Genomic DNA, 72,089 nt, shown 5'->3' with positions numbered 1-72,089 from the left:
AATGTCATTTCGGTGAAATAAAGTGCAATGTAAGCATGACATCAAACATGATGCACTAGCATATAGTAATTTTATTAATACATCACTCTACATATTGAAATATTGGATCAAATTCATTCTGCCTCAGCATGAGGGGATGGACTAGATGACCTCTTGAGGTCCCTTTGAGCCCCACATTTCTGTGATTCTATTATTATTTTTTTATTATTATTGTTTGTTATTTACTCTTTGTATTATCACAGACCTCAGGTCAGAGACCAGGACTCCATTGTGCTTCGCACTTTACATACACACAACAAAAAGACAGTCCTCAGTGAATTCAACATTTACAGTAAGAATGGATTTGTCCCATTAAATTTAAAATTAAATTTGAAAACAAAATATTAAGGAACTTTAATGAGTAAATGTAAAGGAATAAGCCATGTATTAATTGCATGAATTCTTGTGATTAGTTCTATTCTTCACTGTAGTGATTGTGACTTTGACACGTTCATATTTTTATATTATCACACCATTCCTACTCTTGTTTGCATCACACAAAAGGATTAATGGATCAAGTCCCTGAAGAAGGAGTTTTCCAGCATGGCTGGTAAATAAAGTAGACAAGACAATTAGTGTTTTGGTCTTGACTGGCTGATATATGTGTCCAACGTAGCTAGACTATCATCTGTGTACTCTTAACCATTTTCAGCTAGTTCTGTTATCACTTCTTAAGATAACAAAAGTAAAACAAAGTGTGATACTGTCTTCCCTGTTCAAGATCAGATGCTTCTGCTTACATTCAATCTGTTACACACATCTTATATTTTAAGATCTGAACCTGTGAGGTGCTGAGCACTCATAGCAAGAAGCCCTAAAACAGGGATATGCTTTACTTTCTGCAATTTCTTTTGTTTAGAATGGACTCCAAAAGTACTATTTAAACAGTCTGGCTGGAGACCCTGCATGCTTTCTTTTCTGTTGACGGGAGAGCCAGAAGAGGGTGAGACGCTTCTGTAAAGCCCTTTTATCTTCAGGAACATCACTTCTGCATGTTGCTTCATGGCTGCTCACAACACATCACTGATGTCTGTAGAATGTGGTTCTTTTCCACCATCAAAGTCTGACTGTACTCACCCCAGTACGGAATGATAAGCAAAAGAACTTCCTGAACAAATGTAAATATAAAAATTTAATATTGATGAGATGTTTAAGATCATGAAATGAGTCACAAATCTAACACAATTCTTTTCTTCCAGGCACTTTGAAAGAGTCACACGTGCTGAGTGTCATGGGGTTTGCTATGACCATTTTCTAACTGATGTTGATTTAAAATGAATCAATTAATGTTTGCAATAGAACATTGACATACAACAGCTAAGCAGGAAATACAAGGGAAGTACCGGAGCTCAACAGGTGCTCCGTACTTCCTAGGATTTGGCCCAGTGAGCTGAACTTCTGACTATACTCTGTGTTTTAGCTAGACCTTTTATTTTCTTGCCTTGCAGTTTAAATGCTCTATGCTTGAATTCCATAGCAGTTGCATAATCCACCACGATACAATTTTGCAGTAGCTCAGTGTTTCAAACGTCCCAGACATAGATGGATCTGGCTTTGACTCCCCAGAGATCATATAGATTTGGACGTTGCTTTTTTGGCTGCTGCATGTTTAAATTCTGACAAGTTTAATTATACAAATCAGAGGTGGAAGAAAAAATGCTTGTCTTCATACTTTACTTGATTTCTGTTCTCTGAGCTGTAATATTCTCTTTCTTTTGTTCAATTAACTTTTCTTGTTTTTGAAAGAAGTTCAAGGATATTTGTACTTGGCTATGGTGTCCCTCCAGGGGAGTATCAACTTTGATAAATTCTGTGGGGCCAGAGAGAATGATATTCACCTGCCTGGATCTACCCCTGACCTGGACCCTCCCTTATCTACCTGTCTCCAGGGTCATCCTGGACCCTCCCTCATCTCCACTCCCTCCTTCTGGTCAGACCCAATCCAAAAAAGCACCCCCCACTCCAGGAATATTATTATTTCTGCTATTAATATATTTTCATTGTTAATATATTTTTCTTGTTAACAACAAACCAAAATGTTGAATTAATATGTATGATTATAAGTGTGGATACTTGCCAGATTCGAATTGTTATTGAACTCACTGCGAGCACTGTAATTCTTCATGACACTGAAGTATTTCCCATACCACTGGTGAGTTGTACGAGTAAAGTACTTGCCCCATTGAAGTCAATGAAAAAATTCCCATTGACTTCACAGGGCCCAGAATTCACCCACTATGCTGCTGGTACACTTTGGGCCTAAGTACTTCCATTCATAGAGTGGCTACGAAGTTGGGCCATCTTTCTCTGAATCTTCTTTCATAAAGTATTATGGTTTCTTTGTTGATTTTTTTTTAAAATAAGCTGTACTTAAAGGCTAGTTTCTAAACCCCTCATTTCTCATTGGTGAGAAGTTCTAGAGAAGTGAAGGGGACCGCTCCTAGGAGAAAACTGCATGCCAGTGAGAATAAAGGATTTACAATCTGGCACTAAATGAAAAAGTATAAGGCAAAACTCACAGTGACTTCAGTGGGACCAGGATTAGACCAAAAATGCTGTATCTTACCCAATGTGTTCCAGTTCATTATATCCCCTGCACTGCACATTGGTATCTAAGAAGGAAACCTTTTGTTGGAACAAAAATGTCTTTTGAAAAAAACATTCTACTTGTTGTAAATGAAGCAGGTAATACAGTTGTTGTTTGTCTTCAATTTAATTAGGTTATGAAATATTTCTTTTCAAACTGTGAGGAAATGTGCTGCAACCTTTTTTGTCCTTTTACATGAAAAGCTGACGTTCACTTCCTCTGTTGGAAAATATGCAACACCAGCTGGACAGGCGAAAATGTGAAATACAAAGTGAAGTTATCTCAGTTAGCTATTCTCAAACTCCAAAAACACAGCATATCACTAAAAGACACATTTCCAATACATTACATTTTGTCTTCCAGGGAAGCAATTTGGCATATGCTTTTAGAATAATACAAATCAAATGTGTGGTATATGTACAATAACATTGTATGCTGGAGACCACCTTGAAACTAAGGCTACTAATTTGGAGCATTATGCGGCTATGTTATCCATCTAACTTGAATTATATCGTAAATACAAGAGATGGAAACAATGTATTGGGTAATTCTTTCCCATCTCCCAAGGGATCATACGGGATTTTTCCTTTATAATGTATTCTAGGTTGTTTAGAACAATCCAGTTTTTAAGTGACTTAACTCATATGTAACTAAAACATTGTCCAGCTGTGACTTCCATTCTGTACATTTTTTATTCCTGCCACCCTATAAACTAGAATCCTCTGGATTCAGCTTTCAGGAGTTTTTTCAGTTTTTAGTAAAAATCATAAGCTGCAACACTGATTGTTCTCTGCCCCAGCTATTTCCCCCTTTCACTCTGTGATCTCTGCACCCTCTGTCCAGGGGTGCAAGTAACTTAAGGGATTTACCGGTATGCAGCAAGGTGTGGGGGGTGGCTCAACTAGAAGGGGCGTGGCCTCAGGTGGAAGAGGCGGGATTCCGACAGCAATTTAAAGGGTTCGGGGCTTTGGCTGCTGGAGCGGTAGCGGTAGCAGCAGCCGGGAGCCCCGGGCCCTTTAAATCACTGCCGGAGTCCCGGGGCTCCCGGCCGCCGCTGGTACGGTCAGCTGTGTACTCGCTCTTACCAGTACACCATACTGGACCGTACTGGCTTACTTTCACCTCTGCCTCTGTCATTGCTCGCTCTCAACCTTATCACTGATTCACTGCCACTGACAGTGGTCTCTGCCTCCCACTGGGTAGGCATAATTGCCTACCGATGTGCCTTGTAGTGTGCTGCATGCACGTCTACATGGACTGTACGCATATCACCAGACAATAACATGGTGTGTAGTTAATGGGTTTAGCAGGGTCCTGTTCATTATAAGGATTATTTTCCTAATTTTGAAATTAAAGATGTTTTTGGCCTGAAAATTGACATGCTTATTCTCAGAGGAAAGGAGAGAATTTTTTTTAACCACTTGAGGGAAACTGACCTGCCATTCTGGAGTTAAAGCTAGTTAATAGACCGTCTCAGGATGAGATAGATAGATGACGTGCCCAAGGTCACACAGCGAGTCTCTGTTGAAAATGGGGGTTAGAATCCGGGGCTCCTGACTCCCAGACTCATGTTTAATCCACTAGAGCGAAGTATGGGGCGCCCACAGGAGCTGTGCTGGCAGGGGGTGCTCAGACAAGGCACCAAATCCCTGTGTTCCCTGGCCATGTCCACTTCCTGGCCAGTGTTACCCATTTTGTGGACAGAGCCTGCATTGTCTGGTATATTTAACCCTCACAAGTCAAACCATGGTATGTTCCTTCCGCTTTATCTTCGTGATGAAATATGCAGAACTAGAACAAGCACACAAAAGCAAGGGGCATTTTTCACAGTACAGATATTGTTCTAATGACAAGTTTCACCATTAACGTCAATGGGAGCAGGATCACCTCCTAATAAGTTAGAGTATGTCATACTCACTCTAGCTCTGCTGCAGCTATTGCGCTAAAAATAGCAATGTGGCTGCAGCAGCATGGGCAGCAGCATGGGCTGGCCTCCAAAGAACAATCTTGCCCAATCCCCTAGGTACATACTTGAGGGGCTAGCCTGAGCCACTGTTCATGCCGCCTTGGCCACCTTGCTATTTTTAGACACTATCTAAGGCATGTATGTCTACCCATGCTGGGAATTACATCTCCCAGCTGCTGCGCAGATGTACCTTTAGGCCCTGTCTTCTGGAAAGTCTCGCTAGTGTAGCACATGCAGATGTGCTACAATGGCACAAAGTGGGGCTAACACCATTGCAGTTTAACCTAGGATAATATGAACAGCTGAATCCTGTAAATTGCACCGGTGTGAACCTTGCTTTGTGCCAGTGCAACAAGTCTACATTGGAGGTAGCTACATTGATGTAGCAACACCAATGAGAATTTCTTTAATGGAAACTGGGCCTTAGGTACAGAGAGATAAGTGACTTTCCAAGGTCACACAGCAGGTCAGTGGAATAGCCAGGGGTAGATCCTAGGACTTTGGACACTCAATCCTCTATGCTATCCACTAAGTCAGGGATCGGAAACTTTTGGCACGTGGCCCATCAGGGAAATGCACTGGTGGGCCGGAACTGTTTGTTTACTTGCAGGGTCTGCAGGTTCGGCCGATTGCAGCTTCCACTGGCCACAGTTTGCCATTCCAGGCCAATGGGGGGTGCGGGAAGCAGCGTGGGCTGAGGGATGCGCTGGCTGCCGATTTCCGCAGCCCCCATTGGCCTGGAATGGTGAACCGTGGCCAGTGGGAGCTGCAAATGGCTGAAACTGCGGATGCTGCAAGTAAACAAACCGTCCAGGCCCGCCAGCGGATTTCCCTGATGGGCCGCGTGCCAAAGGTTGCTAATCCATGCACTAGGTCATACTGCTTCTCAAGTGTTTGGAATATGCCAACCCAAATATAGTTTGGCCTTAAGGAGGGGGAAATAAAAATTTCTTCCAATACAACACATTTGAGATGAAGGCATCCGATTGTATTGTTTTCTCTAAATATATTTCTTTATTAGATATGATATTTGAATAGGTTTCAGAGTAGCAGCCGTGTTAGTCTGTATTCGCAAAAAGAAAAGGAGTACTTGTGGTACCTTAGAGACTAACCAATTTATTTGAGCATAAGCATCAGATGAAGTGAGCTGTAGCTCACGAAAGCTTATGCTCAAATAAATTGGTTAGTCTCTAAGGTGCCACAAGTACTCCTTTTCTTTTTGCGATATTTGAATAGATTGACAGATCGTAACCACACACTAATATTTTCCTCTAAAAGGGATATAGATCTTAAGATATTTGGCACCAAGAAACTAACCCCAGTGTAACAGAACACATCATATGTTTTACAATCCTCTCTTGCTATTTTCTAATCCATCGTGGTCTAATTTTACGGTTTATGTAGATTTGTTCATTCTGACCTTATGAGTCCTTTTGTGGAGTTCTCTCTCTCTCTCTGTGTTTGCGTTTGTTCTGGTACACTAAGTCTGCAGGAATTTGCCACATCCTGTCTGTACATATGTATCTTAGACCGATTTGTTTTTCTTTAACATTCTGTCCCTGTAGAAAGGAGAGTCCTGCCCCTAAAAGCTCCTCACATCTTTCTTCACAAGGACTTAAATTAAAAAAAATATCATAGGAACATAGACATTGTCTTACTGGATTAAAGAGCTGGTTCACTTTGTCCAATATTCCATGTGACGAGTAACAGATGCTTAAGAACAGGGTAGAGCGTGGAACATTTCTACCTAATCCTGTCAGAAGTCAAATTTATGAATTTGAAATAGGAGAGTCTATAACACTAATAATTTTAGCTTATTTAATGTAATTGTGTTTGCTTGTTATCTGTATTGAGGGCCCATTGGGTGAAGTGCTGTGTGAGCACACAAAAAAAGATGGTGCCTATCCTGAAGAGTTTTCTTGCCAATAAGAAAAAAATGTCTTTGTCTGTAACACTTCTGTCAAGTATCTTACAGGTCTCTTATTGCCACTGTACTGAGCATTGCTATTAGAAACAGTAATTTGGATAAGTTTCTCTGGTTATCCCACAACACACTATTTAGACTTATTAAACTGCATAAAAGCAGAGCAGCACGCTAATGGAAAAGCATTTCCTTTCCAGACAAACTCCAATTCTGAGAAGTGCTGAATGTTTCCTTCATGTTCTGAGCACCCTCATGTTCTATTATGTGAAAGATCAGGCCCTTATTGACAACACGGGGAAACACGCAAGGACAGATCTATGGTGCCCTTTCCAAGTGGTTTGCACTGCTCAAGTAGGATAAAGCAGTCAGAAAGCTGCCCTACGAGGAAACTGGGGATTCTCTTTGTGTAGGGAAAGCCCACATACATGTCTTTCCACTACCTGCTCCTGGCCTCCTAGCCTAAATTAGAGCAACCTTTAGGCTGTTCTAACTTGCATGAGGGCTGATCCCAGCATTGGTATGGCAAAAGTGTAATCATACTTGTAACTTTGCAACATCTTTCTTGTGATTTCTTGATCTTTGGTACTACTTTTCTCATCTAGTAAGGTATGCTTTCAGTTGAAAATCATTTTTAAAAAGTAGGAGAGAAGAAATATATTCAAGATGGGTATGGAATGAAGACACACTGCAGTTTTCATTCCAGTACTCAAAATTTCATGTGATACACACTTCATTTTTGGCAACACTATAGACATTTCTGAAGAAGATTGGGGGGAAATAATGTGGATATATGGATGTGTGGTTAAAATAAAGGAGCGTAAATATTATTTTGAAACCATAAATTGTGATGCATATGTTATGTATATGCAGTAAGATGGGTCTTTGACACAATCTGTGTAGGAAGGATGCACTGGTAGTCTTGTTACCTAATTGTTTTGATTTATCATCAAAAAATGATATATTTTGAGCACTATTTAAAATACTGCCTTCCTTGTAATTATATGATATGGATGGATGCTAATGTAAAATGATAGATAGATAGATTAGATTATCCTGTCACACTGTTGTAAGACTGGAGTAACTCCATTGACGTCAGGATTATTCTGGTTTTATGACAGTGTGAGATCAGAATCTGGCCCAATATTTTCGTAATGCCTTTCTGAAAGACCTAAAGACAGAATTTTGGCCAACTTCAACAAAGAATTAAACTGAAGTGCTGGAAGAGGAATATAATACTTGTATATAATGTGCCCTGATAGCCTTGTTCCACTTAGATTTCATTCTCGGTATAAGTGTCTGCTTTGAGGACTTGTAGATAGTTTTCTATGGAGTAAAGCATGATGAATTTTCTTCCTTTCACTTTTACAGCATGTCTCAGCTTCACTCAGAGTTGCCAGAAACAAAAGAATTTACAAATATTTTGGCAAACACATGTACTGTGATCAGAGAAACCTGTAGAGTCTGATAGATTCAAAAGGCAGTTAAGTTAATCTCCGAAATTTTCCCTCCAAAATTGCCAGGAGATGCAAAGGAACATGGTTTTAATAATTACATTCTTAATATAGGATTTTATATATTGAACAAACCCACGCCAAGTTTCAGCAGATGCCTTTAGTTTTCTCTTAACAATTTCCTGCTGGGTTTTTCATGCATGGTGCTAGAAATTAAACATACAACAAATACAAAAAGAGACTTTAATCCCGCAGCATTTTCATGACTGTTTTCAGTTACACCACCCAAAATAATGGTAACCTTTGGCCCTTTTCCTCCTACTCCTGGTGGTTGAATGACTTTCCTTGTGACCCTCATGTGAGCGTCATGGGGCTGGGAAATCTTAGCTGTTGCTTCAACTGAGTGCTTCAGGATAGGTAATGTCTGTCATACAATGTCAGAAGGTTGGTTTTCCTTTTTCGAAAAAACATATTGCGGTGACTTTACTTCAATACAATCTTAGACTCAAATAACTTAATATTAGTAGTCTCATTAATAACAGGTCTCCATTTGTCCTTTCTTCTAGCCTAACAAATGTGTCACTCTGAAGGCGGTATCAATCTAAATCCAGTTCATTGTCTGCCTTTCTTGACAATTCCCCTTAACTTTATTCTGCTAAGGTAAGTGCTTTATAAGCCCTACTCATAAGTGCACAGAAGCCAATGGGATTTGATTGCATCCTGCTAATCAACTGATCAGCCAATACCCTCACTTTTCCAATGCCACAGCCACTGGCCCAGAAGGAGGCTGGGCTCCCATGAGAACAGGGGCAGAAGTGGGAGATGATCGTTAAAGGGGGGTCTTTGTTTTTCTTTTACCTGCTTTTAGCCCAGAGAAGCTCACCTCTGACGCTAGTTGGCGAGGGGAAATTCATTATAGCAAACTAAACATAAAATAATAAGTTTTCCATAGGATTAAATTATGTAGATACAAGATTTTTTAAGCTAACCCCAAATTCTTGGTGAATATTCAACTAGCTACAATTCTATCTGGCATTTTCTATGCTTATTGCATGAGAGTGATTGGCATTTACATATTACAAAATGTGGTTTTAGACATGCATGCTAAACTACTTTGAAACAAGGACTGTGTGGGCTTTGAAGTGACTGCATCTAACCAATATAGTTCAGAAAGTTGTCCTCAAGGGAGAAAAGTTCAGCGCTGACCTTTAGAGCAAGTGATTAGCAGTATAATAGCCTGGCAGTGTGTCCTGAAACACCCCAGTCTAGTATGTAGCTGTTCTGGGAAAGGCTGAAGTAAGTTCTGCTGACTCATTATGGCAAGTGGAGTGTTATCTTATCCAGACACAAATGAGGGAGGATCTAGGGTGTGAGCGGAGCAGTCCTGAGATAAGAACTCTAGGAGCATCCAAATCTGGGGGGAAAGCTTAACATTATGTTATCTTATTGTGTGTTACCTTGTTAATAAAGCCTCACGAAAGCTTATGCTCAAATAAATTGGTTAGTCTCTAAGGTGCCACAAGTACTCCTTTTCTTTTTGCGAATACAGACTAACACGGCTGTTACTCTGAAACCAGAAAGGAATGAGATTTTGATACTGCCACAAATGTGGATCTGATTTTAGAGCAGGTTGGGAAAGATGTCTAATTCCTTGCAGATGTTCTCAATTTTGACATCCCTCCCAGGCCTGAATGTTACTGTTTTTCTGATGAAGACAATGGTGTTTACAGATTTGCTGACTTAGAAGAATTGGCAGGCATACAGGAAGTAGAAGACAGGAAGGACAGCTTCTTTGCCCATCATATTTTAAGCCACAAAATGGACTAGAATATACTGACAACCAAAGCAAAGCACATCCAAAATTATGTGACAGCTGTACTGTAATCACTTTTAACCTAAGACGGATGAGAGTTTCACCCAAATTTTCAAAGGCTGTTGCCTATGTTACACTCACACATTTGTTCACATTCCCATTGTGGATACAAACCCAATATTTTCCCTGAAAAATAGGTAATTTATGATGATTATTTATTACAAGTGAAGTTACCTATTTTGCATATGCAACTATAAGTTTTCATGCGTATCCTTTGCCCAGGCATTTGCATGTGCAAAATTGGCAATTGCACTTGAAAACAGGTACCTATGTGCGTAATTACATATTTTTGCATTAACTTCTTGGTGTGAGCATGCGATGGAAATGCAGGAATATTTTGTGTTTGCAACATAGATGTCAATCTTGAAAAATGTGGCCTTTGTTTCTCAGTTCTTGAAATTTCAGTGGAGCCCTAATAACAAATGCACTCAAGCCTGCTTAACAGCAACAGCAACTTTGATAGAGTCTGGATTTTACAAGATGTTATCTGACCTTCCTCAATTATAGAAAAAAACAGTCCTCCTCCCAGTTCTTTTAATATGTCTGCTTATGAAACTCCTGTTTCCTAGCTGTACACAAAACCACTGAACACCAACACTTTGAAAACAATATAATAAACTGAAAAACCTGAAAACAATTGTGCTGCATGGTGTCGTTTGCAACAATTCATACTGTGCAGCTTAGAACATGGAATAAATATTAAGTTAGCTCCTTTTTGGTTGCAAATTGATCTTAAGTTTCTTTTAATGCCATCAAACTATTTCTGCAAGTAGCTGCTCAGTACTATGTGTAAGAAGTTCTCCATCTGGGCATGTATGATTCTAAACTAACATAAAGACTAATTAAACAGGAGAAAGAATAGTAGCATCAAAAGATTCACAGAGATTTCATTAGTAAGTAAGCAAAGAATAGCTGTTGTCAGTACTAACCATTATGTTGTGATATTTGCTGTGGCTGCAAATATAAATTAGTCTTATGTTTGAACAACTAATGTGCCTCTTACGTAAGAATACTTTAGTACATAAGTACATTACGGACAACATCTTCAAAGTAAGAACAGTTGGTACAAAAATGCTTATTGCATCCATAAATCTTGCAATTGGATGCATAAATCAGACAACTGCAATTGCAAATGGGTATATTATACCATACAAAATGCCTAGATTTCACAGTCATAAGGGATCAATACGTATAACACAGGCCACAGAATTTTACCCAGTAATTCCTGCATCTATCCTAAAAACTTGGGGTTGAACTAGAGCATCTGTTTTAGAAAAATATACAGGTCTTGATGTAAAGATTTGAAGTGATGAGAATTGACCACATCCTTTAGTAATCTGTTCCAATGGTTAATTATATTCAGTGTTCAAAATTTTCATCCTGTATGCTAACATAATTGTTACTAATATTTAATACATTATATCCTGTAAGTATTACAAAAGAAAATAAAGGTTTCTTTCCTCCAAAAAACATGCTTAATTCATTTGTGGTAACTTAGAATCTTGGAAGTTATTAGTGGTAACTAATTTTAAATACAGATTAAAGAGGTTTGCAATGTGTGGGAGCCAGGAGTTCCCTCACTGTATTCAAAAATGTATTAGAACTTGATGTTTTTCTGTTATGCTGACTAGTTAAATACTAAACACTTAGCATCCTCGTGTGTGGGGATTTTGTGACCTGTAAATCAGATTTTCACATAATTTTAAAAGCAAGCATAAAGATACAGCTGTTCCATCTAGTGTAAGTAAAATAGGCATCACCCATCCTGTGTGACTATAGACAGAGATACTTGAACTCAGCGGAAGTTTCTGAAGAGAAAGTAGAAAGAATTGTGCAAGTCTGAAGAGACAGAGCAAAAAGCGGAGAAACAAGACCTGATATTAATTTGTGTAATTATCTTCAGAACATTGTTTAATTAAAACATCTGTTAAAAATTTTGAAGACTAGTTTAATGGGGAAAATGTATCAAAGTGACATAGACAATTTTCCAATGAATCAATTGCTAACTATTACAGAATGTGTTATTATTTTTAATGGAAATATAGCACAAATAAAAGAGAGTCTTTTCAGGACAGTGCCTTTTAAAACAGTACAGATAAGGAAGGGAAAGCTTTCATCTCAGTCAACAATAACCTATGGAACTGGTGCCAGGCGATCAGCCAAATCAAGGTGTTTTCAATTTGAAGCAAAGCAACGCTAACCTGCAAATAAAATGAACAGGTAATGACACATGATGTGGAATTTCAAAAGGTTTGAATAACCACATCCTCCAGAAAAGCTTACAACTTTTCAGATTCTCACCAAGATCCCTGTGTTCATGGTTTTTTACATTAGATTGAGGGCTAAATTTTCAAAAGCAACTAAGTGACTTTGGAGGCTAAACGCCATTTTCAAAAGTGACTTTGGAAAGTCAATAGGAATCAGGCTCCTCAGGGCCAGATTTTCCAAGTTAGGTGCCTAAAAATGCAGATAGGCACCTGGTGGATTGATTTCAATGGGAGTTAGGCTCCTAACCTGAGCAAGCACTTTTGAAAGTCCTATTAGAGCTCCGATCCTCAAAGGTATTTAGAGGCCTAACCACCACTGAAATCAATGGGCCTTTGTGACTATCTGGATCTTTTTGGTGTTTAAATATTTTGAAAATCTGATTCTCGGTGCCTAACTCTGTTTTGAAAATGGAACTTAGGCTCCTAAGTTTCTTAGGCACTTTTGAAAATTGTACCCAAAATGTACTAATATGTGGAAGTCAATGAAATCAAATGAAAGTCAAACAATTCTAGGTTTCTGTATTAACAGACTCAGTAAGGGGCCTGATGCAAAGTCCACTGAAATCACTGGAAAACTTCAACTGACTTCAGTGGGCTGCTTTGAATTGTAATTATTGCTCAGTTTCCTAAGAACAAGGCTTTCATATGTGTCTGCATCCAGTTTGGTATTGTATTATACTATTTGAAGTAACAATCCCTACTGTCCCCTGTCCTTGACACCTGTCTTTTCAGTCTGCTGCAACAGAAGAGTACAAAGATGGACCCAGGTCAAATGGTTTTCAAAAGTGAAGTTTCCTGTGCTGTGCAGCATCATTCTATTTGTGACTGCATTTATCCCAAGGAACTTTATTTGTCTGAACTATTTGCACTGATAAAAGAAAAGAAACCCATTCTATGGAAGAGTTGAATTGTGCCCTATTATCATAATTCAAGAAGTATGGGGACAAAGAAGTATTCGTCAGTCCACTTCAAGAAAGGCTGTGATGGGTGTCCACCCCACACAAAACTTAAAGGGGTTAAGGTGGCTAGGTGTCCAATTAACTCCCCAGGCTGCACCTGGAGAAGGAGCCAGGGAGCAGAGATTAATCAAAGGAGGCTCTGCTGGATGGGAACAAGAGCAGCCTGTGTAAAGCTCAGTAGCTGAGGGGAACTAGGGGGCTGCGGGAAGTAGTCTGCAGGGAGAAGGGAGGTGTGTTGGGGCTATCGAGGCAAGTAGCCTACAGTTACTCCTTGGGAAGAGGGAGCTTGGGCTGGCAAACCCAGAGAGCAGGGAGAGACAGAAAGATAGGAAATGCTCAGGGGAATAGCAGCAAGGTATGGTATAGGGCAGACCTTGGCTGCTGATGAAAGAGCCCCTGAGATGGAACCCACAGTAAAAGGCTGGCCCAGGTTCCCCTACCAGCAACTGGGGAAGTTGCACAATGGAGAGTGGACTTCCTGGGACAGTTGGCCCTGAAAGACTGTGATACCCCAGAAGGGGGAACACGCATGGTGACCTGGACGTAGGGCCAAGCAATGAAGAAGCAGCCCCTGGAAGGAGCTAATTCCTAGAGAGGCCAGGTGATGGCGCCCCTAGCCATGAGCAGACCATGTGACTTAGTAGACAGTTGAAATCCTTATAATAGCTTCATGTAGCCAGTATATAAGACTAAAATATTCATGTAGAGAAAAAGGAAATGAATACCGTAACTCTGATGGTTTACAATATCATCTTTTGTTTCTTTCTTTATGTTATTTAAACGGAAGAGGAAGGGCAGAAATGTTAATATTAATGGTGATAGTGCAACTAAGTTGCTGTGGGATGTGATCAGAAATAAGGCACATGGAAGTGATGGAATCTCATGAAAGAAGGTGGAGAATCCAAACCCTTTACTATGTACATCTTGTGGAAGACTGTGTAGGAGCAGTGACCTCAGTCATTTTGCTATATAAGAAAGGGGATAAAGCAAGCCTTAAAAACTAGCATCTACTATATACAAGCTGTTTGTCAAGGGATTAACAATGGGAAGTCTGAAATTAGACCTCAGCCAGTTGTGGGGCCACACAGGGACCAAGATATGCAAATGGATAGTGTGTCTTACAATCACTCACTGTGAATAAGTATTTGATATCCATAACATAGAACATAGACAACATAGAAGCACTGGTGTATAATTTATTCATTTGGATTGAAATTTACAAAATGCCCGTTATCTGTGACTCATAGTGACTTTGCACTGTTTATCAAATGCTTTAACACACCCTTTTTATGCTAAGTTCTGAATGGAAAAGGCAAGAATACCTGGCAAGATGTACAGAAAACTAGAGTCTCTGGCTGACCATGCCAACTCGGATTCCAGGAGATAAGGGCGGACCAAGAACATTCCCAAATTACAAACATCTTGAATAAAAGGAGGACAGATCCTTCAGTAAAAGGATCAGAGACTATTCCTGTAATTGTTTTCAAGATCCTTCTCACTAGCTTCACCTCCATTTTGTCCATACTGAGTTTATTTACTCTCTAAATCCTAATCTTTGCCAGCCGCTAGCATCTGGGTCTGGTAAAAAATGATACATACTTATAGCTACATACTGATGGCATGGAAGCCCAAATCATCATATTGTCTTCCCTCGTGGACTCACATACATGCTGGATGGGAGGGCTGAGATGTTAGGCCCTTGCAGAGCCTCTAACAAGACCACAATCAATGGTATATTGATGGAGAATGTCTGTGTTGATTTAGGGCTTGTCTATAGAGTGCATTAGTCCTCACCAAAGGACTGTAAATTCTAGTGTGCTCCTGCATGTTAGGCAATAATGGCCTGTGTGGACCTTGCTGGTGCAAGCTAAAAGTTCTCTAGTGCATGTGAATGTAGTCCCGTTTCCAGTGGTACTATGTAAACACTCGCTGTGGAAATTTCCATGTGTGCCAGCAAGCTCCACATGAGCCAGTTAGTACATGACACACTGGTGTGTGCCAGAAATTACACCCCTCTGTAATGGACTAACACACGGTGTCAATGAGCCCTTTGTAAATGACAAAAAGGTTTACTCATGTCACGTTAAGAAAGAACTATATATATTCCTGAAAACAATGTCTGATTTTTTTCTGCCATGGATCAATGGGCACATTGTATTTATATCCCAGTCTCTCTTTCCACTTTGTATCATACATTTTGTGAAAATCCAAATGAAAGGTTTTTTTTTTTTGAGCTCAGTATTCCCCATATAAAGGAGATAGTGCAGTGGTGGGCAAACTACGGCCCAGGGGCCGCATCTGGCCCTTCAGACATTTTAATCTGGCCCTCGAGCTCCTGCCAGGGAGCGGGGTCTAGGTCTTTCCACCCTCTGCACGGCTCCCAGAAGCAGCAGTCTGTCCCCCCTCCAGCTCCTACACGTAGGGGCAGCCACGGGTCTCCGTATGCTGCCCCTGCCCCAAGCGCCACCCCTGCAGCTCCCACTGGCCAGGAAAAAAGGCTGATGGAAGCTGTGGATAGGGCAGTGCGCAGAGCCGCAAGGCCGTGCCTCCACGTAGGAGCCAGAGAAGAGACATGCCACTGCTTCTGGGAGCTGCTTGAAGTAAGAGCCGTCCGGAGCCTGTGCCCCTGACCCCCTCCAGCGCCCCAGCCTCCTGCCTCAGCCCTGATCCCCCTCCTGCCCTCCAAACCCCTCAGTCCCACCCTCCTGCACCCCAGAGCCTGCCCTGCCAGTTGCAGCCCTCATCGCCCTGCCCCACCCCTGAGATAGTGTCTACTTCCATCTTGTTTCCATTTAAAGCCACCAAATTGTTCATGGGGTTTGTCCATGTCAGAGAACAAATGAGATGGGATGCCATCATACATCCCAGGATCATACCAAATGATTACCACCTGTTTTCATTTTTTCTTGTAAGACTCTAGCTTCTTTGTAGGGTCACTGAGTAAATGCATTAAAGCAGTTAATGATGTTCCTCAACATTTCATTGAGGAAGAAGTATAGAGTCACTGGCAAAAGAGAGGTTTGTTTCTGCATCATGTTGCTTTTGCTTGAATTGCCAACTACCCATTTCTTCAGATATGTTTTCATTTGTTGTATTAATGTTTTGGTTTTTATATGGTATATTTTTATGTTGCTGTAATAAATTGTTTGATATACTTATACTGTTAGCAAATCCGAATTGCAATATATTGTCAAAGTCAAGCCAGAACTATTGTAAAGCACAGATAATGCAGCAATTTCTATGTTTATACAAAGTAAGAAATTATGGAACTTATCATCTGAACAGAGAAGACTTAATATTTTTTCAGATATCTACACAGCCAGGTGGCAGGAATGGGAATATGAAGTCAAAAATTGGGAATTTCAGATCCATGGTTAAATTTTCAATGGCACTTAGGCTTCTAAGTGCTAAAGTCACTTTTCAAAATGGGCCATAGCCTTCTAAGTTACTTCAGCACTTTTTGAAAATTTTATCCCCAGATTTAAAAGTATCAACCCAGGTTTGTCTCTATATCATAACTATTCTTGAACTAACAACAGAAACTGTACCCAAGTTTGGAGGAAAAAGTTACTTTAATCAAAAATGATTTTAAGGTTCCAGATATGGACACTACTTTTCTGTTTTCTATTAAAATACAAATTCCTGTTAAAGATCAAAAAAGCTAGTCTATTACAGCTAGTCTATTAAGCGATTTGTATTTGCTCACCAAATATAATAATAAAGTGAGGGACAAGGATAGTATACAGTGAAATTTATATGAAGAATTGTTGGCAAGTTCAGTTATATGAATTGTCTGATCCAGTGCTTATCTTTAATATTGTCTATTTTTGTTTGTTTGTGTGTTTGTTTGATCTCATTTCTAGAAAGTAGGTAAATGGCTTTCTTAACTCTTTGATATCTTTAAACAAGTTTAATGTGTTATTTATTATTCCTCTGAGTGTGTAATAAATTTGAGGAAATTCACAATAGGGAATTTACAATAGTTGTTTCCTGAACTATTTAGTCTGCACAGTATTAGATTAAATTGCTTCTTTAATAGTGGATTTTCTAGAGAAAAATTATATATTTTAATTTTTAAATTTTGTTTTTATCACCTATTAAATAATTCAAAACTCCATGAATAAAACTAGAGAATACCAAACTACCACACCTATAAAACTGAGGAAATTCTGAAATAAGACCATTGGCCCATGAAATACATACTTTTCCTTCTTCAGGGCCTAATACCTGGTGCAGTAAAAAAAGATGACAAAGAAATATTGGTACTACTGGTAAATCAACTGGGGATCTTTAAAACATTCAGCTAACATATATGAGTCAGATCTCCTGCAACAGTATGTTCTGTGGGTTATCTATGCGAACAGACATTTTACCTTTTATTTCCTTTACTAGACATATTCCTTTTATATTCTTTACCTGACATTATTTCAAGTCATCCCATTCTCATTTTATGAGAAAGCATAAAATGGAGGACCCAAACAGTTTTCACTGTATTATTCATTTAACTACCTATTCTTACTCACATTCTCATTACCCACCGCTCGTACCTCACATTAACACCCCCACTGCATCTATTATTTTTCTTTCATCTGCATATGTAATATAAAATAGAAGTACTGATAAATGATACTGCAGTGTGGTTGTATCCAAAATGATTCAGTATCGTTCTTCAAGCCACTTTACATGAACCATCAATTTCATTAAACTTATATTTTGGTCAAAATGTTTTCAGATTCCAATTTGTCTCTGGGTCACTGACGTAAATGTTAAGAAATAAACTGGGCAGAGAATGTTCCAAGTGAATAACAGTAACCAACTTGAAAAAAACATCTTAAAGTATTTCATCTTCCTTAGATGAAGTATGTTTGTTGTAATTGGCCTGCTTTAGAGGGAGAGCAGTAGAAGGATCCAAAATAAAGACACAAGGTAAATTAGGCAGAAATGTATTGGTTATGACAACACTGAATAAAAAGACTTTTTCCAGGGTGTGCAGAATTCACACATCAACAGTATACATTTTGGTTCAGATACTGTATGTTGGAGAACCCTTTTTTTTGTATAAATGAGAAGGGCATTAAAAGTGGACCAAATCCTTAACCTGCTTGGCAGGGGTATAACCTGCTTGGCTTATAACAGTAACAAATTGCAACACTTCCCTGAGCGACCTCAGCTGCGTTGCTTGGCTGTTTGAGAAGTTGGAATCAGGACTCTGCCTATTTACCCTAAGGTCAACTGGAAACTTAAATGCAGTTTCCAACTGACCTTTCGGGGAGTAGTGCCAGGTAGAGTGCATCACTTAAGGTGTCAAAGGCATGGGTGATTGTAGCAGATTCTACATGTTTTTTGCCAGGTGTAAGATGAAAAGAAGAAGTTCAAAAGCTGTTGGAATTCTAAAAAGACTCCCAAACTGGAAAACAGAGGTGTATATCCTCCACCAAAGAGGCTGACATAGTGTCCTCCTTTTCTTCTAATTGTATTCCCCATTGTGCAAGTGTCACCTTTATCTTCCCTAGACTGAACCCTGACCAACTTGTCCTCGCCAAAGCTTCAGTCCCATTCAAACCCTGGGTGAGGTGTTCAGCTGTTCCAGGTGGCTCAGAATGGATGGAACTATAGAGATGGGTGTCAGCCCAGTGAGGTTATGTCAGCTTTTACCTCCTTGTTAAATCTTTTAGCAGACTCATATATACTCTGAACAGAAGGAATGAAATGAAGGAACCCCGCAGTGCCTAGTGCAAGGAAGTCTTTGGAGCAGACAATACATTTCCTAGTATTGCCTTCTGGAACCTCTCAGAAAAAAAAGATAGGAGCCACTAAGGTTACTCCATTAAACCCTTCTAGAGGCTGCAGAAATACCAGCAAAACCTGATACGGTAATAGAGGTATATCTAAAAGAATCAGCATCAATATCTTTACTCATCAACATCAGGAAATCAGTGACTAATGTAGCTGGTGAAATGTCTGTACCATCCCCAAGGTCATGCCTGAAGCCAAACCAACCTGCCACAAATTGCTAGCGTTACCTCAGCACGACCTTCTCAAACACCTTTTCCAAGTCAGTGAGATTATAAACAGGGAAACAATGATGCTGTCTGTGTCAGGAGATTGTGTTTTCAATAACGGCCTAACACTGCCTGCTTAAAACAAGCTAGCGCTAACCTTATCCTCCCCAATGGAGGTACTAATAATCCCCACCTAGAAGCAGTCCCAGCTGGCCTTTAAATATTGTGTAGTTTACACAGCATGTTTCATAGAAGAAACGCAATCATGAAGTCATCCATGTTTCTCTTCTCAGACACTTGCTAAATCTGTATTAGTTGTTTGTTAATGTGTGATTAAATTTCTCTTGTGTTTAGAGTGGAAAATAAATAATTTCACTAAGTATGAACTCATTGTTTTTTCTTGCCCATTACCTTTAGGATTGGGCAGGGGGAAAGTGAGGACTCTAAGCTCTTTAGAGTCAAGCTTTGTGAGAGTAAAGCTTTGTAGTAAATGGAAGGTCTTTTTCAATTTATTTTTATTTGGTTTTGTAAATACATCTTGGGCCATTTTCAGTTGTTTATCAACAGAGGAATATTTCTGGTATCCTTCTAGTTAATATTACCCAGTGAAATATAAAAGACTTTCTGGCAAAGAAGACTCAACTAAAATCACATGGCCTTTTAATTCTAATATAAAAATAGAATAAATATGACTTCTGTTGTTGAAGAAAATTTATTTTTTTGACTTTTACATAATATTATACAGACTGAACAATATGATTGTTTTATATCAGCATTATACAGTATAGAGCCATCATTCACAGGCACCATTCAAGAAAAGGATTAGAAAAGCTAATGCTGAATAAAACATCACTTACAAACAGAAATAAACCATTCATGATCGAGTCTTAGAATGGAGATGTCCTCGTGGAAAATGTGCTTCGCAGGATTAAAATTTAAAAAATTATACTGGGTTAGAGCTTCAGATATGTTCCAATACAGTGGAATGGCACCGGGAAGTTACTAAATGAAACTGACAAATGTCCAAAGTAGATTGAATTTTCGAATTAATTGAACACCCAGGGAAGGTGTGACACAGTTGAAGTACAATCTCCTTTAAAGCAGAATGTGCATAAAAGGCTGAACACTTTTCTGGCTCTCTTGGTTCACCAGTTACTGTAAAAATGCACATCACCCCTTTTCTAGGATAATAATGTCATAATATAGCACCTGTTGTTCAAGCACTTTTTGTCTTGGGATTTCAAAATGCTTTGCAAATATGAATTGCAGCCCTCCTATGGTGAAGGTAACTATTACTCATTCAGCAACTGGTAAATTGAGACACAGAGAGGCCTGGTGGCTTGACAAATGCACACAACGAGACAATAGCGAAGTTGGGAATAGAACACAGGAATCCACAGATCTAATCACTATAGTCTTGTGACAAGACAACACACTAACTGTATCTGAAGCAAACTCTCTGAAATGTTGGAACCCTTGGAGTTAATCAGAAGTGCAGCCTAGTCATTCTAGTTAATATCACCTCCTACATTAGGAAATGACAACACACTTCCAAAAACTCCACATTTTTAGAAACTATGTTGTTATTCCTGAAATTTTTGTTTTCATGGATGTTTTCATGCTTATCAGAGAGGGAACTTTGTCATTGTACCAGTCTGTAAAGCTTAGAGTGTGCTATCAATATTATGCAAATTAATTAATAAATTAGTAATGAATGGCAAAATTATTTAGAAATGTATGGTGAAATTTTCAAGCAACAGTTCCTGGAGCACTGCATCTTTTTTTCAATTGTCTGTGGTATCACAGGATAGGAAAAACAAAATGAAGAAAGGAGAGAAAACAATAAGAAGGAATAATGGAAGAAAGATTTGGTTGGAAACTGAACTATGTGAGATGACTTAAAATGCATATCCCTTCCCTTAGTTCACTATTTGTTCAGTACTTGATCTGTACTTACAGCAGATGGCTATCTACAGATACAGTACGTGTAGCCTAGTGACTAGAGTATTGGACTGAGATTAAGAAGACCTGGGTGTTATTCCAAGATCTACCACTAGCGTACTGAGTGCCCTCAGGGAAGTCATTTCCCCATTAATAAAAAAGGGGATAAAGATGCCAGTCTCCTTTGTAAAGTGCTGAGGGAAAAGAGCTAAGCATTATTATATGACACTTTTATACATACTTGTACATTAATGACATCAAGATTTGGGGATCCCTAGCAGACATCCCACAAAAGTAAAGAGATAAGGTGAACTCCTAGTTTTTAGAATTTCTTAATCAGTGTAATAAAAAAATACTGAAAAGTATGATTTCTAAATATGTACTCAATTTAGGGAAGAAAATCAAGGGCTGCTTTGTGGGATTAAGATAAGAAACCTGATGTTGAATCATTTCTCGGAAGCCTCTTCTAACTTGTTTCCAGTGGAACTGCACAAATAAGAAAACTGGGACAGTCCTGCTTGTTAGCTAGGCCTGCCACCACATTACTTTTTGCAGAAACCATTGCCATCTGGAAAATGAATGATTCAGCTGCAGTGGAACAAGCACATCATCTGTATGAAACAGGAGAACAAGGAATAAAACCTCTGAATAAACAGTGAATATTTGTGGAGGTATTCTAGCTAGTTACAAAGCTGGATCAAAGGGTCCAAAGGGTTGTGATCCTGATCACCACGTGCATCCTGCATTTCAGCATCGTGAGTCAGGATCTATGTTTATATGCATTAGGCCCACAGCACTTGGAGAATGATAATGAATAACAAATAGATGACAGCATATAAAACTGTGCATAACCTATCCAGTGAAAGCACAAAGGGGACATGTCATTTAAGTGCCTCCCAATTTGGGAAACTATGGTACATTGCCATGCTCCAAGATAACCTCTAAATTTTCAAAGTTCTGCACATAATTTTAGTTCCATAGGACCTAACCTGGATGTCATTATTAATTTTTTACTTAACCCTTACTCTGGCCAACATCCCAGTGACTGAGTGAGAACTGAGTAAGGGCCTCAGGTTTTGGCCCACTATTAACGGCAGTGGGATTTGGGTACTAGGGTACCATTTCGAAAATCTATGCATAAAGGCTGTCTTTTCAGTATGTTTAGGTTCACTTTGCAGGATACCAGTGAGTAGTCTAATAGCTCATATCACCTTCTTTCTGGATGAAATTCATCCCTCTGGAGAGGACCAGTGTAAGATGATGGATCACTTAAGTTCTACATAAGCATTCGAGTTATGGAAGGTTTGCAATATTTGACACTCAAATGGCAAATATAAACCCTAGATTTTTACTTTTTCAATAATGGTAATTGTCTGCCCCAATCTGATTTCTTTGAACTGCTCAGACAATGGTCAGAGAGCAGAAACTTCCATATCTCCCCTTTTGAGATGCCCCAATGTAGGGAGTCCCTGGGCAGATGCAGAGTCAGAGGAGACAGCTGTCCTGGGAATCAACAATAAAATGGCCATTATAACAAAGACAGAGCTTTAAAATCAGTGTAATATTTCTGCAGTGGAACGGTTCCCATGTTAACTGTTCCTCAGAATTTACAGTTAAGCCTAAGCACATCTAACAGATTGCAGATGAAACTATGCATCTGAATGGCAGCATTTAGTCAGCATAATACAAAAAACACTTTTCTTCAGTGCTTCTGGCTTGCCTATAGAAAGTTGGACAGACATCACAGCTGGCACTTACATTATTGTGTTTTTTTAGAAGGAAGTAACATTTTTGTGGGTTCTTTTTTAACCAGGGAAGGACAGAAGGAGAGTTGGCTGGACTTACCCTATATAGTTTGCAACTTATTTGGCTGCCAGAGTACAAATGCTAATTTTGATAAAGTAACTGGCTAAAACTGGGTTGATGAGCATGCCTGGGAATTTCATGGCAATATAAGTCTTTCTGCGAATAAAGTACCGAACGATTTTGGGTACTTTACTGCCTATAGACACTCCCAAAGGAGTGAAAAATACAATAAAAATGAGACTTCTTTCAGAAAGTCTTCCAGCAGGACATATTAGTGCTCTTTGTACATCTGATTTATTGAAAATTCAATCTGGAAATGTTTACTCTATTCAGTTTGCCTATGCAGCAGTCTCCACCCTATCTCTTTATGCGTGCACCCATCCTGTACACTACAGGTATGTGAAATTTGTGCAGATACTCAGTATAAAGTCTGGAGCTTTAACAACAACGTTTTTGCATCAATGAGAGGATTTAAATTAACATACGATAAACTCATCTGTATTTACTTACACTTCTCCAATTTGTCTCGCCACCATTCTCCACTCATAACAAAAGAAACACGTAAAGCATTTTTTTTAAACATAACCAGTCTTGCGTATGAGCATACCTCTGGGCCTGGGCCCAGCCCCATTAAGTACTTTGAGAATCATGTCTCTTTAAGAGCTAGTCTACTACTCAGGGCTCTCTCTCTCTCTCTCCCTCTCTCCGGTTTCACTTTCGATTTGAGCAGCTCTGCCTCCTAGTTAGACATGCCGGAACAGGCTGGGTGTTAATTTCCATAAAGTATCATGTTTCTCATACTCTGGTTTTGGACTCCTTCATCAGAACTCTAAAAAGAACAGACATGGTACCAGAAAAGGCTGAACGTAAGTGGCTGGATCATATGGAGTGAACACTGAGAACGAGAAAATGGAACAACCAAGGGCTGCAGGGGAGCTGAATCTCTCCCATCAGGTGGCAGACAACTGGAGGAGGTTCGAGCAGCAGTTCAGACTTTACTTGTGGGTGAGCGGAGCCATTGAGAAGCCCGTACAATGAGGGATGAGGCGTTGGATGTCTATAATAGTCTGCAGTTGAGCCAAGCAGAGCAGGCTGATGATGAGACAGTGTAACCCATACACCTCCTGGGTGTAGTGTTCTGTCCCATCTAGTGGCTTCGAGACCACTTAGAGAGAGAGAGATTAATGAGTTTGCTCTACAGCCTGCACTAAGAGCCCTGTGGCTTTTAGCTCAGGTTGTAGAAGCTCACGCGCTAAGCTCCAGAGGTCCCAGGTTTGATTTTGCCTGCCGACAACCGGGGTCTGTTGGCATTACAACAGTGCTCTGAAAGTTTGAGGAGTACTGCACTCCAAATAAAAATGAGACATTTGAGAGATATCAATTTCATATGAGGTCACAAAAAGAGGGAGGCTCATCTGAGGAATTTGTAAAGGATCTCAGACCGCTGAGCAATCATGTAGTTTTGGATGACTCACAGGGTATGTCCACACTGCAGTGTAAGCCCAGGGTCAGTAGAACTTGAATTAGGAGACCTTGGGGTAGGTAAGCTAGGATTTGAGCATCTACACTCATTTGTAACCCCAGGTTAGGAATAGTTGAACCCTGGGTCCCAACGTGGGGCTCCATTGTCTACATTGCATTATGAAGGCCTGAGCCCAACCCCTCATATTCCAGGCTTCCTAGTACCTTCCCAAAATGCGGCTGCTCTAGCCCCTTGTTCATCATGCGGTGTGGGAAAACTCATCTGTCCACCAAACTTGACTGTCCAGAGAACAAATAACATCACCCTGTGGGATGATTTTGGCAGCTGCCTAGAGCATGAGTACAATGGGGCCGCATCTACACTGCAAAGCAATAGTGCTTGAACCCACACCTGTGTTGACTCAGGCTCAGACCCACCATCCCCATGGGGTTCTGAGATCTTGGGTGAAATTTGTGTGTAGACAGAAGGGGGATTAGGCTTCAGACTGAGTTTGAACCCAGGACTGCAGTGTAGACATACCCATAGGATCCCTAATTAGAGACCAGACAGTGCTGGGGATCAAAGACTCACATCCCAGAAAAAGATTGCTGGAGGATATTGATCTCAAGCTAGAGAAGGCAATCAGCATCTGCCAAGTAATGGACTATCCAGACCAGTCTGAAGCTTTTGTAGGGAAAGCAAGGCACTAAAACTGTGAACAGGAAAACAAATCCTCAGAGAAAAGAGAAGAGACAGAACAGAAATCCCTGGGAGAAAGCTGAGAAATACAATCAGAAAGAGTCTGAAGAGGACAGTACAAAGAGCTGTGTACGCTATGGTAACAGACAAAGGTACCGGCTTTCTCTGGGCCGAGGGGGTGCTCAACCCCTAGGGTTGCCAGGTATCTGCTTTTTGACTGTAACACCTGGTCGAAAAGGGACCCTGGCGGCTCTGGTCAGCATTGCCGACCGGGCTGTTAAAAGTCTGGTCGGCGGTGCTGCGAATCTAAGGCAGGCTAGTCCCTACTTGTCCTGGCACTGCGCTGCGCCCCAGAAGTGGCCAGCAGGTCTGGCTCCTATGTGGGCAGGCCACAGGGCACCACCCATGCCCTGAGCACCAGCTCCACACTCCCATTGGCCGGGAATCACAGCCAGTGGGAGCTGAGGGGACGGTGCCTGCGGGCGAGAGCAGCATGTAGGGCCTCCTGGGCCTGGCCCCCGGCCTAGGAGCCGGACCTGCTGGCCTCTTCCAAGGCACAGCCTGGAGCTAGGACAGGCAGGGAACCTGCCATATCCCCTCTGTGCCACTGACTGGGAGCCACCCTAGGTAAGCCCACACCCCAACCCGAGCCCCAACCGCCTGACCCAGACCTGAGCCCCCCTCAAACCTGATGCCCCATCCTGTACCCCGCACCCCTCATCTCTAGCCTCACCCCAGAGCCTGCATCCCAGCCCAGAGCCTGTACCCCTTCCAAATCCCTCCTCCATGCCTCAACCCGCAGGCCATATCCCTCACCCTCCAGCCTGGAGCCCCCTCCTACAACCCACAGCCCTCATCCACAGCCCCACCCCAGAGCCACACCCCCAGTTGCAACCCCCTCCTGCACTCTGAACCCCTCATTTCTGTCCCCACCCCGGAGCCTGAATCCCCAGTGAGAGCCCTCACCCCTCCTGCACCCCAATCTCTCCCCCAGCCCAGTGAAAGTGAGTGAGGGTGGGGGAGAGCAAGCCACTGAGGGAGGGGGAATGTAGTGAGCGGAGGGCAGAGTCTGGGGAAGGGGAAAGGGGGGGGCCTCAGGAAAGGGGCAGGGCTAGGGCGTTCAGTTTTGTGTGATTAGAAAGTTGGCAACCCTATCAACGCCCCCGCTCCACCCCAGGCCTCGCCCCCACCCACCTTCTACCCCCAAATCCCCACCATGCCTCTTCTCACCCCAGCTCTGCCCCAGGCTCTGACCCGACCCCTTCCCTCAAGCCCTCACCCCCACCCCACCTCTTCCCACCCAGTTCCCACTCCACCCCTCCCCTGAGCACACCCCATCCCTGCTCCTCCCACTCCCTCCCAGCATCTCCTGCATGCTGCAGAACAGCTGATTGTGGCAGGTGGGAGGTGCTGGGAGGGAGTGGGAAGAGTTGGTCGATGGTGCCACCAGCAGGCAGGAGGCGCTGCTGGGGGAAGGGGGAGAGCTGGCTGCTGGTGGGTGCTAAGCACCCGCTAATTTTTTTGGCGCACCCACGGAGTCGGTGCCTATGGTAACAGCCATAGACTGCAGCAGTGTCACACCTTAGGACAATGTTGCAACAAGTGCAAGAAGTTAAATCATTCAAGAGTTTGCATACAAGAGGAGCATGGGTCCAGAAAGAAACAAACTGTACATTTGGTGCACAGAGAGGAGAATCACAACAGTGCAAGCAAGAATGAAGAAAACCTTTTCAGAGAAATTTTGCAAGAAGTAACACCTTCAAATGACTGGACTATTACACTGGAAATAATTGGAATCCCTGTGACTTTTAAATTGAACAGTAGAGCACAAGCCAGTGTTATACCAGACTCTATAAATGACTTGGAGGGGAAAAAAAAACATGCAAAAAACAAAAAAACAAATAATTCACAGCAACCAGATAAAGCTTAGAGCTTACAGTGGGGAGCTGATTCCTACTGTTGGTGAATTTGACTTGGGGGTAAAGGTAAAAGATAACAGTGAAAAGATTAAGTTTGTGATTATGCGTTGGAAGGATATACCTATACTAGGGTTTAAGACATGTCAGGTATTAGACCTTATTCAGAAAGTATGTGCCATAGAAGGGCAGGAGCAGATAAAAATTGAAGATAAATTTCAGTATGTCTTTCGGGGATTGGGAAACTGACCACAGAAAATAAAAATGAGCTGTCAGACCCCAGTAGTTCCACGATATGTGTTCCTAGGAATGTTCCTCTGGCTCTAAAAACTCCCCCAAAAAACAAAAAAAGGAACTAGATAAATTGGTTGCTTGAGGCATTATTGAGAGAGTGAAGGAACTCACAGAGTGGGTCCATTCTCTAGTTATCATGCACAACAAACAAACAAACAAACAAACAAACAAACAAACAAACAAACAAACAAAACAACTCATCACCTATGCTTAGACCCAAAGGCACTCAATGAATATATAAAAAGGGAACATTTCCCATTCCCACAGGGAAAAACATGTTGGAGAAATGACACAGACTGAAAATTTCTCCACATTAGATGCATCAGCCGGGTTTTGGCAGGTTCCACTAGAAAATGCTAGCACATAGAATCATAGAAGATTAGGGTTGGAAGAGACATCAGGAGGTCATCTAGTCCAACCGCCTGCTCAAAGCAGGACCAACACCAACTAAATCATCCCAGCCACAGCCTTGTCAAGCCAGGCCTTAAAAACCTCTAAGGATGGAGATTCCACCACTTTCCTAGGTAACCCATTCCAGTGCTTCACTACCCTCCTAGTGAAATAGTGTTTCCTAATACCCAACCTAGATCTCCCCCACTGCAACTTGAGACCATTGCTCCTTGTTCTGTCATCTACCACCACTGAGAACAGCCTAGCTCCATCCTCTTTGAACCCCCCTTCAAGTAGTTGAAGGCTTCTATCAAATCCCCCCTCACTCTTCTCTTCTGTGGACTAAATAAGCCCAGCTCCCTCAGCCTCTCCTCATAAGTCATGTGCCCTAGCCCCCTAACTATTTTTGTGATCCGATGAAGTGAGCTGTAGCTCACGAAAGCTTATGCTCAAATAAATTTGTTAGTCTCTGAGGTGCCACAAGTACTCCTTTTCTTTTTGCGGATACAGACTAACACGGCTGCTACTCTGAAAACTAATCATTTTTGTTACCCTCTGCTGGACTCTCTCCAATTTGCCCACATACTTTCTGTAGTGGGGGGCCAAAACTGAACACAATACTCCAGATGTGGCCTCACTAGTGCTGAATAGAGGGGAATAATCACTTCCCTCGATCTGCTGGCAACACTCCTATTAATGCAGCCCAATATTACCCATTAGCTTAATTGGTTAGTCTCTAAGGTGCCACAAGTACTCCTTTTCTTTTTGCGAATACAGACTAACACGGCTGCTACTCTGAAAAGGGCACACTGTTGACTCATGTCCAGCTTCTCGTCTACTGTAATCCCCAGGTCCTTTTCTGCAGAACTGCCACTTAACCAATCGGTCCCCAGCCTGTAGCAGTGCATAGGATTCTTCCATCCTATGTGCAGGACTCTACACTTATCCTTGTTGAACCTCATCAGATTTCTTTTGGCCCAATCCTCCAATTTGTCTGGGTCACTCTGGACCCTAACCCTACCCTCCAGTATATCTACCTCTCCCCCTGGCATAGTATCATCTGTGAACTTGCCAAGGGTGCAATCCATCCTATCATCCAAATCATTAATGAAGATATTGAACAAAACCGGCCCCAGGACCAACCCTTGGGGCACTCCACTTGATACCAGCTGCCAACTAGACATCGAGCCATTGATCACTACCCCTTGAGCCCGATGATCTAGCCAGCTTTCTATCCACCTTGTAGTCCATTCATCCAGCCCATACTTCTTTAACTTGCTGACAAGAATATTGTGGGAGACCCTATCAAAAGCTTTGCTAAAGTCAAGGCATATCATGTCCACCGCTTTCCCCATATCTATAGAGCCAGTAATCTCATCATAGAAGGCAATCAGGTTGGTCAGGCATGACTTGCACTTAGTGAATCCATGTTCACTGTGTCCTGTTTACCTTCCTCTCCTCCAAGTGCTTCAAAATGGATTCCTTGAGGACCTGCTCTATGATTTTTCCAGAGACTGAGGTGACGCTGACTGGCCTGTAGTTCCCCGGATTCTCCTTCTTCCCTTTTTGAAAGATGGGCGCTATATTTGCCTTTTTCCAATCATCCAGGACCTCCCCTGATCGCCACAAATTTTCAAAGATAATGGCCAGTGGCTCCGCAATCATATCAGCCAACTCCCTCAGCACCCTCGGATGCATTAGATCCAGCCCCATGGACTTGTGTATGTTCAGCTTTTCTAAATAGTCCTTAAGCTGTTCTTGTGTATGTCCAGCTTTTCTAAATAGTCCTTAAGCTGTTCTTTCACCAATGAGGGCTGCTCACCTCCTCCCCATACTATGCTGCCCAGTGCAGCAGTCTGGGAACTGACCTTGTCTGTGAAGACTGAGGCAAAAAAACCATTGAGTACTTCAGGTTTTTCCATATTACCTGTCACTAGGTTGCCTCCCCCATTCAGTAAGTGTCCCATACTTTCCCTAATCTTATTGTTGCTAACATACCTGTAGAAACCCTTCTTTTTACCCTTCACATCCCTTGCTAGCTCCAACTCCAATTGTGTTTTGGCCTTCCTGATTACACCCCTGCATGCTTGAGCAATATTTTTATACTCCTCCCTAGTCATCTGTCCAAGTTTCCACTTCTTCTAAACTTCCTTTTTGTGTTTAAGCTCACCAAAGATTTCTCTGTTAAGCCAAGCTGGTTGCCTGCCATATTTGCTAATCTTTCTGCACATCAGGATGGTTTGTTCCTGCACCCTCAATAAGACTTCTTTAAAATAGAGCCATACTCTCCTGGATTCCTTTCCCCTCATATTAGCCTCCCAGGGGATCCTGCCCATCAGTTCCCTGAGGGAGTCAAAGTCTGCTTTTCTGAAGTCCATGGTCTGTATTCTGCTGTTCTCCTTTCTTTCTTTTGTCAGGATCCTGAACTAGACCATCTCATGGTTACTGCTGCCCAGGTTGCCACCCACTTCTACTTTCCCTACCAATTCTTCCCTGTTCGTGAGTAGCAGGTCAAGAGGAGCACAGCCCCTGATTGGTTCCTCCAGCACTTGCACCAGGAATTTGTCTCCAGCACTCTCTAAAATCTTCCTGGATTGTCTGTGCACTGCTGTCTTATTCTCCCAGCAGATGTAAGGGTGATTGAAGTCTCCCATGAGTACCAGGGCCTGTGATCTGGAAACTTCTGTTAGTTGTCCGAAGAAAGTCTCATCTACCTCATTGTCCTGGTCAGGTGGTCTATAGTAGACACCCACCACTACATCACCCGTGTTGCTCTCACCTTTAAACTTAACCCAAAGACACTCGACAGGCTTTTCTCCAGTTTCATACTGGAGATCTGAGCAATCATACTGTTCACTTACATACAGTGCAACTCCTCCACCTTTTCTCCCCCTCCTGTCCTTCCTGAAGAGTTTATACCCATCCATGACAGTGTTCCAGTCATGTGAGTTTCCCCACCAATTCTCTATTATTCCAATCACATCATAGGTCCTTTAAAAGAAAAGGAGTATTTGTGGCACCTTAGTGACTAACAAATGTATTTGAGCATAAGGTTTCGAGAGCTACAGCTCACCAGGACTTCCAATTCTTCCTTCTTGTTTCCCAGGATTCTTGCGTTCATGTACAGGCACCTAAGATAATTAGCAGATTGCCCTACTTTCTCAGTATGAATCAGGAGGCCTCCCCTGTTGCACCCTCCTCCTTGTGCTTCCTCCCGGTGTCCCACTTCCCCACTTACCTCAGGGCTTAGATCTCCATCCCCCGGTGAACCTAGGTTAAAGCCCTCCTCACGAGGTTAGCAAGCCTGCCTGCGAAGATGCTCTTCCCTCTGTTAGGTGGATTCCATCTCTTTGAAGCAATCCTTCTTCCTGGAACAACATCCCATGGTCGAAGAATCCAAAGCCCTCTCTCCAACACCACCTGTGCAACCACGCATTTACCTGCACAATTCGATGGTCCCTACCTGGGCCTTTTCCTTCAATAGGGAGGATGGACAAGAACACGACTTGCACCTCAAACTCCTTTATCTTTCTTCCCAAAGCTCTGTAGTCTGCAGTGACTTGCTCAGGATTGTTCTTGGCAGTATCACTGGTGCCCACGTGGAGAAGTAGGAAGTGTTTGTGTATGTTTGTGTTGTTTAACATATCATACAGGAGATTCTGCTTTCACAAATTATGCTCAGCACCAGAAGTGTTTCACAGAATTGTACAACAAAAATTTGATGGCATTGAAGGTACCAAAGTATTTATTAACAATGTTTTAATATGGGGATGTACAATGAGGTAACATGACCAGAGACTTCAGAGAGCTCTGTAAAGAGTTTGTTTTGAAAATTAAAAAAACAACAAAATTTTAAATTTAGAGTCAGTGAAATAACATATTTGGGCCAAAAATTAACAGAGCAAGAGGTACATCTAGACCAAACAGGGTACAGGGGATTACCAATATACTACCTTGCACAGGTAAAGACAGAGTACAAAGTTTCATGGGTATGATAAACTTGGTGGGGAAGTTTATACCTAATATGGCTGCTAAAACCGGAAAGTAAGGAATATTCTTGCATAAAAATAATCAATGGATTTGGGAGGCACATCACAATAAGAAATTTGAGAAACTAAAACAGTTAATAGAAGAGGCTCCAGTACTTAGAGTCTATGACAGCAAACATCGGCCGAAACTGTCAAGAGATGCCTCTGAGGAGGGTCTTGGGACAGCACTTCTTCAAAAGTATAGTGAGTACTGGAGACATGTAGCATATGCTTCCAGAGCTTTAACTAACACTGAAGGTCAGTATGCACAAACTGAGAAAGAGGCTTCGGCTGTGGTACATGGATGCAAGAAGTTCCATATTGTCCTGTATGGGAGACCAGTATTACCAGAAACAGATCACAAGCCATTGGTGGCAATAGAAAAAAAAGGATTAGCAGACACTCCTCCTAGATTGCAGAGATTATTCTTTCAGCTGCAGCTATATGATCTAAAATTAAAATACAAGCCTGGGAAACATTTAATGGTGGCAGTCACTCTGACTAGAGTTTATGACAGAGCAATAATAGAATCAAGAATAGAGTCAGACAGTGTGCATGTGAACCTGTTAAGAAAATGTGTCCAGTTTCAGATAAAATGTGGACTGTAGTTGCTGACACCACAGCACAAGATGTAACTTTACAAAAACTGAAACAAGCATTAATGCAGGGTGGCCTGTATGGAACATGTCCAGTCCTTATCACCACTTTGAAGGAAAATTGTCAATAAGAGAGGCGATATTGTTCAGGGGCACCAGACTTGTAGTTCCCCAAAATTACATCAGAATATGTTACCCAGGATACATGAAGGTCACATCGGTATTGAAAAATGCAAAAGAAGGGCTAGAAATGTTCTGTATTAGCCACAAATGAAGATAGATATAGAAAAAAAACATGGTTTGTGAAAAGTGCCAAAAATATAGAACTAGCCAAACAACACAGCCTATGATGGTAACTGAAGAAATGTTGACACTCTGGTCCAAAGTAGGCATGGATCAGTTTACTTATGATGGCAAGAAATATATATTGGTTCTGGATTATTATTCTCACTTTCCAGAAATAACAAGATTTGAGAACTCTACTGAAAACATGTTGTTAAGACTATCAAATCTATCTTTGCCAGGCATAGCATACCAGAAGTGGTCATGTCAGACAATGGGCCACAATTTGATGGTTATGAGTTCCAGTGTTTTTCAAGAGACGGTAGAGGAGTCTAACACAGACACTTATCTGGCTTCATTGGCAGGTCCTCTGAAACATGGGTTTTCACCAGCAAAGCTTTTATTTAACAGGGAGTTCAAAACAAGATTACCTAATTTTGTAGTAGCAGATGATAAACATAATAGTGACATGAATAATTATAGGATAAATGACAAATGTAAACAAAGACATTATTATTATAAGAGGTCACAGGAACTGATGTTTTTGCTACCACATGAGAGGGTTTGCCTGTATGATGGTAAAACATGGATACAAAAAGCAGTGGCCTCTCGTGAGGTAACTCCTAGGTCATACAAAGGGGTCACTAATGAAAGTTGAATTTTAGACAGCATAGGAAGCACCTTCAACACATCACAGATGGAACGGAGGACAAGGAGACAGGGCCCAACTTTACAGTGTCTGAACCGGAGAGGGACATGGAAGAAACAAAAAAAAGATTAAACAAAGCAATGCAGACCCTAAGGTGTAAGAGGGCACAGCAAAGACTTATTGAAAATTGTTAGAGTTTGCTGAGGTTTTCCCCATTGCAGAAGTACTGGTACTGGTTGTTAAAACTGGATGACGATAAAGCTGTGTGTATTATTACTTGGAAAGGGCAGAGGTGAGAGTCTTCAATAAAGAAACCTCTTTCTCATATACTAGTGTTCTTCAGAACACTAAAAAAGAACAATACAACTGTATGGAGCTCTGTGCAGGCATAAGTGTCTGCCTACCGCAAACAGTTTGCAGATTTGGTGCCTAGATATTCAGTAGATTTTTGTTGCTCTACATAATTTTTTTATGTTGCGGTAATCAGTAGAAAAAGTGGAATCAGGAAATGAAAAGGGAACAAGACAGTGTCATGGGAGAGGCACTGCATAATTACTGAGCCTGGAAGGATTAGTAACTCAGAATCAGGATGGGGAGGACGGAGAGCTGGTATAATGAAACATCAGAGCTTTAATCCCAGGTCTGCTATTGACTCTATCTCTGCCCTTGGGAAAGTTGCTCAACTTTCCTGCTTTAGTTTCACTGTCTATAAAAGGGAGCAATACTTACCTACCAACCAGGGGTTTGTGAAGATTAAGTTACATTGAAAAGTGCTTTGAGGTCCTTGTTCTGTAAGTGTAAAATATTATGCAATTATTTATTTATTCATTTATTTATTTAGCAAAGACTTCATGTAACAGTTAGTATTAGCTAGGGGTGGGTGAACCGGGTAGGCCAAAAATAATAATAGCATTGAACCTTTGCTGAACCTCTAATTGATCCTCTGAGACTTGAAAACAAATTGTTTAATGTTCTTTTGATAATTTTTCATTTTTATGTGCCTCTAGACTTCCCAGGTCCTGTGGACCACAAAAGCAGATGTGCTTAAATACAAGTACCACAAGAAGGTTGCATTTGCTGTGTGTCTGGCCTGAACAGAAGCCAAAGATATCAGAAATCCCATCAGAGTTCCTATTTGCACAAGATTTCCAGCCTATTTTTGCAGACCGGTTTGTCCTTCATTAATGCCAACACATTTCTTCTCTGACTCTAACCAAACTCTGGTAGGAAACAGCAGAACCCAAATATACTCTATGTGCTATCGAGTCCAAATCCTATAAGGCGCTGAGTCGGGCTCTGAGGAGAGAGGCAATTCCATTGTACAGAGGATTTCAATATTATGAAATTTGGTTTCATTCCAATTTGGAATGAAAATCAAAACTTGTGAAATGCTCAGCTGGGGGAATGGGCCTGGCAGGCTGCCCCAGAGCCATGGACTGCCAAGCCCAGGCAGCTGAGGAGCCAGGCAGATGAGTTGTCAGGAACTCATGCAGGCTTCAAAACCTACCTGGAAGGCTGGGTTCTGTCAGAAATCAACCTGATTTCCATTGGAACTTTGTCCACATCAAACTGTCTCTGAGAAAAAATTAAATGTCAACAAATTGGCATATTCAGATGAAAAAAATGTTTTGTCAAAGTTTCTTTGCCTACATCTAGTGCTGAGCACCTCCTGTGAGATGAAGAGGGCTCTTAGTTCCCCTCAAAATCACAGGCACCAGAAGGTGAGGGAATTTGTCCTTCTCTGAGTGTCCCCAAAGTTGATTCTTCTTTATTTAGATTAGAGGAACAATCCTAGTATCAAAAACAGCAAGACTCAGGTAAGTACGCTGGCCAAAGAAACAATAGCATTTCTCCAGCTACACACATCAGCATGCAAAATAAGGGCCACTACTGGGGCGTCATGGCTGTGCCTGGATCCATGAGCAAAATGTGGCTATATTCACTTGTGGGGATGGAAGATTGCTTCCAAAAATATGTTCTAATTCTCCGTATCTCTTCCTGTTACTTTGAACATTGGGACACATAAGCCTTCATTCAGCATCTAACTCTTGCAGCTGTTAGCCCTGCTGTGGAAAGTTGTTGTCATGACTATTGATTGCATATGAGTCTCACATAAGTATGTTAAAGAAAAAAATGACTGCTAGCTTTTGAAAGCATCAGAACCACTACAGTTATTTAACAGATCATTCCAACACTCCACAGCTAAGGGCAGGAAGTAAAAGAGAATACTGTTTCCAGTTGAAACTTTGGAGCTATCGAGGTAAGTAGAAAATAGTGACACAAATTAGAATTCATCCATGGGTTTACATCTCTTCCAGAAGTCAGCAACTGAACACAAAGCCCTGTTATGTCCTGAAGGGCATTTGTTCAGTACTGATTCAGAGGGCAGAATGTACTCTTAGATTTCCTTAGAGGACTCCATTCAAGTGCTAACCGGAATCAACCCTTCTGAACTTGAGTGGTATGGCTGCAGGATATTAATATAAATTGCAGGAGATACATACATATAATTTCTAGCATCATGAATTCCTTCTTCATTTTACTTTGACATCTTTTGCAGTACAGTCTCCAGAAGCCGGTGGGATATTTATGATTCGCTTGTACAATCTGAAAAAAGAGTTTATTTATTAATTCTCACTACTTCCCCAAAACGTCTTTAAAATCTGTTTGCCTAGATCCCACTGCCATTACCTGGCATACCTCTATTTTGAATAGATTGGATTACCGTAATTCTCAGTTGACTGTTATACTAGATAGCTCCAACTATTTGCAAAAGCTGTAGCTAGCTGCTGTCTGAATACTCGGAGTCCAAGAATCATATCATTCCCATCTCATAAAACTTACATTGCCTTCAGATTCTTCAAGTAGATACTGTGCTGGCTACTTTGCTGGATACTTCAGAACACCTCTACATCTCATCGTTTTGTATTGTCACTCAGGTTATCAGCTAGTGACACTTCTCAATCCTTGGCAGTGTTGCTTTAAATTTCTAGAGCAACTTGCTCTAAATTCTGTACCATTTGCAATGTTCACCTAAATGACAGGGCGTTTAAATAATATTGAGGACTTTGCCTTAACATGATCATGAGATATAAGCATGTGGGAAAATGGGTACAAATGGTTGATTCATGCTTTGAAAACCTGAGTGGCACTCTGAACTTGGAAGAAGACCCCCAAATCAGCACTTTTGGTACTGATTTTATGATGTTGTGACCTCATTGAAAACAATAAGGACACAATGGCATAAAACTGGTTTAATAGAGTGGTGAATGGGGTCCTAGATTTTTTCTTCATTCCTCATTTCCTAATTTTTTTTTCTCACAAGCGTATTTAAGTAATACGGTTGTATGGCCTTGTTTGTTTGATAAAGCTACAGTGGTTTTACTTACATTGTTTTTAAAAATGATTTAGTTAAACTGGTGCAAACTCAACATGGACAACAAGGCAGGAGGAAGAGGAGGAGCAAAGCGGGAGCAAGGGTGCTGAGGCGGAGGAAGACACCCCGGGATCCCTAGATGCATGCAGCCAGGAGCTGTTCTCAAGCCAGGAGGAGGGTAGCCAGTCGCGGAGGCCAGTGCTTGGGGAAGGACAAACACCAGAGGAGGTCCCCGGTAAGCAGCTTTTATTTTTGGAAGGAAGTTATTTCATGCTGACTCTTGGGGTGAGGAGGGTTAGGGCTGCATGCATGCCTAGATGCAGAATAGGACGTTGATGTGCTCTCTCACATCACGGTAATCAGCCTCTCTGATCTCTTCAGAGGTCTCATCCAGAACTTGGGCAATGCGCTTGTGCAGGTTTCTTGGAAGAGCCATTGTGGTCCTTGTCCCAGTAAGGCTAACTTGTCTGGGCCACTGTGTCGTAAGGGGTGGGGGGACCATTGCTGTACACAGGCAATCTGCATATGGGCCAGGGCAGAAGCCGCATTGCTGTAGAAGACCCTCCCTTGCTTCCTAGGTCACCCTCAGCAGTGAGATATCTTCCAGGACGAACTCCTGTGGAAAATGTGGGGACAGTGTTCAGTATATGGTTCCCCTGCTGCTCTTGGCTCTCCTCAAGGCACAGAAACCCAGAGGACAGTACAGCCGTGAAACAATCAGTCATGCTTGACCCTGTGCTTACTCACCATTTTGGGGCTCCTGTGGGTTATGTGTGCTTGCTTTGGGACGGGCAAATTATGCTATTGTGTAGACTGTGCTTGCCCTTAAGTATGGGGGAATCATTGCTCTGCCTGGTGTGAACAATGCTGCCTCTGTTAAGTGTTGCATTTTGCCTTTACAGATGCAACCTTGAGATCTCAGCCGTCTGTGTTATCACCAGACAAAAGACTCCAAAGAATCAGAAAGAGGCCATGGAGAAAGCAAGGAAGACATGTTGCATGAAGTAATGCATCATTCAAGTACTGAAAATCAAAAAGCGCAGGAGTGGCGGGACAGTGAATGGAGGATCCGCCAGCAGAATGAGGAGCACCGTCACGGATCAGCTGATAAGCATAAGGGAGTGCCAACGAACTCTATCCAGGCACTCGTAGCCATGCAGGCAGAGCACTACCATGCCCGCCCCGCCCTGCATCACTTGTCCCAAAACTTTTTCCCTTGTTCCCATGTCACCTCTAACCCACTTTCCCAGCGGCCCTTTAAACGGCCAAAAGCACACTCCACAGTCATTCTGCACCGGCTCAGCCTGTTGTTGAACCACTCCTTGCTGCTGTCAAGGTTCCCTGTGTAGGGTTTCATGAGCCATGGCATTAAAGGGTAAGCGGGGTTTCCAAGGATCACAATGGGCATTTTGACTTCCTCTACGGTGATCTTCTGATCTGGGAAAAAAGTCCCGGCTTGCAGCTTTCTGAACAGGCCAGTGTTCCAAAAGATGTGTGCGTCATGCACCTTTCTGGGCCAGCCTGCGTTAATGTCAATGAAACACCCAAGGTGATCCACAAGTGCCTGGAGAACCATAGAGAAATACCCCTTCCGATTAATGTATTCGGAGGCTAGATGGGCTGGTGCCAGAATTGGAATATGCGTGCCATCTATCGCCCCTCTGCAGTTAGGGAAACACATTTGTGCAAAGCCAGCCACAATGTCATGCACGTTACCCAGAGTTACGGTTCTTCTGAGCAGGATGCAATTAATGGCCCTGCAAACTTGCATCAACACGATTCCAACGGTCGCCTTCCCCTCTCCAAACTGGCTAGCGACCGATCGGTAGCTGTCTGGAGCTGCCAGCTTCCAGATTGCAATAGCCACCCGTTTCTCCACCGCTTCTCAGGACAGCTCTCAATCTCGTGTCCTTGTGCCGCAGGGTGGGGGCGAGCTCCTCACGCAGTCCCAGGAATGTGGCTTTTCTCATCCGAAAGTTCTGCAGCCACTGCTCGTCATCCCAGACTTGCATGACGATGTGATCCCACCACTCAGTGCTTGTTTCCCGAGCCCAAAAGCGGCATTCCACGGTGGTGAGCATGTCCGTGAATGCCACAAGCAAACTCATGTCATATGCGTTACTCGAGTCGATATCATCGTGGGAGCACTCACTGTCACTTTGGATCATAAGGAATAACTTGACTGCCAAACGTGACATGCTGGCAAGACTCGTCAGCATACTCCTCAGCAGTTCGGGCTCCATTCCCGCAGACCGAAAGGGAAGACAGAGCGCGCAGTACAAAAAACATTGAAAGATGGCGCCAAATGTGGACGGAAGCACAGGGATTGCTGGATGCGAACCGATGCATCACGGGGCGTTGGGACAGGACCCAGAATGCCCCGCGCCCCCCACCCCCTCCGCACAAGCCACAGTGCCAGAATGGGAAGAGGTGGTCTGTGGGATAGCTGCCCACAATGCACCGCTCCCAATGCCGCTGCAAGTGCTGCAAATGTGGCCACGCCAGTGCACTTGCAGCTGTCAGTGTGGACAGACTGCAACGCTTTCCCTACTGCGCTCTCCGAAGGCGGGTTTAACTCACAGCGCTCTACATCTGCAAGTGTAGCCATGCCCTTAGTGGTACAACTTTTGTCCCTTTCCCAATTTCTTTTGTTCCTTTTTCTGATGACAGAAACACAAAAGATCATGTGTATATCATGATTTTGATTTCTCACAAATAAAAACAGCTGTGCTGAAACAAAATAACTGCACTCCTCCACACCCAACTAATACATGCAATATATATAATAGATATGAAATAAAATATATTTAAATCTTACTGATTTGGGCTTGAGATTCCTTGCAGCTAATTAAATATAGGTACATGTACATCAGGAAAAGCTTTTTTGTAGTCTGTTGTATAACATTATGGGATATAGAAATAGTGAATGCTTTCAAACTATTTGGAGACTTAGAAGTGGCAGGACACTAACTGAAGTCAGGAAAGTACAAGGTAGAGAGGGATTTTATGACAAACCTCTTTATCGAGAGAAAAATTGATGTGAGGAGCAGATGACCCAAGCTTGCAGTGAAAGCTGCAGCCATGAACAAAATCCAGAAGTCTGAGAAACACAGAAGAAAAAAGCCAAACAGTAATGTGTACAAACACCAAATGAAGCCCTAGATGGGGTCCGTGGAATCTTCCTGTACTAAAATTTTAGGTTGTCATCCCTTTTCCTGTCTATTCATATAGATTAGTCTCCTCTGTGATATTAAGTCTATAATTTTGGCAACTTGGTGTATGATATCACTCAGAGGACTATAACCTCTTGGTTTAACAAGCAGAAGAGAGAGATGGGTTACAATTGCACAATCCCTGAATTATAAAGAATGATGTTTTTATGGATCTTTTTAAAGTAGCAGTTTAGGAGAGGGGAATGACCACAAATTTGACATGCAAACGCTTATAATTAGCATGCTTCTAAAATCTTTTGAATCAAGACAGTTCATCCTTACAAAAAGATTTGTTTTTACTTTTGCTCCATCCAATAGCATGTTGAAGGATAATTATCTTTTTGTGTTTGTTTTTATAACATATCATGGGACTTGATAACATATTTATCAAAAAAAGAAAACACACATATTATGGTTTGGAACACATTGTATTCATGTTACCCCAAATTTTGTACCAAAAGGCACTCCAACAATGGTTTTGCCTAAGACCATAAACCAGTTGTCAATTTGCTCCATCCAAATGGGTAGAAAGGGGGTGACTCGCCCTATAAGAATTGCCAGGGTATTACCAGAGGCCTTATCTTCAACCCGGAGAGGACTCCCCAGAGCAGGCTAATCCTGCTAACCCTTGGAAGGACACGGATACAGCCTTCCCCTCAAAGGATTGACATACAAGCAACAGTTCTTCGAAAACAAAATAGTGTTTATTAAAAAAAATTATCAATTACAACACACTTAATAGAATTACAAAGAATACACTATAGCACATAAGATAAAGTAAAGCAGTTACATTGTATTTAAAATCATATATTTAAAGCAGCGCTATGGAATAAAATACACAGAATACACAGGACACAGGAGACATAGACTATATAGCAGTTTCAATGTAATACTTAAGGTACATAGAGACCCTTTATGCCAGTGGTGGGCAACCTGCAGGCCGCATGTGACACATCAGGGTAATCCGCTGGTGGGCTGCGAGATGTTTTCATGATGTTGACCATCTATAGGCACGGCTCCCTGCAGCTCCCAGTGGCTGCGGTTCACCGTTCCCGGCTAATGGGAGCTACAGGAAGTGGTGGCCAACACATCTCTGAGGCCTGCAGCTTCCCGCAGCTCCCATTGGCCAGGAACAGTGAACTGCGGCCACTGGGAGCTGAGGGGGGCCATGCCTGTGGACGATCAACATCAGCAAAATGTCTCGCAGCCTGCAATCAGCTTACCCTGATAAGCCCGCATGCAGCCCATGGGCCGCAGGTTGCCCACCACTGCTTTAGGTGCATGTACAAAAGCTCCACAACAGCTACACAATCTTATCCTTATTACAATGTAACAGACTGAGCCTGTATACATTGGCATACGCAAGCATTACAATGCTATACACTAAAGAGAGAGATGTTATAGTTTAACATAAACATTCTGTGAACAGCGGCCAAATGGTGGGGTAGATCTCACTCAAACGCAGGCATCCAGCTTTATTTACAGGCAAACCCAGACACTCTGTTAAAAATAGACAGAAGGTAAAACTTACACGTAGTTTCTTAAAATCCCTCTGTGTTGTCTTACAGGATCCTTCTGCTCTGTCAATCTGTTTGTTCAGGCTGCTGCCGCTGTCTTAGCTGCTGCTTCCGCCACTGTCTCACCTGCTGCCGCCGTGGTTGTGAGGCTTGCTGCTGCTGTTTTAAGGTCTGCTGGTGCCGTGGTCTTGAGGCTTGTTTCTGCTGCTATCTTCAGACTTGCTGTTCTTCACAAACCCCCCAAAATCCAAACCTAAGCCTGCTGGCTGCTGGTCTGATATACAAGTGTCTGTCTTCCCAGCTTGTCTCTGATTGGTTGCTTTTTCAATTCCAGCTCATTAGCATATTTGCTCAGCCAGTTAGATTGAACATATTAGCAGAGACCCTGTTCCTGCCTACGTCCTCCCCTTCCTGTATAGATCCTCCCTTTGAAGTCATCATTTGCATAGGTCCTCCCCCGAATCTCCCCTTGAGGTCAATTTGATATGTGTCCTCCATTCTGATGTCTTTCACAGAGAATCTATTGTGACCACCATTTTCAATTTTTAGCTATAAACTATTATTTAATTATCACTCATTGAAAGCCTTAATTTTAAAACTAACTACAGTTTTATGCAAGCCAAAGCATTATGACATTGTCACTACCATTGTTATGCCAATCTGGAGAGGTGCAATTTTACAATGTTTCAACGCCTTATTCAGTTTTTCTCTGTCAGTCTCTATCAAGGTGCTGCAACATTTTTCAAAGCAGCTAAAAGCAAAATCTCCCATTACATTCAGATCAGCCAGATGGAAGAGGTGATCAGATTCATTTCAGCTGGCTCAACATGTCATCTTGACTAGTGATTTGTTTTAAGTTGAGAACATATCTTCCAGTCTGGCATTCAAGAAGGAGTAGCCATGAAGTACTAATTTCTTAGAGAGCACAGCAGCTGGCTGGTATACAATTGCACTATCCTTGAAATCCAGCATATGGCATAATACTAGTGAAAAGGACCTAAGTTGTGCTTTGGAAACATACATGGTATTTTCTTATACTTTACATTATCAAAGATGCTGCTGTACATGGAAACCTAGTTTTTGTGTGACTAACTTACACCATAGGGTCCTCTGAGCAATTTCCATTTAATATTTTTCCATTGAGAAAATTCAACACTTCAGATGTGAAACAGTTGGAAGGGTAAATAAACAAACACATTCAGTACCATAAAAAACTGTCTGGATGGCCTCAAGTATACATAAATGTTAAAAGCCGTAGAACTGTGTTATAAACAGAAAAAAATACTTTTCACAAAATCTAGGCTGTTGGGTGAGGGAGACAGGAAAAAAATGTAAAATGGGTATATCAGATTCAAAAACTGATCTTAGCAAAACGATTCTTATAAACCAAAAGCTGTCAGAGCTGGAAATGAAATTTGCAAAAGGAATGGAAATGAATGCTTTAAAATTCAAAAGGTATTGGTAAAATGAGAAAACAACTGGAAAAGAATATGAGAAACTCTTACATGGTTAAACCAACATTTATCTGTGTTAACTTCTAGCTGTTCTTTTCACTGAAAATAAATATATTGTGTCTACAGGATGGAAAATAGGCTTGGTAGGTGAATAAATATAACCATATGTGTTCAAAAACTGTTGCAAAAAAAGCAAATGCAATTTTAGGTTGCATTAACTGAGGCACAGCATGCAAATCACGGGACGTGATAATACCACTCTGCTCGGCACTGGTTAGGCCTTACTTGGAGTACTGTGTCCAATTTTGGTCACTGCTGTACAGAAAGAACGTAGAGAAACTGGAAATCTAGAGGTAAGCAACAAAGATATTCAAAGGGATGGAATGCAAGCCATGTGAGCAAAGGCTGAAGGTAGTGGGTACGTATAGTTTGGAAAGGAGGAGATTAAGGGGGGGATATGATAGCAGTCTTTAAATATTTGAAAGGCTGCCATCAGAAAGATGGAGAAAAGTTGTTCTCTCTTGCCACAGAGGGCAGGACAAGAGTCAATGGGTTCAAACTACATCATAGCAAATTTAGATTAAATCTTAGGAAAAACTTCCCAAGGACAATCAAATGTCAAGAAGACAGTCATATAAACATTCATGTATTAGAAAAAGGAATGCAAGGTTGTGTTATCAGAGCAAAGAATCTAAAACCCTCCCCGACCTTTCTTTTCAAAGAAAAACATGAGTTTAAGCTCACACAAAGAATTTGAGTAATGTCCTTATTGAAAATGATTTCTTCTGTAAACACCCTAAAGTCTTAATTCTTTGTACACCAAAACATTTATGGTGGGAAAGATTTTACAGAAGATATTGGTTACTTCCAAACGCATGGTACCACTTAAAGATGAAAACCTTTGTGTTTCTCAAACATTTAAAATGGCATAAGTTTCTTTTAAATATATATTTGCAAGTATTTTGTATTTAAATGCAAGCTTTCATATAATTACTGCCTGATATCATAGTTATTTATATATAGAATATTTATATTAATGCAGTGCTCAAACAATTCTAACCCCACTCAGGAAGACAAGAAAAAAAGATTTTTCCAGACATTGGTAAACTGGGCATAAGCAAACAGTATGTGTTTTAATATAGCTAAATATAAATGTCTACATCTAGGAACAACGAATGCAGGCCATTTTTACAGTATGGTGGACTCTATTCTGGGAGGCAGTAACTCTGAAAAAGATTTGGAGGATCAGCTGAACATGAGGTCCTAGTGTGATGCTGAGGCCAAAAGAGTTAATGCTATCTGGGGATGCATAAACAGTGGAATCTTGAGTAAGAGTAGAGAGGTTATTTTACCTCTGCATTGGCACTGGTGCTACAGCTGCTGGAATTGTCCACTTCTGGTGCCCACAATTCAAGAAAGATGTTTATAAGTTGGAGAGCCACAAGAATGGTTAAAGGATTAGAAAACATGCCTTATAGTGATAGACTTAAGGAGCTCAACATATTTAGCTGAACAACCAGAAGGTTAAGGAGTGACTTGATTACAGTCTATAATTCAGTGTAACGGCAAAATGTGTAACATGATCCAATGGCTGGAAGTTAAAGCTAGATGAATTCAGACTGCAAATAATGTGTAAATTTTTAACAGTGAGAGTAATTAATCATTTGAACAACTTACCAAGGATCATGGTAATTCTCTAACACTGACAATTTTTAAATCAAGTTTGAATGTTTTTCTCAAAGCTATGCTCTAGGACTTATTTTTGGGAAGCTCTATGGCTCTATGGAGGTCAGACTAGATGATCACAATGGTCCCTTCTATCAATCTATGAAGCTAAAAAAATAATTTACACTAATACTCACACTCAGTTTGCATAGATTTTTTAAAAGAAATTACTAAAACATGGGATAATAATAATAATAATAATAATTATTATTATTATTAATGAACAAGAAGAAATTTTAAAAGATAGTAATGAAACTTTACTCATGCAGATTTTTTTCATTAAAATCAGGTACCTCCTGAAGGGGAATATTTTTCTGAGAATCTTTTAAGAGACACATCCGTCATAAACATACAGCTAAGGGTAGCATAAAATCCCTCCTTTACCTGTAAAGGGTTAATCAGTTCCTCATTGGCACCTGACCAGAAGGACCAATGGGGAAAGAAGATACTTTCAAATCTGCGGGGGAAAAGGTTTTTGTTTGTGCTCTTTGTTGTTCTCTCCAAGACAAAGAGAGAGACGAAGTAAGTAATCTAGCTCCTACTGAATGATACATCTAAAATTGCAGAAATAGTAAGTAATAGCAAGGAAATGCATTAGAGTATCTTTTGTTTTAGCTTGTGAATTTTCCCTGTGCTAAGAGGAAGGTTTATTCCTGTTTTTTGTAATTTTAAAGTTTTGTCTGGGGGGGGGGGGGAATCCTCTGTGTTTTAAATCTTATTACCCTGTAAAATTACCTTCCATCCTGATTTTACAGAGGTGCTTCTTTTTCTTTTTTCTTTATAATAAAGTTCTGTTTTTAAGAATCTGATTGAGGTTTTAGTGTCCTAAAAACCCAAGGTTCTGGTCTGTGCTCACCTTGTTTACTCTCAAGCCTCCTCAGGAAAGGGGATGAATGAGCTTGGGGGGATATTTTGGGGAAACAGGAACTCCAAGTCGTCTTTCCCTAAATCTTTGTCTAACTCACTTGGTGGTGGCAGCGATACCGTCCAAGGACAAGGAAGAATTTGTGTCTTGGGGAAGTCTTTAACCTAAGCTGGTAGAAATAAGTTTAGGGGGTCTTTCATGTGGGTCCCCACATCTGTACCCTAGAGTTCAGAGTGGGGAGGGAATCTTGACAACTTCAATGATTTTTGTCTGATGGAACATTCTGGTTTTACAGTATGGCTCTTGTTTTAAACCAAAATATAACAAAAGCTTTTATCTTATAGGAGCTTTAAGAACTACTTGTATGAACAACTTTTTTATGTTGATTTCACTGAGACTTCTTATGTGCTTAACGTTAGGCATGTGCTAAAAGTATCTTGCTGAATCAGGGGTTTAATCTCCACTGGAGTCAGCATCCACCACCATGGTATATAAGAGACCCTATATGTATATTGATTGTGGTATCTCAGATATCATTTTGTAGTAAATGTTACTTAGCACTTTTTAATGTAACACTTCACTAGACCACAATCTTATTTCTTATGTCAGAACTATTGCAGATGAGAACTAGGAATATACAGATAAGTACACTACAAAGCAATCTATTTGTGAGTAAAAATGAAATAGACTCTGTTTCTCATGCAAAGACAGACTGGCAGTACATCCAGTATTCACTTCACTTGCTTAGACTGAATAAGACCTAAGTTTGCTTTCCAGTCTCCAATCATACGGCCAGATCCTTAGGTTCTCAGTTAGGAGCCTGATCTACACCCTCCTATGGGAAAACCATGGACAGGGCTAAATGACAAGAAAATGCCTCAGCAGCACAGCTCCATTGGAGCCATGCTATTAGGCCTTCTACAATCTCCAGCCTTTCCTTAAAGAGGTGAGTGTTGGTAGGCTATATTACATTTCTGGGGGAGCCTGTGTGTCTGCCTACTCCTTGTAGGCTTGCTCCTTAAATGAAAGCTGCCAGACCTGCTGCTAGATCCAGGGGAAGAGAAGAATGTTGGCTCAGAGACAGCTGACATCCTTTCTGTGAGAGAAAGGAGGAGATCCACAAGTACAGGGGGCTCCCTCTATTATATTGAAGGGGATCGACTGAGCCCTTACTTTCTATTCAGTCTTCACTCTGTCTGTTTCCCATAAAAGTCAAGGGGAGGTTTGTCTGAGTAAGATCCTCAGAATTCAGCCCATTGTTTACTATAAACATCCGAGTCTAGGACAGGAAGATCATCTGTTCTTCCTGGTAGGCCTCCCTAGCACAAATCTTCTCAATTGACCCCTGGTGCATCCTCATGGACAGGTCAGAGATCACCATGCCTTTAAAATTAGAGGAGGAAATTGCCAGTGGGCTCAACTCCAGTTAAACTTATCTAGCTCCATGTTCATGGGTATGTCTATTGAAGCCAATCGGTACAAACATAACATAACATGCTGCTGAGGCTTTTTTGGCTGGAAAATCAATTCTACACATACAGCAGGAGATCATTTTGCTAACATTGTGAATGTGAAAAGACGAGCTATCTGGTTCTGTTCCTACACACATTTGTGCAAATGCTTTCCCCGTAACAAAAATAGTCTTTATTACACCAGTTCAATTTTGATACTGCGACTACCACAATATGTTCAGTAACGATAGCCTTTTCCCACGTAGTATCTTCATTTTGAAGAAAGATAAACAAGAATAAATATTAATTTATAATGAATAGTGTATATACTACTACTGTGTAACTGATAAATGCATGAAAAATTTCTGATTCCTTTGGGCCATGTTACCATTCTGCACACTACATGGAATTTCCTCCAGGTTTTTTTATATAAAAGCAGAAAAAATATATACCAGTAATGTGAAACGAAATCTCCAGTTACAAGTATAAAGGCTATGTCTTAGAAGAGTCACTGGATTAAGAACCAAGAGCGCGTCAAGCTCAGGGTCAAAATCTATGATACAATAAAGATTGGTCAGTGGTTTTTAATAATATAATCAAAACTTCCTCATGGATCTATTGACACCTGGGATGCTGACTGCCTGAAATCAAATCTGATACTAGACCTATTGACAGCAATGAAGGTTTTGTGGATTTAAAATGAGATTACTAGCCTCCTTTGGCTGTTGCTGGGGATGTGTCTATCGTTTTTTAAAAAATATTTTCATTACAATTCCAAATTTTAGCAGCATGTAACAGAAAAAAGGAAAATACAAATAAAAATACAAAACAGCTTTCTATCAACCCACAGAATACATATAATTTTCTGGCTTAGCTGGCAACTAGATCATTGTGTTTGATTCAAAGCTGGGAAGTTGTTAGCAATTAATATCACTTTATAATGCACTGTGTTGCTTTCACCAGCAAAGAAAAAACAAGCAGTTTAAATTTGGAGGAAATTCTCTTAAATGTACTTATTGTCTTGAGGTGAGGAAAGTCTTGATTCTGCTATGACATACTGGACCAAATTCAGAAGTGAATCTGGAAAGAATCTAAATTGCTGTAATTTATACCTTTTTTCTGCCAGCCTATCTGTATGATATACCAATTTAGACTGCTAGACTCCGTTAGACATACTGACTTGTTAGACTCACATCCTCACTTACTACTCCTTACACATCACCTCTGAATTTTGCTCACTGGGCCATATTCAAAGGTGATTCTAAGTGGGTCTTGAAGGATTGAAATTAGTGTAATTTACTCCTTCTTTCAGCCTAAATTATTGTACCATATTATATTCCCTCCGGGATCCCTTTAGACTAACTTAGATTCATTTACATACTCATTTAGACTTCTCAGTCATTACCCAATATTTAAATTATCTTTACAGGTCACTTCAGAATTTGACCCACTAACTGTCATCTCTACTCTTATAAAAAGTACCATATGATAGTTAGTAACTGCAAATGATAATGGACTCAGTTTTGTATGTCATCTGAAAGATGGTACATCCAAAAATCGCAGTGCTCCTCATGTATAGTTATCATAGAGAGTTTATCCCTTGTTTCAGAGGGAAGACTGTGACCCATTGAGACACCATTACCATTTCCTGTGACATATAAGGGTTCCTGGAACTCTCTCATTAAATTATTATCTAGGCTCAAACCTGTTTAGTTTATGAGATGAAACTGCAGCTAGTAGGGCTATAGGGACAATGCTTATTGTGGTGCAAATTCACCTTCAACTAGTACATATTTAGTCTCTCTAATTTAAATGATTTCTATCATATTGAATCTTAAACTGAGATTATGGAAAATGTTATTCAGTGCTAAAGAAATTAGTCTCACATATTTTAAGATTCCTGCTCTCTTACTTCTCTTGTGTCCCTAATTTTGGATCTTTGCACCACTTATGAAATGCAGCCTTAGCAAGCTGAGAAGACTTTGGGGAATTTTATTAGTTTTAGGTTATTCCATTTCAATCTGTTTTCTAAGTCAACATTTTCCTTGGTGTACTCTATATTAAGCCAAAATTCTTGTTAGTTTTCGGCAGAAGAATGATGTCAGCCATTTGGCTTTTGGATTAATTTTCAATGGACTTAAGCCATTGGTGGACATGGGAAAATTATTTGGAAAGATGATGCATTTCTCCACAAATCTTATCCAGATTTTTATATTTCTAATGCTTAATTGAGCGTGTTGGGGACGAACGTGGGAAACTGAGTCAGAAGTCCACCCAACTTAGGTTTAATCAATTTTCTCCTTTATTTGTAAATTTTCAGACAGAATTATTATCACATAGTTTCTGAAGATATATTTATGCCACACAATAAGCAGATAAGACAGAACAGACAGAAGCCTACATTACCAAGTTCCAGGGTAGCAGGAAACCCTCCTCCACTTCATGATGGTTGCCTCAGTCTCTGTTCTCTGATCTGGACCTTCAGTCTCATTCCTTCAGTTTCTGGTGCAGTATTTCTCTGATATGGGCCTTATTCACTTGCTTTTTTATATTTTCTTTCCACGTTACATATTCATTTGTTTTCCTTGAGTCAATGTTAAACATTGTGTCTTACATAACCCATACAATATGCATGCACAAACTTCGATTTAAAAAACTTTTGCTGTTTACACTATTTTCATGTTATTGTGTTTCCATGTCATCTTGTTCTTTTTTTCCCCAGCCTAGGGACTTTTAGCAGTGCATATATGTATTTATTATACTAATTAACGTCCTTTATCTAATGTTTCCAGTGAAGTAACAAAACATCATTTTTGTCCTGTCAGCAATAAGCATCATCTAAACAAGTCTCTGACAGAGAAGAATTGGCAAGGCAACACTCATGTCAGGCAAAAACTAGGCCAAGGCCTTGGCATAAGTGTTACTTCATCCAAACTAATTCACTATCCATAATTATAAATTGTTAAAGCATAACTAACAAAACTCTTATTTTCACCATTCAGCTAGTCTTCATATTTATATTTCAGTATCATTATTCAACATATACGTATCATCATAACCTTTAATTTTTATTTGAACAGGTAAGCTATGGGGATCACAGTCCCCTCTAATGTCAGTGTTTCTTATCTTCTTCAGACATGGGTTTTCATGGGACATTTGCTCAAAGCTCTAGAATCATGTTTGTAAATCATTAAAAAGGCCTTGTCAGTAATATTGTGTATTGCATTTTGAGGGGTGCTTTCTTAAGGCCTTAATAACCAATTGTTCCTCAGTAAACATATCTCTTCACATTGATTTTCTTGCTTGTGCAGATCAATATTTTCTGCTTTGTGGAGCAGTCTGTCAGCTGTTTGCTAAATATGGTATTTTTTTTGGCAGAGAGCTCCTTTTTCAGATATATTTGTTGAAAGAGGTTCCTTGATTTCTGAAGTCTCAGTATCTGGCATTACTGTTCAGTAAGTCTGATTTCAATCGTTAGATAAACTGGAAGAAATATTAAGAGAAAAAGTCTACAGATCCAAATTCTGCCTGAGGGTACTAGTCTGCAGCTCCCACTGAACTCAATGGAAGTTGCATACTGAGATCTAAGGATATGTTCTTGCAAAGACTTAGGCATTAAAGTATTTGATAATTTGCTGGTGATTTCTTTTACTCTAGGCAATTGAAAATGTTTCCTTCATATTGCTTTATTCACATCTTTTGGATCCAAGCATATTCTTATTTCATCTCAGTGTGGTTTGTCTACAATTATTATAGAATTGACCCATTTTTTAGGTTCTTGCACTTTTGATATTATTTGTAACTATTCTGTATAATGCAATTCTTTTCTCTACTTTGTCCCTGAATGCCACTGGAACTTTATGAGGCACGTGTATTACTTACTGGTGGTACTTGTGAGTTCATCTCTATGGTATGCTTACCTGGCAAGCACGCAGGGCCGGCTCTAGGTTGTTTGCTGCCCCAAGCAAAAAATTTGCTGCCCCAAGCTCCAAGAGCACAAAAAAGAAAAAGAAAGAGGCTGGCCGGAACGCCGCCCCTGGAATTGCGCCGCCCCAAGCACATGCTTGCTTTGCTGGTGCCGAGAGCTGGTCTTTCTAAGACATCTTTATATTCCTGGTTTTCCTTCACCATACTGACTCTGCACTGTAAGCCCAATATGGCTTGCAAGTCAAATTCTTCCACCTGAAATTCCAGCAGTGCTTTCTTATTCTGATACTGAGAGTCCAACTTGCCTTTACCAGATATTTGCAGTTTTTTCCCTGAGTAGGTTGTCAGCCAGATACTTGAGCTATGAAGTGGTTCTGTCCTTTACAAACATCATATTGGCCTGTGCCCCAGAATCCATTTTACAATACATGGTTTTCTGATTATTAATGAGCAATTCCACAATCCACTTGTCCTTGGGAGGCTTAGTACCACGGGTGAAAGTAACTCCAGACACTTACCAGTACGGGGCCAGGGCCGGCTCTGGCTCCCGGAAGGGGTGGGCCCTCGGGCGGAAGGGGCGGGCTGTGTGGTCAGCATCCCACAGCCAGCCCTTCGAGGCTGCCTGGCCCATGCCACCCAGTGCTCCAGTGGCGATTTAAAGGGCCCCGGGTCCTTTTAAATTGCCGGCCCCGGGGCAGCTGCTCCCTTTACCCCCCCTCCCGCCCGTCAGCAGCCTCGAAAGGGGCAGAGAACGTTAAAGCGCTGCAGGGTCCTTTGCCGTGGCCGTGCTTTAACATTGCTGCGCCCCCCCCCCCACTTGGTGGCCCTGCTGGTAGGGCCGCCGATGGGGGGGGGTGCAACAACGTTAAAGCGCTGCCACCAACAGGAGGCAAAAGACGCAGGTATGTTAAGGTGCTGCCACGGCACCGTAGGGGCTAGTGCGGGTTCTTACAGGTACGCCGTACCGGCCCACTTGCACCCTGCTTAGTACCCAGCTTACCAAAGAACAGAGCTTGTGATTACTCATCTGCTCCTCTGAGGGTAAACATTTGTTTGCCATAGGACTTTTCCTTTCCAGAGTTGCACATTTTGGTAAAATGATTGCATTTGCCACATCTTCAGCATTCTTGCCTATATGCAGGACAGTTGTTTACGGCATGGCTACGTCAACGTTTATAACAATCTTTATTTGCCTCTTCTCTTTTATCGCATCTTTTGATCACAGGCTTTTATGAGCAGCCGGATGCCCGCCAGTCCATGACAGCATGTCTGGGTGCTCACTAAAGGCGGACACACGCTGCAATGTGTGCATGTATTTTTACGGTTTGCCCAGCCCTTTCTACTATTTTGCAGGAATTTCATCTGCACGACATATGTCCACAGCACGTTCAAAGATAAAATTAGTCTCCCTCAACAACCTAGCTTGCACTGAGTCTGACACAATACCACACACAAGGTGGTCTTTAATGAGCATTCTCCAAAATTGTACTGCCAGTTTTAAATCAGTCACGTATTGGTCTATACTTTCCCCATCTGTCTGACTTCTGGTGAAAAATTTGTACCTCACACATGACATATCTTCATGGTCCACAGTATGCCTCAAACTTATTCTTTAAAAATTGTATATTTTCTTTATCTGCTGAATCAAACTGAAAAGCGTTAAATACCATTCTTGCTTCTTCACCTGCCACATAAAGAAATAATACTATTTGCAGACATTCACTTTTTTTTGTCTGCACCTCTTGCAGTGCTATGCAGCTCAAATCCTTGCTTCCACTTTGTGTAGTGTCTGCTGCATTTCCTTCAAATACTAAATTTCTTGGGGGCTTTAGTTGGTCCATTTTATTTGTTTTAAACCTGCCGCCCGTTAATTTCATTTGGTGGCCCCTAGTTCTTATATTATGAGAACAAGTAAATAACTTTTCCTTATTCATTTTCTCCACACCACTCATGATTTTATATACCTCTATCATAGCCCCCCTTAGTCTCCTCTTTTCCAAGCTGAAAAGTCCTAGCCTCTTTAATCTCTCCTCATATGGGACCCTTTCCAAACCCCTAATCATTTTAGTTGCCCTGTATATGAGGGAAACCACTTCAAGCCAGGAGGTGCTGCCACATCCCCAGCATCCCTAGTTCCAAGCACCTATGGAAACAAAAATCAAAAGGGACCAGTGCTACTACATGAGGTCCCAAACACATCCTGGCAGAAACTTGGCATGGACCTGTTTGAGTTTCAAAGTGCAGATTATCTTATTCTGGTTGCTTTATTATCCAAAATACTTAGAAAGCGGCTTGCTTTAGGTAACAAGTGTGTATGTCATCATTAGACACCACAAGTCTATACTTGCAAGGTATGACATACCTGAAGAACTCATTAGAGACAATGGACCACAATCTTGCTCCAGTGTCTTTAACACTTTTGCAAAGCAATGAGACTTTATTCACTAAACATGAAAACTGTTGTTCCCACAGTTGAACAGAATGGCAGACCACTGGCACACCACTAGAAAATGGAGAGACTGCATTTGTCAAAAAGGAGCATGGAAACCTGTAAAGATGATTGACCAATACACTGCTCTAAGATCTTATCTCATTGATACAACGGAAGGAGACGTCTATAGAAGAAACAGAAAGGATTTGATGAGCAGAAAAAGAATTGTACAGGAGGCGAATGAAAACCTGGAACAATCAGAAACGGTGTCAACATCCAGCTCAGAAATGCAAACAATCTGAGACCAATCTACTGAGTCTCAACCGGTCAGTTTGAATACAGAAAAATAAAATAGGACAGTGATACTCCTGTTACTACCTGTAAAGGTGAGTGATAAGAAAACCTGCTAGATACAGAGACTAATTTTTCTAGACCCTTTAAGGATTGAGATAAGAGTTCTGGATACTAAATTAAATTGATAGAGCTAAATAAAACAGTTAAAAACAGAGATGTAATGATAGCAGGAACTTTGGAGTAGGAACCAAAGTTATCCGTAGTGTGGTATGGCAGAAATCATCATGTAGAGAACCTTATCAGCAGAAGCACATTGCTTGCACTGCACTTGGAGCCCGGCAGGCAGACCTACATTAGTTGTGCAGTTCTCAGCAACAAGTGAAGTGTTTACTGTTACTTAAAAAGTCTCCAGTATCTTTTCTTATGGTATAATAGCAAGCTGGCAACAGCTTTTGCAGGTCACTTGTCATAGCACCATGGACTTCAATGCAGCTCCTACAACTTCCACTTCCTAAGGATCTGCCCCTTTCATTCACTAATTATTGCTAAGATTGTTTTGACAGGTTAAGAAAAAGCAGAGTGATCCCATTCTCTGTATTGCTCTTGTACGCCACATTTTTGCTAGAAGAATTAATAAGCAGTAAACAAACAACAGGACGGAATGATGGAGGCTGTGTATGTTTTAGTGGTACAATCATAGTGTAGTTAAAATACTTTCTGTCTCACCTGAAAAGAAGGCTTACCGGGGTAACTGAAAAGAATATGGAAAATTATTGCTAAGATTTCTTTTTTCATCTTCTTTTAGCCATTTAATGGAAGGGTAGAATATTTCTGGATGAATGCACAGAGGGACTCACTAATTGCTGTCTAGAGGAACAACACTATTTCTTTGATTAGGAGTAAAATTAGTCTTGGTGCAAGTAGTGACCACTTGTGATAAGTTTGATCACTGAGACTGGTTTCGTATACAAACATAGCTTTCTTCACTGGTACCTTCCCACCCCAGCATACCATCCCTCACTCTCCATTTGTCTGTTTATCCACCTGCGTCATCTTGTCCTAAACATAGTCTGTCAGCTGTCTGGAGAAGGAACTGTCTTTGTTTTAGTGGTTTGTACTGTGGTTAGCATAGTTGGGCCCTGATCCCTGAGGATGATAATTATTGATCCCCTTTATATGCTTTCTTTGGCAAAGTCACATAATGCGGAATGTGATTTAACATCTTTGTGAGCTGGTTGGTTGCTGCTGCGTATTACATGGCAAGCAACCAATGAGCTCACAAAGAAATTCAATTATGGTGAATATGAATAAAGTAGAATGAAATCTGCACCCACAGAAAACAAATGAAGCAGAGTGAAACAGAAAAGTCATTTTGCTGCAGTTAATTATTAATTATCATTATTATTTTATTATTACGTTAGCAATTTCAAGAAAGAGCACCATTAAGTTCCTGGTTTGGTGTTCATTAGCTACACTTAATGGATAACACTGCATTTATTCTGGCACTGAATGACAGACATAGACATGCTGAAGCCTACTTTGATAGATTTGCATAGTTTTAAGACCTAAGGAGGGAATGTGCAGTTTGAACAACCAAAAGGGAGAGAAGAAATATTAAATAAATTACTATTCTTTTTTTCCCTGAATTTAAGGTGAAAAGGGTGAATCATTGCCTGCAAGACAACAAGTGTTCTTTCCTTACAGGTTTTCTTTGCAGTGCATATTTTCCTTGTTTAAGATATTGCCAAGAATGGGCTAACTCCTGGCTTTTGTAGTCATAGATATCTTTAAGTGGTGGTTATGGACAGCATAGTGCTGCAGCAGAGGATGGAGGATCCCAGAAATATCCTGCACTCTTAGGGACGCTACATGCAGAAAAAGTCTTGGGCAGTACATTCAGCAGCACTCCAGAGAGAGAGAGAGAGAGAGGGAGAGAGAACTGAGTGAATACTTGATTTTTTGGTTGGGGGAGAGAGGGGGTGTAGCCTGTTTTATTTAAACTGAATGTAGTAATTTTGTATTAAACTACCATGGGTTCAGCTCCAGTTGCTAGAGTTTTAAGCTCAACACAGTGAAAATTACCTCTGATGCTTTTCCTAAATTTGGAGACCCCAGGAGCATATGAAGACCAAGGATAGAGACCACAGACACAATCAGAAGAACAAAGTCTTATCTGTACTATACGTTTTATTAAGTCAATAAGTAAGGTTACAATTACCCATGCAGATATAAATCTTACAAAAACCCATACAATGACTAAGGCTGTAGTCATACTCACATCCTTAAAGAGATTTTTAGGGTCTGATAGATCTTTCAACAGACAATCATCAATAGAGGGATGGTTTCTGCTGGGGTTTCGCAAAGGGTTGTCCCGTGGGATTGCCTCTTCAGGTCTTCCCACTTTTACCCAACCAGGGAACCTCTTTTATATTGTTGTTCTGACCATACTTAATACTTTATGCATTTACATGAGGGTTTTAACCCTCTTTTCCTTATTTGTATTTCCACACCCCATGAATATTTGGGTGTTCCATTTTTCATAAGTTGTTTCTTAGTTCCCCTTATTCTCTTTAGTGTCTATGCACAACATGTATCTTGCCGCCAGGACAGGACATTCCATGATGTTACAATCAGGTGTCTTGTGGTCTTGGATAATACCCTGTGGTTTATTGCAATCTAGTTTTCTGTAACATCATCTATCGGCACATCTTTTACAGTAATCCTGTGACTATACTGACATAGGGTTATTCCTAGGTCATTCACTCATGTCAACTGTTCTTACACCTAAGGCCTAGTATGGCTAAGCTAAAATCAGACAGGCCTCAGCCTATAGGTCTTGCATTCCAGCCCTACTTTACTTTTATACCTAAGACACACATCACTCTTGAATACTTGTCAATCGTATACTTCTATAATCATACAAGTTACAGCTATTTAGCATACATTGATTATATATGAAATAGCATATGAATTGACCATAACACCAAATAACACAATGATAAATGGATAATAAAATGAACTATTTGGCAGCAGGGGCAAAACTAAAATATAACAATAAAAAAATTCATCTCAGTTCAGCCCCAAATGGATTTTTTTTTCAGTTTTTCATTTCATTTTTAGTCACTCAAAATATTCTGTTTGACTCAAAATTATGTTTTTTTCATTTAGTTTCTGATCATTTGGGGGTGTTTTTCATGCTATTTCTTATTTAGTTATTTTAAAATACTTTAGCTAAATTTCAAAATACTTTGTTTCAAAATGAAAAGTCAAAATGCTACATCTCAAAATGGTTGAAATTAAAAATTTGACTTTTTCAATTTTTTTTGTCAGCTGAAACTGTTTGCTAAATTTGTACCAAATTTGTGAATAATTTTGATACTCCCCTCCCCACAAATGTATTTGTTGACCAGCAGTCCATGGAATCATGGTTGTGTAAACCTTCTTATAGAAAGTCATGTTTCATTAAATGTATTCCAGAGTGATGGTTGAACTCCTGCAGTAGTCAAAAACATAAGGGATACGAACCACAACAAAACAACCAAAATGTACTGTCCTTGCTGTGCAACTACGTAGTATTGGTGTAAAGGGAACTAATTTAGTTATGGTTAATAGATCTGATCCAAAGTCCAACTGGAGTCAATGGAATCCTTTTCATTGACTGGCTTCTGGATCGTGTACAGGTCTACTCAGTAGCTGATTCTGCCATTAATAATACAGCCAGATTTTCCACTACACCCCACTAGCTTAAAAACATTTGGTGACAGCTAAAAAGTTAATGGTGAGCCAATAATAAACACAGCTGCCAGCAACACATGGGTAAAACAAACCAAGAAAAAAAGTGTGTGTGTGTGTGTGTGAGAGAGAGAGAGAGAGAAAGAGAGCGAGCGAGAGAGAGAACAAGGCTTTATTATGATGGAAAGTTTTACATAAACTTTCAGCAAATCAAAAGAATTATCTGTCATGACCTCTGAAGTCTAAGGTGAAGTCAAAAATTTTAATTGAACACAGAGGTAAATCAAAAGACATCTAATACGGCACTGATTCTATTAAAATGTCATTTAATCAGCCCTGGAAATGTTAGCTTCCTTGTACAAAACGATGAAGCCTTTTCCTTTTTGTAATCTATGCGGGGAAAATAATCCCATCTTGTATGTATCATTTTTGAAAGGTATGTTCAAGTATTTCCAATAAATGCACTGACTCAGCAGAACAGCATATTATCTGAACAGCAATTGTAAACTAAGAGCCAATTAAAGACATGAAATCAATGGCCAGATATTTGTCTCCAGTAAGTGTTTATGAAACTATGTGGTTTGGGTAACAGGAACCAGCAAATGTGTTCATACAAAATGTAACATTGAAATCAGTCTGAAAAGTAAACTAGACCTGTTGAGTTAAACAGGTCAGATCTGCTGTATCACTTTGGGGGATTTATCTGTAAACTCCACTGGATTTTATTGGCAGCTTTCCTAGTTTTTCAATTAAGCTTTTTACAAGATCACATATACATATGACAAACTGCCAGCTAGAAATGAGCCAGACCAGATAAGTGACTCTTAAATATGGGAGAGAGATGGGGTACATTTCAGTTGGTAGAAGATACTATTTACCACCCACAGGCCAGTCATGTTGTCCAGAGCAACAAGGCTGTTCCCTGTGCAATGGTTCTTATCCATCTATATACATCCCCCCAAAAGTGGCATTTTTTACTCAGGGTAACCAAGCTTCGTCAACCTCAGTATGATCTCCCCTTTTGGGCTTGGGTAGCTCTGGAGGGGATTTCCTTTCACTCTGCCTAAAGTGCTGAGGCACTGAAGTTCAACATACACACCCTGACACTAACAACGTCTACGTCAAGGCACTCTGACCCAAACACCAGTAGGGGTTTTGGAAGCATACATCTGGAAATTTAAAGGGACAGATCATCACCTGATGTTAATTGATGAGGATCTGGCCCATAAAATTTGACATGGAAAATACAGTATTCCGATGCCTTTTTTCGGCACTATATTATTGTATCAAAAGTAAATATCTGTTCTGAATACCACAAAGTTTCTATATGGTCAAATGGGGATAGTCTAACTGATGTCTTATAAGGATTTTTTGTCCATTCTTTTCTGCTGATCTTGACACAGATATTTATACCTTTGTAACCTCCATATTGGATTACTTCAATGTCCTGTAATGAGGTTAACCTCAAAGAATTTGTATTGCCAATGCTGCTTAAAAGCGTGTGCTTTGCCATGGTAGCTGTTGCACAGTGACAGAATGCACTGGCTTTGTTGTGTGTACTGCAGCAAGGCATAAGAACTGCCATACTGGGTCAGATCAATGATCCATCTAGCCCAGTATCCTGTCTTCTGACAGTGGCCAATGCCAGGTGCTTCAGAGGGAATGAACAGAAACAGGCAATCATCAAGTGATCCATCCCCTGTCGTTCACTCCCAGCTTCTGGCAATCAGAGGCTAAGGACACCCAGAGCATGCGGTTGCATCCCTGTTGCCAGAAGAGAGTGAGAAAAGAACCCCAAAACAATTCATTTTAATATTTTTGCACATAGAAATGCAATGTTCAATTTACTACAATATATGGAATTCTTTATTCACTATATGCAAATATCCAGCTGACCAGTGGGAATTTGTGATGTTGGTGACTCCCAAAAGTTCGATGTATTTAAATATGAATGGCTTTCTGACCAGAAGTTCATACAAGAAGTTCATTGTTCCATTATTTCCTTTAGAACTGTTTTAACCAGCCATACTAGGAGCTCAGGAATCCTGGGCATGGAACTCTGAGGCTCATCCACACACTACAAACAGTTAATATTTAAAAGAACATCTCGCTAACCACCCCTAAGCTGAAAGTAATTTTTCTAAACTATTTGTTGAACCTTATGAATAATATAATACATTTGCAGAAATGAGGACTCGTTCGGTAACCAAAAAATGGCCAAATCATGAGATATTATTCATAATGAATAATCCATCAGCTCTGATACCTCCTCATATATTCTGTAGTGGTATTATCTTTAATAAACTATTTTTGGGAGTGATGAGGACAAATCAGCTAAATATACAGTAATTACATGAGCAATGTCTATCTTTCTAAGGTACTGATATGGCCTCCGTTACCATAATATATGAACATCGTACGTACAATAATTGTAAACATGCCACATGGAAAGCTGTGACTGAGAAGGCTGTGATGACAGCTCTGACTAACATGTTTGGTTCATAGTGCCCTTGCATACCTGTTATATTTTTATATATATTTATATAAGATTAGAGCCACTTTAAGCATGTGAACACTGTAACTTGCTCCTTATGGAGAGGCATATCCTACAAATTCTTACTTCTGATGCGAGTTCCAATGACTTCAATGGGATTACTCACATGAATAAGGACTTCTTATGTGAGTAAGGGATCAGTTTTACAGTCTTTCAAAGGTTAACTAGTGTGTTTAAGTTTGCATGACAATGCTAACATAATTTGTTCCCCCTAAGTCAAGTTAGTATAATAAGAAAGTAATTTTAAAAAGCTCCAGTGCAAAAGAATAGCAGATTGGCTACATGATAAGAAGCAGATTTTCAAAGCTATCTAAGGAATATTGATGCTGAGTTTCCACTAAAATTGGAAATTTGGCATCTAAATTGTTTCGGTGACTTTTGAAAATCCCACCCCTACTTTCTTCCAAGACTGGAATATGCAGAACCTTCTAATATTGTAAATTGTTGTTGAGAGAGTCACATTCATTATGCAAAACAGAATGTTGTAGTTCTGACTCAGGAGTCATCTAAAAAGCGCTACCATCTAGGGAATACAAGCCACGGGAGGGTAATGTTCTGACTGGGCTGAGATTAAAAAAAAAAATTCCTTAAATTTGAGATAAACATGGAACAATCTGTTCAAGATTTAAAATGACTTTTGAAACAGTCACAAACTGGATTACTTGTGAACACAGGCAAAGGACAGCCCTCCCTGCCAAATAAATAAATAAATAATTGTGCCAAGGAAATAAACGGCTCATAGGGCCAGGGGGCTGTAGTGGGAGATCTTTTGATGGAATAGTTTTTTAAATCAACTTTTAATCATTTTTGAACTTCACAATAAAATTACATTTGCCAATGCTTTAGTTGAATAAACCCAGTGGAAAACATAAAATATCCATGCAATCTACTGACATGAAAAACAGACAGCCATCACCACATTTGTAGGACAAAATTAGAATAGGCATCTCTCTTCTTTTCCAGCCAAGTGCAATATTTGATTCCTTCAGATTTCTTAAGTAGCTGGAAAAAGCCCCCATATTTTTAAAGCTAAGTCTCCTCTGAGATCCACTAACAGGCACTCAGTGGGACTCTGCACAGGCACTGGAGTCTGCATTAGTGGATCCTGTTGCAGAATTAGGTTCATAGTTAGGGGAATTCATGTTATTTTCAAGCTCATCTCACTGTGATCTGATTTCGAATTGAGATAATATCAGTCTAACTTATAAGAGGGTTGCCGACAATAAAATATCAAGTTCCAGTGATTGTTTATAAGTAAGCAGCCTTTGATACCTCATGATTGAATTACAGAGTCAAAGTTGTTTTGTCTGGAGTGACGTTTCAAAAATAGCAATTTGCTCACTTTTTGGAGCTAAAAATCATTATTAGAAATGCCACATGTTCCGAAGCATTTGTAATAGAATACTATTCTTAGTGGAAAAACAAAACAAAACACTGCATGCTAACCAAGAGAAAATGGGCAGACCCGCGCATGGCCTTTCATTTTTATGTAGATGGAAATGTTTAGTGTGAAGTTATAACTTTTTTACATTTTTGAAAATCTTGCTAAAACAAATAAAATCATATTCAAGGACAATTTTGCATAATCTCTTCCCTGTGTACATCTCTATCAGTTCTTCCTGTTCCCCAAATCGTTTCCTATGGATTCTCCCAATTATCTCTCTTTACAGATTCCTCTGTCTCCTGTAGACATTCTTGGCTTTGCCTTCTTGTTCTCCTCATGGTCTGTCTTGTGTGGACTCTTGTGCCTAAAAGATGCCCCATTGACTTCAGTGCCACTCTGTACTGGTGCAAGGGTCTGCCCATGTGCAACCAATTGCAGGATTATGGCTCTATGTTTGGTACAGCATCCCACCTATGTTTCTGCAAATTGCCTGCCATCTCCTCCACTAAGCCCCTCTTTAATACTGACTTCTTTAATGAATCCTACTTATGCCAATCACCTCACCTACACTCATCTGATGGTTGTCATGTGTTTTGCTTTATCTGTGTTAGCTTGGAAACTCATTATGGAGCTTGGAAACGCAAACTCATTTCCTTCTTTCGGGCATAGGAATTTCCATATCAAATTAAAAGAGTGGTCCATCTAGTCAGGTATCCTGTGTCTGACAGTGGCTGGTATCAGGTGTTTCAGGAGAAAGTACAGGAAACCCAAAATAGATAATTTTATAGAGGTCATTTCTTCCTGACAGGGCAGACTGTCAGAAAACAGGCCAGACACCCCAAACTGGTGATGTATTCTATAGTTAGATTTCACCAAGACAATTACAAATATGAACTCTTGGATCATTATATCAGTCTTACCATGGAGTCAGACAGTCCCCTCAGTCTATCTTGTTACCCAGACAAACTGGACTTTGTGATAAAATGTCACTTAAATAAAAAAATCATACCACATTTGCTCCCAGTCCCAAGAGACCAGTCATTTACCCCAGATCAGCTGGTACTGAGAGCTTATGCCAAAGACAACACTTATAGCCAGCTCTATAGTAAACTAACTAAAAATTTATTAGCTAAGAAAAGGAAATGAGAGTTATTGAGAGGTTAAAGCAGGTAAAATATATGCACAGGTGAGTCACAGTTTGTAATTCCAGATGGTGGCAGTGACGTAATAAACTGCCAGTTTCCCAAAAGTCTTTTCAGGTTTCCCAGATTGTATCTGGGGATCTCTGCTTTGCATCTGGTAAATTTCCCTGTAAGAGACCAAACAATCCAAAGATGCTGGATCTTTCCTTGAATCCATACTTATGGTTTCTTCTCACAGAAAACAAGCTGACAGGGTCACTACCCACATGGGCTTTTCGTTTTGATGACAGAGTGGAGAATGCATTTTGAGTCTTCAACCTCCGATCAGCACACACAATGACCACTTGCTTTGAAATTAGCTCTTTTTGTTAGTGTTCTTCATTTGCATTCCACAAGGCATATTTCTCCTTTGATGAGTTATTTAGTTACTGTGGTATACACAATGTAAATGTTTGCTACTACATTATAATAGGACACAGAAAAGCGAAAATATTGCAAGTAACATTCCAGTGGTTCATGAAGTTTAAACACCAAATACATTCTTATGCGTTTAACAATCACTTTGATCTATACTAATGCACAAGTGAATTGGCCTGGGGTTTCAGCATGAGCTGGCACCTGGTCTGCCAGTGTCACATATCATTCTGGCAGAAACTGGTATGTGTCCAGGTGAGAGGAAATGGCACTGAAAAATGCTTACTCGCCAGCTAGGGAGTAGATACCCCAGCCTTGCAAGTCAAAGAAAAGGAAACTTCATGTAACCTCCAAGGAGGTTATTTAGATTCCTGGGGCTCTGAGTGCTGGTAGCTCAGGGAGAAGCACAATGTCATCCCTGGTAGGGACAGGGAGCCAAGGCAGACTCAGAGCCTGCTCAGCAATTGATAGGGAGCAAGATGCCCTTTCAAGGGAGCTCAGGAGATGGGAGAAACCATTTTGGAGTAGTCTGGAGCCAGCCAGGGATAGAGTAGGACTAGCTGTGTGGGGAGCTGCATTCCGGGTTCCCCCTGAGAACTGGCCTCTGGGGACCTGAAAGCAAGATCCCCCAGCTTGAGCCTTTTCCGCTCCAAGTTGACTCCCAGTTTGTAGAGTTTTGTTGGTGAAACTTCCCGCAGCCAGGCTAAGTTAACCCTCAAGCTCTCTAGGTGAGATCAGTCACCACATGGCCAGCTCTGCTCTGGCTGCTACACTAGGGCTGCTGCCTGCTGTGAGTATGTTTGAGTGCTGGTGTGGGAGATTAAAGTTTGGATTTTAATACAGTTGTGTAATCTGCACCTTGAGCCCTGCATCCCTTGGTGGTGAAGGGATATCCTGGCAGCAGAAGCAGCCTGACTCCCATATGAAGGGGATGCCTGTCAGCAATGGTTGTCATCTCTGAACCTGAAGATCTGTCACAGAGTTTATGAGTGCACCTTCTTTTAGTTAGCTAGTCAGGGAAATTGTTTGGGAGATCCCCTACTCCCTGAACTGTGGTCTCAAGTCATGGGGTATGGGTATGGGGATTTCATTACCTGCGGCCTATTAAATCTGCAGAGGGACTTACTACCTTATCCCACTTGTGAACCTCTTGGGCTGTTCTGAACCCAGTCAGCCACATTGCTAACTGCTGCACAGAGGATATCGTGGCCACAGGTCATCAATGGCCCCTAGAAGGTACGCGTACCTACAGGACACTAATTTGACATTTGCTGTATCAGATCACATGACTGGGGAAATCCATGGCGTATTATCAGCATGGGCACCAGTGACCTTGATAACAAAGTTTTCCACAGTATGCATCCGATGAAGTGAGCTGTAGCTCACGAAAGCTCATGCTCAAATAAATTGGTTAGTCTCTAAGGTGCCACAAGTCCTCCTTTTCTTTTTGCGAATACAGACTAACACGGCTGTTACTCTGAAAGTTTTACCCTGTTATGTTATATTTATCTCCTGTTTAAAAATATATTGCATGTGTTTGTGCTATTTCTGGGAAGTCTCCAACTATACAACAAGTCAATGGCGATTAGAATTTTCCTCCCAAACTGACCTGGTGACCCTGCCAGGAAGAAGCAAGGGGAGTGGAGGCACAGCCAAATACATTCATATGGGAAGAAAAAGAAGTTACACCATGCTGACTGGATGGTGGGATCCAAAAGAACCCAGGCCTGTCCATTACAACCCATAAGATGACTGGCGCTAAAGAAGGTAACTAGATGGATAGGGGGGCGCTACATTCAAACAAGTCAAAGGGTGAATGTATGTAATCACCAACATGTTTTATCTTTTATCTATTTCTATTTTAGTAACTTTTTCTGAATGTGGCCCATACTAACTGACAGGGTATCAGATCAGGCCAGTCATATGAAATGAATTTGACACCTCAGTCTAAAGTGTTTAATATTAAATCATCGAATCAACAGTTTATATCTTTTAATATTACTGTAATTTGATTACTAATCAGAAAAAATAATATTGTATTCCAGCCATACTTTCTAGATGGGTGAAGGGCCAAAATCCATTCATATGTATGTAAGATCTTAACCACAGTCTCTGTTAAGAACTTTTCACATAGGCCCAAATTCCACAGCTTGGTCTGAGGCATGAGGCCTAGCTAACAATGGCCAATATATGGCTAAAGGAAAGCTGGGTGAACAGGAGACAACCTTGTTTTGTTTCAACTAGATAAGCGGAGTCAGCATAACTCCAGATGGGGAGCAGTAATTGGGTGTCCTTATCATAAATTACAGGCACACAATGCCCTCAGAGGAGCCTCAAAGTCTACTCCCCGGTGCATAAGAGAGATATGGACCCACTCCCCAAATGCAAACCATAGTTCAGGGAGAGGCCTAACATGTCAGTATGAGATATAACATCCTCCCTCGCAGATGCCACTTCTAGTTCTCAGAAAGACAATGGTGAACCCTAAAACAATTGCTATTGCTGTGTACTTTTCCCTGTCTTTTTCCTTTAAACCCCCAGGAATGTACCTGTTGGCCAACCGGAAGAGCTACCTCATTCCTATGGATCCAAAAATCAGGATTTAACCTACATATTGCAACAGGAAAAGTTTGAGGGAAAACACCTGTGCATTAGCAATATGTTAACCTGAGCTCTGGGCGGAGCCATTATGTAATCTTTTTAGACTATTGGCTTATTGTGCTAATCTTGTCTTCCTGCTAGAACCTACCCAGGGGCTCGGGAACTCCCACCCCATCACTTCTCTCTGCCCATTGGCATCCTATATAATCTATTGTAATCAATTGCTTAGCAGTTTCTCATTGAGCCTAATAAGCAAAGTGAGACTCCGCCAGTGCTGTGTGTAATAAACCCCCATGCTTGACTCTACACAGTGTCCATTTCTGTTCCTTCAATGGGAAATTTACAGGAAATAACAATAAATACAGTTAATCCTCTCAGTAACTGGCAATATGCTTTGTTTGTGAGCGCAGAACTTTAGGATGTTGAGAAACATAAGAAGTCTGGATTAATTTTTTTTCTTTTTAAAGATTTATTGTTAAACCACTTACAATATTATTCTTCATAAATAATACAACAATTAGCTATAAAAATATATTGTGTCTCCATTCTCACACAAAAAGAAAAGTTAAATTCTTTGTTAAAAAAATGCAAGTCTAGTCACATTAATTCTTCTATAAAGTTTAATCTATTTCAGACAGCAAAAGTAGAGGGGGTGTTGTGAAACGAACAAATGTTACTAATATTTTGTGCTCCATGAATCATGGGTATTATAAAGCAGCCACAGATCTTCAGCTAACCAAATAGCTCAGTTTGGGTGAATGTTCCAGAGCTCTTTTGCAAGAGTCAGCCAAACCCACATTTTTTAAAAAGGAAAGCTGAGTTCCGTGTTCAGGAGTGCAACCATAAGAGCATGGGCAATTACTGGGAATTTATAAGGAAATCTTGTGCACAGGTGGGATAATTAGGTGCCTAAAAAATTCAGTGATTAAAGGAGTAAAGGGAACTAAACTTTACCACTCCATCTCTGCATGGGCTTCCTGGAACTCAAGTCCCCACATATAGGTGTGAGCACAGCTAAACTGGCTTGGGGCTGCTGTCATTAGAGTTAATTGAAAAAGGTTACATATCTTCAGCAAAAAAAATTGCACAAAATAAAAGCGTTTATTACTAATAATGATAATAATTAAACAATCATCAATACATGTATTACAGTAGTGCCTAGGTGCCTCAGTGATGGACCAGGGCCCCATTGTGCTAGGCACTGTACAAACACAGGGTAGTAGACAGTCCTTGCCTCAAAGAGATTATTACCATTTGAGTAGACAAGACAAAGGGTAGGGGAAGGAGCAAAACACACAAGCAGAGTCATCAATAGGAAGGCAGCAAACAGAGGGGGAGGGGTGTTACTTAGGAGGGGATCAGCTAAACGGAAAGAAAAGGGAAGGGAGAGGGGACACTAAAGGGAAGAGGAAGAGGGAAGGTTGGAGCAAACAGCCAATCACTACAGAGCAGGGAAAGTCAGAGAACTTTCAGTGCTTTTGACTGCAATGTCCAGAGGTCCAAAGGTCCCTGTTGTGGTTGGAGTCTCTGAGGGTCTGTCTGCACTGCAGCTAGGAAGTGTGATTCCCAGCACATTTAGTCAGATTTTCAGTAGCTCAGTCTGAGCTAGCATGCTAAAAATAATAATGTGGAAGGCAGCTCGGGCTAGCTGCCTTGAGTCCAAGCCTCCCTTACCCCTGGATCTAAGGTCAGTTCGGGTGGTTAGCCTGAGCTGCCACCAATGCTGCAATGTCCATGCTTCTATTTTTAGCACACTAGCTTGAGCTCAACTCCTATGAGTCTGTCTACCAGGTCAGGAATCACACCTGGGTAGACACCCTGGCTTGCTGTTTTCTGAAATTTTCCCCCATGCTCCATAAGGGGAGAGGAGGCAGCAGCTGGATCCTAGCGCTCCCAGAATCTGTGGGGGTCTTCCCTGCACAGTTCTGGATCCTAGGGGGGTGCTGAGGACAGGTGTGGTATACTGGCTGAGCCCCATGTTACATCGAGCCCTTCAACAAGAGCAGCAGCTTTGGCTGCTTCTGTTCCTACTCACTGAATTTTTCAGTTTTCAGATAAAGGAAAAAAACAAACACGTTTTCAGTCCCCCCTGCCATTTGCTTCATTTCCCGCTTTTATTCCAAATGATGAGAACCCCCCAAAACAGAGAAGTTTTTGGTTTTCCATCAAAACAGCTGAACATTTCAACCAAAGTGAAAATTTTCTGTGAAAATTCTCATTAATCAAAAAGCCATTTTTTGTTGAATAAACATTTTGGTGAAAAACTTGTGACTGGTTCTAGCTGAAATTTCCTACTGGGATAAGGCAAGAGTAAATGACTATCCCCCGTTCTGCCAGGGGGAAGCCAAAAAGGATTTGCAACTGAGAAGGGTGTTTGTGAAGCAAAATGGGTGAGATTTTCAAAAGTGCTTAGAGCTGGCCTAACTCCGTGGCCACTGAAGTCAGTCATAAAACTCTTATTGACTGTTGTGACGGGTTCGGTCGCAGAGTCCCCCTTGGGATTGTCACCTGATATACTGAAGTTACCTCTGAGCCTGTTTTCCCTGCCAGATTGGGACTCCAGAACTCTGGCTTCTTGAACCAAACATCCTAGCCTGCTTCAACACAGACCCAGGTCTGGTCCACACCCCCAAAGCTGCAGACTTTAACTAAAAACCGCTCAGCCGGTTTCCTATCTCCATCACCCAGACACCCAACTCCCAATGGGATCCAAACCCCAAATAAATCCTTTTTACTCTGTATAAAGCTTTATAAAGCTTAAACTCATAAAGAAAAGGAGTACTTGTGGCACCTTAGAGACTAACCAATTTATTTGAGCATGAGCTTTCGTGAGCTACAGCTCACTTCATCGGATGCATACTGTGGAAACTGCAGAAGACATTATATACACAGAGACCATGAAACAATACCTCCTCCCACTCCACTCTCCTGCTGGTAATAGCTTATCTAAAGTGATCATCAAGTTGGGCCATTTCCAGCACAAATCCAGGTTTTCTCACCCTCCGCCCCCCCGCCCCCCCCCCCCCCCCCCCACACAAACTCACTCTCCTGCTGGTAATAGCCCATCCAAAGTGACCACTCTCTTCACAATGTGTATGATAATCAAGGTGGGCCATTTCCTGCACAAATCCAGGTTCTCTCACCCCCTCACCCCCCTCCAAAAACCACACACACAAACTCACTCTCCTGCTGGTAATAGCCTATCCAAAGTGACCACTCTCCTTACAACGTGCATGAAAATCAAGGTGGGACATTTCCAGCACAAATACAGGTTTTCTCACCCCCCCCCCTTCCCAAAAAAACACACACACACAAACTCACTCTCCTGCTGGTAATAGCTTATCCAAAGTGACCACTCTCCCTACAATGTGCATGACAATCAAGGTGGGCCATTTCCAGTACAAATCCAGGTTTTCTCACCCCCCCACCCCCATACACACACAAACTCACTCTCCTGCTGGTAATAGCTCATCCAAAGTGACCACTCTCCCTACAATGTGCATGATAATCAAGGTGGGCCATTTCCAGCACAAATCCAGGTTTTCTCACCCCCGCCCCACACACAAACTCACTCTCTAATAATAGGCCCTAATAACATCAGCCACACTATCAGAGGCTCGTTCACCTGCACATCCACCAATGTGATATATGCCATCATGTGCCAGCAATGCCCTTCTGCCATGTACATTGGTCAAACTGGACAGTCTCTACGTAAAAGAATAAATGGACACAAATCAGATGTCAAGAATTATAACATTCATAAACCAGTCGGAGAACACTTTAATCTCTCTGGTCACGCATCACAGACATGAAGGTCGCTATCTTACAACAAAAAAACTTCAAATCCGGACTCCAGCGAGAAACTGCTGAATTGGAATTCATTTGCCAATTGGATACTATTACTATTGGAGGCTATTAATTTAGGCTTAAATAGAGACTGGGAGTGGCTAAGTCATTATGCAAGGTAGCCTATTTCCCTTTGTTTTTTCCTAACCCCCCCCCCCGCCCCCAGACGTTCTGGTTAAACTTGGACGGCTGTTACTCTGAAACCTTAAGCTCATAAATTGTCTGCCCTCTATAACACTGATAGAGAGATATGCACAGCTGTTTGAGCCCTCAGATATTAATCACTTACTCTGGGTTTACTAATAAACAAAAGTGATTTTATTAAGTATAAAAAGTAGGATTTAAGTGGTTTCAAGTAATAACAGACAGAACGAGGTAAGTCACCAAGCAAAATAAAGCAAAAACACGCAAGTCTCAGCCTAATACATTAAGAAACTGAATACAGGTAAATCTCACCCTCAGAAATGTTCCAATAAGCTTCTTTCTCAGACTAGACTCCTTCCTACTCTGCGCCCAATCCTTTCCCCCGGTACAGTCCTTGTTAGTTCCAGCAGACATCTTAGGTGGAAAGCAAGGGTGTTCTCATGACTGGCAGCCCTTTTTGTTTTCTTCCACCCCCTTTTATAGCTTTGGCACAAGGTGGGAATCTTTTGTCTCTCTGGGTCCCCACCCCTCCTTCTAAAAGGAAACGCACCAGGTTTAAGATGGATTCCGGTATCAGGTGACATGTTCACATTTCCTGTGAGACCCCATCCTCCATTCTTCCAGGGCTGGCCCACATGTACCCAGGAAGGTTTGCAAGTAGACAGAGCCCTTTACAGGTCATTGATTCTGAAGCACCCTTAATGGCTTCCACTTAATGGGTTTACATCAGTAATACAAGTTTATATCTTATTTTCCTAACCTCATACATAGAAATAATACATGCAAACAAATAAGATGAACACACTCAGTAGATCATAAGCTTTGTAATGATACCTTACAAGAGACCTTTTGCATGAAGCATATTCCAGTTACATTGTATTCACACTCATAAGCATATTTCCATAAAACATTATGGAGCGCAACATCACAACTGTATTGTGAGCAAAGGCCAGCTCTGTATACTTTAAACAAATCCTACCCAACCCTTCCTGAAGGTTATGCCCAAAGTTACAATCTACCCTTAAATTTGTGTGCACACTCTTAGTACCTGCATCTAGACATATAAGCATACAGTTACATTTTTAGCACGAAAACTTGAGCCTTCTTCCCTAAAAATGTACCCTGTCTCAACTGAACATCTCATACTTAAATAATAAAATAATAATAATAATAATAATAGATCACTATTGTTAAGAGGCATCAGTTTTTATTTTTCTCAGTGCAGTTTTTTTCAAATTGAAAAATCAAAAGCTTTCAACGTACCATTACTTGCACCCAACAATTTCTGATTTACTGGAAGAGTGCTGCAATTCTGGGTTCAGTGAGACAGCGCAATTCCTGTTCACTTTATAGTCATTACGGATGGATGAACATTCTCATGCTATTTCCATCTGAAAAACTGAAAACTGTTGTGTCATGCAAAAGGAAAAAGAAACAGAACTCCATATATACTAGAAGAGAGGAGAGGTGACCATCACTCACAATCAGACTGATAGAGCCATCGGATCCTCTAACCACAATACAGCAACAACAACAACAACAAAAAAGTAGACTTTAGCAGCTTTTAATAGCTAATAGAAATTTAGCTTACATCTGTGCTGTTCCTTGTTAATAAAACTGTCATAATATTGGGTTAAATTCCATTTCCCATTCCTAATTCATCCTTAACTCTATTTAGGCAGTTAGATCGGTATATGCCCCATCACCCAATGGCATAGCAACAACATGATGTGAATTGACCACTAGGCACATGTATTAATATGTTTGGGGAGGAGTTTAGACACACAGAGAAACTGCTTTCTGGTTGGGAACCCGAGGACAGAGTTTTCTTGCTGGAGTTCCGAAAGCGGTGAGTTTTGATGCTGCTTTTGCTGTTTTTCTCCACTCTTCTTCAAAGCTATAAGAGCAACTATGTGCATAATATGAATAAAAATAGTCTAGGAAAGAATATCCTGAATCTGTGTCTACTATCTCTCCAAACAAGGAAATAGCCCACTCCATATCTTTTTTGACATCGGCAAATCTGGGACAATACCGTAGTCTGTATCAGGACTGCACTGTAGGACTAAGGATAAGTTAGATTTAAGACTTCATTGTAATGCAACATTAGATATACCAACAAAGTTTAAAGCATTGCCATTCTAAACTGATTGTTTCTAAGAATTTATTGGAAACCACACAAAGCCAACAGCAATTTGTCTTTGAAGAAAATATCTACATTATAAAACATCAAAGACTGGGGCATAATACCCCAGAGCACTGTCTAATGCTGTTTATGTGGTCAGCATCAAGAAATCAGCTAAATAGTCTATGCAGAAGTTTAAATTTTATGTCTTGGGCTTGTGTAAATTATAATGTTAGTGTGGACTGTAATCCAAATATCCCATACATCTATGGCCATTGCAATGTCGAAATACAAATCATACGCAAAGAATTATAACAAATGTCAAACTTTTGCCTGGGATACTCACTCTGACTTTTCAAAAGCAAAAAACCTTATAAAAGATAGACTATTTACTAGATTGCAAAGCCTGTTCTGATAAATATCTAAACAACTGAAGCATTTAGCCTTCTACTCTGCAGAAATGGACACATACTGTAGAATGTCCATAGGAATAAACAAGAACAAATGACTCAAACATACAATCCACCCAAATCTAATAAAAGATTAATAGGAAATCAGGCTCAAAATATCAAACCTGTGATTTTAAATAAACACATGGGGAAAATATGAGAAACAGGGAGAACTCAGTCTGATAATGCAGCACATGACATTCCACTTATGGTAAAAATGCTTTGCTTTATTGCCTAACACAGGAAACTTTCTGCCACTACTTAATACCAGAGCATGTTCAAGGAATAAAATGTCAAAACGTTACTGTTTTGCTC

This window comes from Chelonia mydas, chromosome 3, assembly GCF_015237465.2.
Source record: "Chelonia mydas isolate rCheMyd1 chromosome 3, rCheMyd1.pri.v2, whole genome shotgun sequence".
NCBI lineage: Eukaryota > Metazoa > Chordata > Testudines > Cheloniidae > Chelonia > Chelonia mydas.
Note: the sequence above shows the minus strand (reverse complement) of the source record.